The sequence below is a fragment of the Mauremys reevesii genome, linkage group 5, assembly GCF_016161935.1.
Source record: "Mauremys reevesii isolate NIE-2019 linkage group 5, ASM1616193v1, whole genome shotgun sequence".
In the NCBI taxonomy this organism is placed as follows: domain Eukaryota; kingdom Metazoa; phylum Chordata; order Testudines; family Geoemydidae; genus Mauremys; species Mauremys reevesii.
Genome location: NC_052627.1, coordinates 8,974,896 through 9,046,984, shown reverse-complemented (window position 1 = coordinate 9,046,984; position 72,089 = coordinate 8,974,896). Strand labels below are relative to the sequence as shown.

Below are 72,089 nucleotides of genomic sequence, written 5' to 3'. Positions count from 1 at the left end.
CCAAAGAGAGGGTATCCGAATCTGGTCATAAGGCAAAATTGTCCTCTCCATGGATCAGATCCTCCATTAGTGTAAAGCGGTGTAGGTTCACTGACTTAAATGGGGTTTGCTGATTTACCCCAGCTGAAGAGCTGACCTTGTAGCTACATTGAGTAGTCCTCCTACTGCATCTTTGGCTCTCAAACCTGGGCAAGAGTCCCCTTGACATCAGTGTGATTGTAATATGATGCTTTACGATGCTGGGAGTGAGTTCTAAAATCGTCGGCCAGCTACCAAGCAACCTCTTCACCTGCGGGCTCAGAAATCTCAGCCTTGTTAACTGTTAGAATCATAGAACCATAGAATTCAAGATCAGAAGGGACCATTTTGATCATCTAGTCTAACCTCCTGCAAGATGCAGGCCACATAAGCCGATCCACCCACTCCTGAACTAATTCTCTCCCTTGACTCTGCTGTTGAATGCTCCAAATCATGATTTAAAGACTTCAAGTAGCAGATAATCCACCAGCAAGCGACCCCTGCCCCATGCTTCAGAGGAAGGCGAAAAACCTCCAGGGCCACTGCCAATCTACCCTGGAGGAAAATTCCTTCCTGACCCCAAATATGGCGATCAGCTGAACCCCGAGCATGTGGGCAAGACTCTCCAGCCAGACCCTCTGGAAAAGGCTAACAATATCCCAACATTGACCCTTTGTACTAATTACCAGTGTGGCACGTTATTGACCTATTGACTAAACCCGTTATCCTATCATACCATCCCCTCCATAAACGTATCCAGCTTAATCTTAAAGTCATGGAGGTCCTTCGCCCCCACTGTTTCCCTCGGTAGGCTGTTCCAGAATTGCACTCCTCTGATGGTTAGAAACCTTCGTCTAATTTCAAGCCTAAATTTCCTGACTGACAATTTATATCCGTTTGTCCTCGTGTCCACATTAGCACTGAGCTGAAATAATTCCTCTCCTTCCCTGGTATTTATCCCTCTGATATATTTAAAGAGTGTAATCATATCTCCTCTTATCCTTCTTTTGGTTAAGGAAAACAAACCGAGCTCCTCAAGTTTCCTTTCATACGACAGGCTTTCCATTCCTCGGATCATTCTAGTGGCCCTTCTTTGTACCTGTTCCAGTTTGAATTCATCCTTCTTAAACATGGGAGACCAAAACTGCACACAGTACTCCAAATGAGGTCTCACCAACGCCTTATATAACGGGACTAGCACCTCCTTATCTCTACTAGAAATACCTCGCCTAATGCATCCCAAGACCGCATTAGCTTTTTTAACGGCCACATCACATTGCCTACTCATAGTCATCCTACGATCAACCAGGACTCCTAGGTCCTTCTCCTCCTCCGTTACTTCCAACTGGTGTGTCCCCAGCTTATAACTAAAATTCTTGTTAGTCATCCCTAAATGCATAACCTTACACTTCTCATTATTGAATTTCATCCTGTTACTAATACTCCAGTTTACAAGGTCATCCAAATCTCCCTGGAGGATATCCCAATCCTTTTCCGAATTGGCAATACCTCCCAACTTCGTGTCATCCGCAAACTTTATCAGCCCACTCCTACTTTTGGTTCCGAGGTCAGCGATAAATAGATTAAATAAAATCGGACCCAAAACCGAACCTTGAGGAACTCCACTGGTAACCCCCCTCCAACCCAACAGATCACCCTTCAATACGACCCTCTGCAGTCTCCCCTTTAACCAGCTCCTTATCCACCTCTGGATTTTCATTTCAATCCCCATCTTTTCCAATTTAACCAGTAATTCCTCATGCGGTACCGTATCAAACGCCTTACTGAAATCAAGATATATTAGATCCACCGCATTTCCCTTGTCTAAAAAATCTGTTACTTTCTCAAAGAAGGAGATCAGGTTGGTTTGGCACGATCTACCTTTCGTAAAACCATGCTGTAATTTGTCCCAGTTGCCATCGGCCTCAAGGTCCGTAACCACTCTCTCCTTTAAAAATTTTTCCATGACTTTGCATACTACAGATGTTAAACTAACAGGCCTGTAGTTACCTGGGTCACTTTTTTTCCCCTTCTTGAATATAGGAACTATATTAGCTAATCTCCAGTCAAACGGTACAACCCCCGAGTTCAGAGATTTATTAAAAATCATCGCTAACAGGCTTGCAATTTCACTCGCCAATTCCCTTAATATTCTAGGATGAAGATTATCCGGGACCCCTGATTTACTTCCGTTAAGCTGTTCAAGTTTGGCTTCTACCTCAGATACCGTAATGTCTACCCCCATATCTTCATTCCCGTCAGTCCCTCTACCACTATTCCTTAGCCCTTCATTAGCCTCATTAAAGACCGAGGCAAAATATTTGTTTAGATATTGTGCCATGCCAAGATTATCCCTAATCTCCACTCCGTTTAAAGTTTTAAGCGGTCCCACTTCTTCCTTCTTGGTTTTCTTCCTATTTATATGGCTAAAAAACCTTTTGCTATTGGTTTTAATCCCCTTCGCTAGGTCCATCTCCACCCGGCTCTTTGCCTTTCTCACTGCTTCCCTACACCCTCTGACCTCAATAAGGTAGGTTTCTTTGCTGATCCCTCCCATTTTCCAGTCCTTGTACGCTTTCTGTTTTTTCTTAATCACCCCTCTGAGACGCTTGCTCATCCAGCTCGGTCTAAAACTGCTACCTACGAACCGTTTTCCCTTTCTCGGGATACAGGCCTCTGACAGCTCCTGCAACTTCAACCTGAAGTAACCCCAGGCGTCTTCCGCCTTTAGATCCCTAAATATGTTAGTCCAATCCACTTCCCTAACTAGTCACCTTAATTTAGTAAAGTTAGCCCTTTTGAAATCGTAAACCTTAGTCTCAGATGCAATTTTGTTTATCCTTCCATTTATTTTGAAACGAATTAGCTCATGATCACTCGAGCCAAGGTTGTCCCCTACAACTATTTCCTCAACAAGGTCCTCGTTACTCACCAAAATCAGATCTAAAATGGCATCCCCCCTCGTCGGTTCAGCAACTACTTGATGAAGGAATTCATCAGCTATCACGTCTAGGAAAAGCTTAACCATTATTATTAATACTAGCATTTGTTTCCCAATCTATATCCGGGAAGTTAAAGTCTCCCATGATCATACAGTTCCTATTAGTATTTACCTCCTTAAAAACATTAAAGAGCTCTCTATCCATATCCAGGCTAGATCCCGGCGGTCTATAGCACACCCCAATCACTATCCCAGGGGACGCTCTAGTAGTTTTCTTCCCCAATGTCACCATTGCCCAAACAGACTCCGTATTATCCATTGCATTGCTAGTTATTTCGTTACATTTCACCTCATTATTGACATACAATGCTACTCCCCCACCTTTACCTTTGTTTCGGTCTTTCCTAAACAGCACATACCCTTCCATACCTGTACTCCAGTCATGGCTACCGTTCCACCATGTTTCGGTTATTCCTACGATATCCGGTTTCAATTCTCGGACCAGGAGCTCCAGTTCCTCCATTTTGTTACCTAAGCTTCTCGCATTGGTGAACAAACATCCTAATTTTTGCTGTTTGGCTCCTCTCACCCTTTTCACCCAACTTGGTAGGGACACAGTACTACCAGTATGACCTGTCGGTCTAGTATCCGTCCCCCCCACCTTCCTTATACCTAACCCTCCCCCTCTGGCTATAACTGTTGTCCTACTGGCAGCTGTCATGGGGAATCATGGTCATGTAGAGGGAAGCAGTTCCTGGGTGACCTGGGCAAATCCTGAGGCAGGGTCAGAATATTGGATTTTGATTCTATAGTCCATGGGGAGGGGGAGCCAACAGAGTCAGTGGAGCACTGGGGCGACGAGCTGTTAGTAGCATGTATTGCGGAGCTGCTGCCTTCTGAACCAGCTGCACCTTTTCCAGGGTTTGTTGCTTCTTTGCTAGTCATAGCGAATTGCACTAGTCAAGCTAGAGTTCAGGATTCCATAGCTCAACATGGCCAAATCAGTCTGCTACAGTAGGACTGCTATGCCATAGATGGAGGAGGCCATTTTTAGCAGCAGTAGAAATGTATCTAGAGGCTACAGACGATCTCAATTATAGGACAGTAGATGGTCTTGATGGAAGATGATGTTATGGACGTGACAAGTTCTTGGTTGCTTTGTGAACTGCCACTGCACACGTTGAATAGAGGTACATCCTGAGTGGTCACCAGTAATTTAGGACCCAGCAAGGTGTATCACTAGTTCATGTGATTCCTTTCAATGTCCATTACCTGGCATTTGTGAATTCTGCATTCCATAAGTCATTGAGCACCCCCCTTAGCCTACAGTCATGCTTCTTGGCTGCTTGAGGCACTGTAAGATAGTCATTTCTTGCATAACCCATGGCATGTAGTGCTGCTGCTTTCAAGTCATGCTGCTACTGAGTGGTAATCTATATCCTAGCACAACTGTGTGTCTCCACTCAGATAACACCCTCTCTCTTCATGGCTGAGTCCTGCTGGCCTCCTGACTCACCGCTGTATTCTCCAGCCCCTTCAGAGCTGCCACACTTGTCTTGGGGCTAGATCTAAAGCCAGTTGAAGTCAATAGGCGTCTTTCCATTGATCCTATGCCCACTGTAGTTAGGGCCTAAATGAATAAAACACGTTTTGTTGTTAATAAAAATACTGCTACCCTTTATTATTCTCATATTTTGCTCTTCCCACAGCGGAACACAACTTTTTCAATACATTATTTTTACTATTATTAATCCCACAGAGAAAAAAATAATGAAATTTTTCATTTTTTCATTAGGCTAGCTTCAATAATAAGAAAACCCCCCCGACTCCACCCCCTTCCCCTAGCACACAGCATTATTTACTGTTTCACACTGCCATTTTCATCACCCTACTATCATCAAAACATTGTTGCAATTTTTAATAATTCCTGCAGCGCACTAAGTGACAAATAGACCGGCATGCATATTTTACAAATTTCTGAAGAAAAAGTGCAGATGAGTATTTTTCATTTCCATGGAACATAGAATAAAAAATGCTGTTACGGATGTTTGAATATTTTTCATCAGACTGATATCCATAATAAAAAGCCCCTATTTTTAATTTCTTTTTTACTATAGCAGTCTCTACCTCAGAAGAGATATGGATGTTAGTGCAGTGACCCCAAGTGGTGTTCAGAATTCATAATTTCCACAAAGATTAAAATAAAAAATTGAAAATTTTATTTTCCCATAAGACTTATCTCCATAATAACCTGACTAAATTTTTACTTTTGAATCCAGTGATCATTACCGAAGAGGAATTTCTTGATTCTAATCGAGAATTGCTACATCTTTTCTTCTGCTGACTGCTTCTTTTGCAGTGCCTCGGGCAGAGATGGAAAAAAATAATTGATTTGCCCAACGATATTATGTTGTGGTAATTTAGAATGACTGCGTATGAAAACTGTGCCTCAGGTTTTATCTCAGAGTATGCTTAATGCACAATCATCATATCCTTAATATAATCGGTAAGGACCCAATGCTGCTCTTATTGAAGTCAATGACCAAAACTTCTCCTGCCTTCCTTAGGGGTAGGACTAAGTCCTACATGACCTGGTTATCCTCAACATCCTGCCAGTGTGCACACAGCAACTAACAGTAGTGACTGACGTGGGGTTTACAGTGGATTCTGCTGCCCAATGGTCTGTTCCCTCAGGCTCAAACACTTCCTGTTAATTCCCAAACGCTTCCAGATGTCACACTGGTGGCAGCAGTTTGGATGGAAATTTGCTAGCTGGTAAAGCCTCTTTGGGGACACTGGCCTAACTGCATACCGAAAAAACCTAGATGGTAAATGGCTGTCAACTGCAATGTGCACATGAGCTCGCAGAGTGCATCTAAGCTGAGCACTGATGCCGTTGATGGGATTGGGCCGAGATACAGCAAACAAGAGCTGCTTATTTTATCATAAGTTCATTAATACTAAGGACAGAAGGGACCACTGTGATCCTCTGACCTCCTATGGACCAGTGTATAGAACTTCTCCGAAATAGCTCCAGTTTGAACTAGAACTTTTCCTTCAGAAAAAACATCCAACCTTGATTGAAAGTTACCAGTGATGGTGAATCCCCCAGGACCCTTGGTAAATTGTTCCAATGATTAATTAACTTCACTCCTTGAATCTGTCACCATAAGGCATGTTTTCCAATCCCTTAATCATTCTGGTGGCTCTTCTTTGAACCCTCTCTACTTTATCAACATTCTTCTTGACTTGTGGACACCAGAACTGGACATGGTATTCCAGCATCAGTGGCACCTAGGTTTCTTAGATCTTGTCCAGGTATACACCCAGGCTCCACGACAAGAGATGGAGAAAGACAAGCAGGGTGCTCCCACATCTTATCTAGGGCACTTCTGTGGTCTCCATTATCATATCTGAGAGCCTCACAAGCTGTTAGTGTGTTTATCTTCACAACACCCCTGTGAGGCAGGTATTATCCTTAGTTTACATAGGAAGAACTGAGGCACAGAGAGACTAAGGCCCAGATTCTAGAAGTTAATCAGACTGAATATATTTGAGGATCTGGGCCTAAGTGACTTGCTCAAGGTTGCACAGGACACCTGTTGTTCAAGTCCCTGCTCCTCAAGGTCTCACGAGTTTCCATAGTGTCTGACTATGACATCACAGGAATCTCGGCCACTGCAGCAAATCACTTCCTGTTCCCTAGAGTTGAACTGTTAACCGAAATTTAGAGAGACAAAGAGCTTTGTGTAGTGCAACCCATTTTATTCAAGGAAACGGGCCACAATTTACACTGAAAAGCTATTATAGCTTGTGTATTCCGAACCCCAAGTGTTCAAAAATAATGACAGCCCCCCTAAAATCATGAGACTGGCTTAAAATCATGAGATTTTAAAATAGTAAATGGGGGGCGGGGGTGTTTCTTTTTGTTTGCCTTCCAGTATCTGAACTTTTCAGGTTCACTTTCACATTTTAAAGCTTTTGTCTGTAACCATGAGAACTTTTTTAAAAAAAGGGCTGATATTGTCCCATAATCATCTGACTCCAGGAGCTTGGACACCATATATTGTGAGACTTGCCATAAAGTCACAAGTGTTGGCAACAGTGTGTGAACAGCATCATTCGAGTGCTACAATGAACCTAACAGAGTAAGTATGCATTGGACAAGTATGCATGTGTCATGTCTGCATAGGCACCGACTGTGTGGGTGCTCTGGGGTTCAAGCACTCACTGAAAAAAAATAGGGGATGCTCAGGCGTACGTACGTGGTGCACAGTGAGACCGGAAGGCAGAAAGCACCCACCAGTGCCTGTGCGTGTCAGTACCATTAGCACTAGGGTGACCAGACAGCAAGTGTGAAAAATCGGGACAGGGGGTGGAGGGTAATAGGAGCCTATATAAGAAAAAGACCCCAAAATTGGGACTGTCCCTATAAAATTAGGAGATCTGGCCACCCTAATTAGCACTCCCAGCAGTAATCCTTGTTACCGTCTGCACTGCTCTCTTGACAATCACCCGGCCTAAATCCAGTGAAGTGGATTAGAACAATACTGCGTACTACCTGTGTGCCCATATTAAAGCATGGCAGTTACATCCTGCAGCACTCGTGTGTGACAGGTTCTGGTTTTGTCTTCTGCTTGCACTGGCAGGCTGTAATTTAGGTTGACATGCAATAATTTTGTCACTGAGTCCCCAGATGACAGTTATTTTTAAAAATACTAAACAATTCTTTAAACCCCCCCGCAAAGTGTAATTTATGAAAGTTTCACTGTTGTGAATGGTTTCCCAGATTCTTGCTGCTTCCCTGCTTCTCTGCTGCTTCTGAGTGATTTCTTACTGGAGTGTCCTGACAGAGGCAGATGAACATGCATGGGGTGCCAGCATCGCTGACCTCAACTGTTCAAACACCAGGAGTTAGGCCCTAAAAAAAATGGCGAGATTGGTTTAAAAATAATGAGATTTTTCGAAATATTTTTTGAATCCTTTTTATTTGGCTTCCGGATTTTCAGCCTTTACATTTTTTTCCCACCAGCATGAGGTTCTGAAACTGACTTTTTTTTTTTAAACCTGTTAGCTGAAGTTTTGTGGTATTTCACATGACTGCAGGAGTTGAGGCTTTAAGGAAACACCAAATATTGCCAAGCTTGATATCAACACTGAACAGAGCAGAGCACCACACCGGTAGCATCTGACAACACTTGTAATGAAGTCAAAAGTTGACTACACTGGTGTTCCTGCTGAGAGTTTAAATCTGAGGCCTGCCTTCTTGCTTACCTTACTGACAGTTAATATATGCCATAGATGATATATCGTCCTTGCATTATTTATGTTGTAACTTTTATTCCACACTGTTTGTTGGTTGGCTTTGAGACAAAGCCCAGTAAAAGGTCTGGAAAACCTTTCTAATCAATATTTCTGGAAATCCGAGTGATGCCAATTAAGCAAGCAAAATTAAATGATCAAACTGCTAACCTGGTCCAGCTTGACAAAGTGCCCTTTTGTCTATAAAAGTGAGATTGTTAACGCACTGTAATTAAAAACAGCAGGCAGAATGACACTTACTGAAAACCATCCTTTCTATCTGCTGGGCAGTGTTGTAAGTAGGGGTGTCTGGAACTATAGGTGTCAGATTGTATCCTTTTCTTAAACGGGAACTGCAGAGTTTGGTTCACATGGTTTCTCAGGGTTTCAGATTTGCTTTGAGATACACATCCTGAAATTCCAGGGTTGTGAGGCAAGCTACACTGGCTGTTTTAAAAACTCATATCCTATAAGACCCAAGACTCCCCGTTACATGACACAGGGAGGTAGATGATATAACCTTCCCCTCCAACTACTCTGGCTGTGATGTTTACAGGCTGGTCCTTTAAGTCTGGATTTTTCTGGCCAAACTTCACTGCCATGAGCCTAATTTTTCCAAAGAATTAGCCCTTGAATTCTCTCTTACTTTCTCCCTGGTTCAATCACTCCCACCTAGGGAAAGAGAATGCCACGTGTCTATAAAATGCTACCAAGTCAGAGTGTTTGCACCCCCTTTTGCACTGGTGCAAATCACAATGCGAGGTGCAGGACAACAGAGAATCAGGCTCTTCATTTTCAACATATTTTTTTTCTGCCTCGTGGAGACTTGTAGCAGGGTGGTTCCCCGCTCCTGCCCTGAAGTGCTTAAAACAGCCCAGGAGAGGGCTCTGGCTGGGGCAAGAAGCCTGGGTTGATTGGGGAAAGTAGGCTCAGTTGTGGCCATGCCCCAATCAGGCCTAGCTGGCCCCTATAAGAAGCAGTGAGCCAGAAGCCCAAACAGTCTCTCTCTGCCTGTAGAGGGAGATTGGTCTGGCTGCAGGGAGCTAGAGACAGGGTACCTGAGTGGAGCAGGGCTGGGGAAAGGCAGAGGAGCTGGGGAAGCTCCAGCCTGGAAAGCCCCAGGCTGCGGCCTAGCATTGGGCTCATAGGGACTGGGGGTTGCAGGGGGCAGCCCAGGGGTAGGCCAAGGCACCAGGTCCAAACCCAACCTTGCCAGCGATGAGTAGGCTGATACTGCAGTCTGCCCCAGGGCAGATGACTGGCAGTAGCCGTATACTGAGGTGAGGTGGGGATAGTGGGTGGGGGCTCCCCGGGGAGGGGGAGACCCAGACTGTGGGGGTACTGCCAGGGGGCAGAGAGGCACCAGGGTCCTGGGAGGGACACGGGGGCCAAGAGGCAGCGGGACACCGGCCTGCAGAGGGCGCTCCGGAGACTGGAGAGCTAATTCCCGGAAGAGACCAGCAGGAGGTGCTGTAGGGGTGAGTCCACATCGCTACAAGACTATATATGATGCTAGAAATATATGGATATCCAACATGGTCTCTTCTGTGACTCTTGGTCTATTGAGGCTATGGTTCCTATGAGTAGGGATTCCCGCCCTAGGGTTAGGGTTCCTATGGATAGGAGACTTGGGGCTAGGGCTACAGTTCCTGTGGTGAGGGGTCTCGGGTGTGGGAGGGGGCTCTGAGCTGGGGTGGGGGGTGGGTGCAGGCTCCAGGAGGGAGTTTGGGTGCAAGTGTGGGTTTGGGGTGTGAGCTCCAGGTGGCGCTTATCTCAGGCAGCTCCCAGGAAGTGGAGTCACGCCCCTCCGGCTCTTAAGCTAATGGGAGCTGTAGAGCCGGCACTCGGGGTGGGGGCAGCATGCAGAACCCCCGTGGCCACCCTCGAGCCAGAGGGACATGTTGTCTGCTTCCCAGGAGCTGTACAGAGCTGAGCAGGGAGCCTGCCAGCCCGGCTGCACCATCAACCAGACACCTGGCAACCCTAGTCCTGAGCCCAAGTGTGGTTGCCTGATACAGCAAGGCAGAGTGGCCTCCCTCCCTGCTTGAGAGTGATGGACCACTACATCTACCCAGCAATCTTCCATGGATCTGCTAAGTGCATTCATTGAATTTACTGGTCTCCATTTTCTGACACCGCTATTGCCAACCACTGTATGTGGAGAGAAGGGTTTCTCTGCAGATGGCCCATCATGGTGCCAGGAACTCCAGAGGAGGAGTTGGGGGTGCACAGAGGTCATGGCAAAGAAGAACAGGACATGCAGAAGGAGAAGAGCCTAGAGGGACTCTTTGAGCACCAGCACTATGTGCTTTACAAAGCCCTCCAACCCCAAAGCCTGCCTCTCACTGTCTCATTTACACAGGAGCGAATGCCGCCTTGTTCCTAGAGGCCATTTGACGTCGGTGTGACAGGCTGGTGGCATTTGAAGCTTGCTGGAAAAAGGTCAAGCAAGTTCTGGTGATTCATTGAGGCTGGTGGCTGTTACTGCACCCAGCTGTAGGGGACATGTTGTGTGGGCTGAACAGGAAGGTGAAGGAGCAGCCAGGCCTGTGGAGAGGTGGTGGTTGTTAAGTTTAATTCTACAAAGGGTCTATCTCGTCACAGCTTGTGGGCTTTGTTTTGGAACGGGGAGGGAGAGGCATCTGCTCCCCTTCTGTACCAGGCAGGGAGTTGGGGGTATGGGAACTTGCATAGAAAGTGAGTGTCAATAAGACTGAGGATGTTGGCATCCATCCCCAGGAGTTGGCACACGGCCGACAAACAGTGCTGCAGACACCCTGGCACTAGTGTCAGTCAGTACATCAGAAATGTCTCTTTTTCAAACGTCTTGGGGGAAAGATTGCGTTGCATTCGATTACACAGCAGTTGTGTTCATGTGTGCCTTTTATGCATATGAGATCAGCAAGTGGGTGGTTGGAAGTGGCTTTATTTTCTAGCTTATCAATGTATACTCCTTAGTATATATCTATCGTATGGTTTCAGAGTAGCAGCCGTGTTAGTCTGTATCCGCAAAAAGAACAGGAGGACTTGTGGCACCTTAGAGACTAACAAATTTATTTGAGCATAAGCTTTCATGGGCTACAGCCCACTTCATTGGATGCATAGACTGGAACATACAGCAAGAAGATATTTATACATACGGAGAACATGAAAAGGTTGAAGTAGCCATACCAACTGTAAGAGGCCAATCAATTGAGATGAGTGATCATCAGCAGGAGGAAAAAAAACTTTTGAAGTGATAATCGAGATGACCCACAGAAGGTGTGAGGAGAACTTAACATGGGGAAATAGATTCAATTAGTGTAATGGCCCAACCATTCCCAGTCTCTGTTCAAACCTAAGTTAATTGTATCTAATTTGCATATTAATTCAAGTTCAGCAGTCTCTCTTTGGAGTCTGCTTTTGAAGTTTTTTTGTTGTAAAAAAACAACACCTTCAAGTCTGTCACTGAGTGGTTAGAGAGGTGGAAGTGTTCTCCCACTGGTTTTTGAATGTTATAATTCCTGATATTAGATTTGTGTCCATTTATTCTTTTGCGTAGAGACTGTCCAGTTTGGCCAATGTACATGGCAGAGGGGCATTGCTAGTGTTAGGTAAAAAGCAAGTCCTTACTCACCTCTCCAGCACCCGAGTTCGTGCGGAGTTGGTATGGGGCTCACAATCTGTCAGAGACCAGACAACACTTCGTTGATCAACGGGCTCACACTATCCTTAGCTTAAAGGCTTCGGAGTAAGTGTGGCAAGTTTATTAGGGTTGAGCATCAATATTTATACACAGAAGTAAACAAAGTGATTAACAGATCATAATGGTCATGCATAATCAATCAAGATTCTACAGGATAAAACAGGTTAAAATGTAAATTTAAAAAGACAAAAGGGGAGATGGCTACTTAAGGGGAGGGGGGGTGTCATGAGTAGTTCGCAGGTCAGAGCTTTGATTAAAAGTTTCAGACAGAGACATCAAATCTGGGTTAAGTTTAAGTTCATCAAAAGTTCAGACTCAACATTCCTCCATTTGTAGCTTTGGGATAACTATTTACCAAAAGCTACACCCCATTTTAAGGAGCCAAGGGCCGAAAGGCAAGTTCAGACTGGGCCAACTCGAAGAGAGTAAGGCCTTTGGCTGAAGTAGGAAAAGAATAAACTGACCCACATGAGTTTATGAGGGAGGGGACACACTGAATACAGCAACACAGTATTATAAGGATTACTATGGCCCCAACAATACCCACCAAGAGTTTTTTAACCCACCCAAATCCAGGCAGCCAATTCCATAAGGCTCCCCACCAATCATAAGGTGGCTGGCCAGAGGAGTAGTTCTTAGCCATTTCCCTTAGATGTTTGGTACATTGAAAGGTGTCAGGGTAGGTGTCATTTACAAAAACACAGCATTCTTCATTTATGAGGGCGCAAGTTCCTCCCTGGGCTGCTAACATTATGTCTAAAGCCATTCGGTTTTGCAAAGCTAACTGGCGCAGTTGGGACATTTCCCCTGCCTGATTCTCAAATAGGGTCGCAGTTTCATTGGTTAAAGATTCTAGTAGTCCCTGTAGACGGATGACACCACCCTCAAGCTAATAAGACCAGCCGACAAACCATCACGGATATTAATATCTCTGAAGGTTTCACGGATGGGGGAAAATGGGGGTGAGGGAGATGCGAGAAGGCGGTGTGAGCCACGCTAAATAACATGACCCTGCCCAATCAGGGAGAGAAAGTACACCCAGTATGTTCCATACATTGCGGTATTCCATTTCTCAAAGTAGGAGGTAACCCACCACCCGTTGGACCACTGTTCCCCTGGTAATGCAGGGGCAGAGGCACAATTTGGTAGTGGTGTTTTCAAAGTGCAGTGTAGTACTGCTTGAGTAGTTGTAGAAGGCAATCGTATATCCCTTAACAATTAGTTGGACACCCTCGTGATCTGAGCAGGGCTTCTTAAAAGCTGACTCTGAAGGCTTGCCCACCCATGAAAAAGTTGTATCGGGGTGAGGGATCCACATATGGGATAAGTGGGATGCGCAAGGTTTGAAGCCAAGATTTTTACTAAAGGCGGTGCCATTAAAATACATGTTGCATTTACTGGATCCCACAAAAGTTGACCCCTTTTCTTTAACAAAACACAGTGATCCTGTCTGATTTGTTACCCTGAGATATCTGTTAAACGGCACTCCTGAATTGACCCATGTAAGATAGTGTTGGACTGGATCTTTTACTCTAGCCGTGGCATCCAAGTCATATTAGCAGTGGTCAGGGAATGGGTGTGAAGGAGTCCCTGTTCTGCATTTACTGGAAATTGAGTACATACCCAGCAATTACTTCTATTTCTTAAAATACGAGTTTTAACCTCGTGGGAATATCTAATAAAAGCATTATCTTCATAAGCAGAAAATAAACTAAAAAGGCATAATAAAAAACATACAGTTGTCAGAATAAAAGGTCCTCTCATTTTTTCGAGTCAATTTAAGTCTGATGTCTGAAAGAGGTAAGCTGGTCCACTGGTCAGAGGCAGTGTCCTCAGTGGTGGCAAGAGCTGCTGGTCCGTCACTGTGGTCCACTATGGCTGGCTTGACGTGGGAGTGGTGGATCCAGGATTTGCGTCCTTCCAGGAACACTGCAGTCTGGGTTGTTAAAAGAACCTGGTGGGGTCCAGTAAACCTCGGCTGGAGGGTGTCGCCACGAACGAACTTTTTGGCCCAGACGAAGTCCCCTGGTTGGAACGGGTGGATCTGTTCTTCTAGTGGCACGGTCTGGGAAAAGGCTTTCGGAGGCGAGCCTGTAGGGAGAGAAACTGGCACGCGGTCATATTATCCCCTCCCAATAGTGAAACATCAGCACGTGGTAGCGCCCCGCCTTTGAAAGGGGGGTGTCCATAGAGCAGTTCAAAGGGGGATAATCCCAATACACGGGTTGGGCGAGTACGAAGGTGAAACAGGACCAAGGGAAGTACCTGAGGCCACTTTAACCCTGTTTCCTGACAGTATTTAGCCAATGTAAGCTTAAGCTCCCTATTCATACGCTCAACTTTCCCGCTAGACTGGGGGTGATAGGGTGTATGAAAGGAGTGTGAAATGCCCAGTCCTTGTTCTAAACGGCCAAGGACATTACCAGTAAAGTGGGGTCCGCGATCTGAGTCAAGCACGAGAGGGATGCCAAAACGGGGTACAATGTCTCTAAGGAGAATCTTTGCCACTGTGGCAGCAGTACAATTAGCAGTAGGAAAAGCTTCGACCCATGAAGTCAGAGGGCAAACCAAAACAAGGAGGTGCTTTTTCCCAAAAGCCTTTGGCATATCTGCAAAGTCAATTTGAAGATGTTGAAATGGAGCAGCAGGCGGAGGTCTTCCACCCTTAATTTTGTTAAGAGGCGGAGCAGGTCCATTACGCTGACATGTGCTGCATGCTTTCACTATTGACAGGCAGTAGGGTTGAATGCCTGGAGCATACCAAAAGCGAGCGACGGTGTCCACAAGGGCGTTTATCATGGTGCCAGCGAACTGCCACGGGGTATGTGGAGCGAGGAGGCAGGCTCGGCCATCCGGCATAAGCCAGGTCCCTTTGACCAGAGTGGCTCCGAGGCTCTCCACGACTGTAGTTCAGCAGCGGGTGTGCGGTGGAGTAGAGGAGGAGGTTACAATAGCCAACGTGGGCATGGCTAAGGGTAAGACGGCAGCCGTCTTGGCGGAGGCGTCAGCCAGGGCATTCCCACGGGTGACGGGGCTATCATCTTTAGTATGGGCCCGGCAATGAACTACAGCCAGGACCAAGGGTTCTTGGAGGACGTCCAAAAGCTTGTGGATGAGGGGGAGGTGCTGAATGGGTTTACCGGCAGCTGTCTGGAAACCTCGAAACTTCCAGAGGTGGATGTGACAATGCACAACTCCAAAAGCATACTTGCTATCAGTAAAAATGGTAACGGTCTTACCAGCGGCCAACTGGCAAGCTTGGGCCGGGGCATAGAGTTCGGCGGCTTGGGCTCCCCAGTTGCCTGGCAGTGAGGCGGCCTCTTGAATGTCCCATTCAGAGGTGACTGCATAACCGGTGAAACGCTTGCCATCAACATAGAAGGAGCTTCCGTCCGAGAAGAGGATGCAATCAGGGTTGTCCAATGGCACATCAAACAGGTTGTTCCTTATCTGTAAGATGCTATGAACTACTTCCACACAGTCGTGCTGATCCTGGAGGACTGGCAGGTCAGGAAGCAAGGTAGCTGGATTAAGGGGCCCACACCTTTCAAAAATTAGGTTAGTGTCTTCTAGGAGTTCGGCCTCTAGCTGCTGCTGACGATGGGCCGAAAAGACTTGGGTCGTGCCCTTACGCAGAAGGGCTGACAAGGCATGAGAGGTCCAGACCGTGGTAAAATGACCCAGGGTCAGGCTCTTTGCCTTTGTGATCAGCAGGGCAGCTGCTGCCAGAGTCCGGGTGCAGGATGGGGTTCCCTGAGCGACAGGGTCGATCTGCTGGGAGTAAAAAGCAAGTGGGAAATGGTGAGGCCCGCTCAGCTGGGTAAGGACACCACTAGCAATTCCGCCCCTCTCGTGGACAAAAAGGTGAAAGGGTTTGCTGTAATTGGGGGGGCAGAGAGACATGGAGGAGGCCACACTGTCCTTGAGTAACTGAAAGGCTTGGATCATGTCTGGGGACCACTGCAAAGGGTCAGGAGCAAGGTTAGCAGTGAGTCGGTGGAGCGGTTTGCTCAACTCCCCGCAGGACGGCAACCAGGGGTGAAAGAAGCCAATTAATCCTAAGAAACCTTGAAGTTGTTTCTTGGTGTTTGGCAGAGGGCAGTTTTGGATAGTCTTTATGCGGACTGGGTCCATTTGTCTCCCCTCTGGGGTTAACAGAAAGCCCAGATATCGGACCTTCTGTGAGACCCACTGAATCTTGTTAGGGTCTACCTTGTGGCCTCTGGTGTGTAGGTATAATAAAAGTGCCTTACCATCGATGCGGAGGGCGGCTTCTTCGCGGTTACCTAGTAGGATGTCATCTACGTATAGGACTAACGTGGATCCCTGCGGACTGGTGAAGCCTTCCAAGTCGTGGCGGAGGCATTGGCTGAAAATCGTGGGGCTGTCTCTGTAGCCTTGAGGAAGTCGTTGCCAGACATAACTTTGTCCCTCCCAGGTGAAACCAAAGAGATACTGAGAGTCTGGGTGCACAGGAATGCTGAAAAAGGCTGATTTTAAGTCAATAACAGTGAACCACTCAGCATCCCAGGGGATTTGGCTGATGATAGTAGCTGGATCAGGAACTACTGCATGAAGAGGGACCACATACTGATTAACAACCCGTAGATCCTGTACAAAGCGCCAACGAATAGGGTCTCCGTCCTTTTTAGGAGGCTTTTTGACAGGCAGTATAGGGGTATTACAGGGAGTGTGCTGAGGGTGGACTAGCTTTTGTGCAATGAATCCCTCGATAATGGGGCGGATGCCCTCCCGGGCTTCCAGCGACAGGGGGTATTGGGGGACTGACGGGGGGGCTAAGGAGGGCTTCACTTGAATCCTTACTGGCTCTGCCGAAAGGAGCAGGCCAACATCAGTGTCAGAAATTCCCCAGAGGGTTAAAGGCAAGTCAGTGAGGTCAGGGGAGAGAGGAGGGGGGGGGTTTCCCAATTACCCTGAGTTGGGGCCGAATCTCCTAACACTGTCATCAATAATCCTACCCCTTCAGGAGTGCAGGTTAAAGTAGCCTCAAGCTTACAGAGTAAATCCCGGCCCATCAAAGGGATTGGACAAGCTGGGGAAAAAAGAAAACAGTGAGAAAAACATTTATCAGCATAAATAACATTTAGAGGCAAAGTGAGTCCCAGAGACTGTGGGTTGCCCTCCACCCCAGTTGCAGTTTTTTGTCAGAGGATAGCCAGGGAGAGGGGGCATGATTTAAAAGAGAGAAAGTAGCTCCAGTATCAATGAGGAAAGAGACAGGCAGTCCTTGGACTGAAAGGGTTAGACGAGGCTCTTTGCTGGGAGGGGAGAAAGTGAGGAAGGAGCCGGCTAAAGACATTAAGGAAATAAGACCATCACATTGTTTGCCTTTGCCCCCGGGGTACCGTCATTGAGAAGGCTGAGTTTTCTGCAGCTGCTGCTGTTGCCCGTAGTTGATCCAGGCCTGAGGAACGGGCTGGGCTGGTGGTGCAGGGGTGTATTCGTCCCTGGTGTAAGTATCTGCGGATGCGACCGGACCCTCTGGGCGTCCCCAGGGGCATTCACGTTTAAAGTGACCGGGCTGTCCGCACTGAAAACAATTTCCTGGTGGCTGGGGTTGCCAGGACCCTCTTCCCCGAGCACCCTGAAATCCCCTGCCACGGCCATGGCTTCTGCCTCGAATACCACAGCTAAAGCCATCAACTTATATTCTTCCTTTTTCTCTTTCTTTTTACTACTTTCCCTTTCTTTCTCCCATGCAAAATCAGCTACGTCCAACACTGAAGTGACTGACTCACCTCCCCAACCAGGGCAAAACTTTAAGAAATAATCCCTTACAGGGGGTACTGACTGATTCACAAAAAACGAAATAAGAGTAGTATGCATCCTGCTGCATCTGCTTGATCTTTTGCCTAGTAATTACTCCTCCTGAGGTGTGCCCTTCCATTTCCTCCTTATCCCTCTGCAGAGATTCCGATCTGGAGTCCTGCAGATTCCCCTCTGCACTCTGGAGAGAGCCCCCCCTGTGGAGGAATAGGGGCAGGTGCAGTGGGGACCAACTGACGAGTCAAAACACGCCGTGGTTTATACTCTTCATCGAAATAACATGGAGGGGATTCACTCTCGGGAGAATACCTGACTGCCATAATTTTTAAAGATTTCCACAGCTCTGCTGCTGTGTCCCAACAAAACCAGTAACATAACTGTCCCGGATGGTCTTTTCGATCTGGCTCCTTACTCCTCTTAAGGCAGCCTGTTCGAAAGAGCCATCCACCTCATCTCCGGGTCGGCCAATACCGCGGTATACCCAGTCCAATTCCTTACACACAGTGTGTACAACTTCCTCCTAGACATTCCTGTCTGTACTGGGAGTTTCCCTTCGTTCCATAACTTATTTACAATCCCCAGCGGACCCTCAAGAGGCACGCTAGTCCCTTGACCCATGGTGTCTGACAGGAGCCCTCCAACTGGCGTTTATCCTGCTGTCCAGTACACGACCCCTCAATATTGAATTGGCTGGGAGAAATCTCCCGTGGCGCCTGCCAATTCGTATATGAGTGGTCTGACCACTGGACAGAGGCACCGCACCAGAAGGAATCCCGGACGAGCCCCCAAATTGTTAGGTAAAAAGCAAGTCCTTACTCACCTCTCCAGCACCCGAGTTCGTGCGGAGTTGGTATGGGGCTCACAATCTGTCAGAGACCAGACAACACTTCGTTGATCAACGGGCTCACACTATCCTTAGCTTAAAGGCTTCGGAGTAAGTGTGGCAAGTTTATTAGGGTTGAGCATCAATATTTATACACAGAAGTAAACAAAGTGATTAACAGATCATAATGGTCATGCATAATCAATCAAGATTCTACAGGATAAAACAGGTTAAAATGTAAATTTAAAAAGACAAAAGGGGAGATGGCTACTTAAGGGGAGGGGGGTGTCATGAGTAGTTCGCAGGTCAGAGCTTTGATTAAAAGTTTCAGACAGAGACATCAAATCTGGGTTAAGTTTAAGTTCATCAAAAGTTCAGACTCAACACTAGCACATGATGGCATATATCACATTGGTAGATGTGCAGGCAAAAGAGCCCCTGATGGCGTGGCTGATGTGATGTACGTTTCTCAGCATGGATCTGTAGTAGGAAATCACTGTTTTCCCTTCAGCATCCACACTGGGCTGTAGAAAAAGGCTGAATGTTGGTCTAGCTTAACAGGCCAGGCAAGTCTGGCTGCTAACAGTGCAGATTTAGAGGCAGTGTGGCACAATGGGTAGGGCACTAGCATGGGAATCTGAGGAAGCTGGGTTCTGGTTCCAGCTTGGCCACAGACTTGCTGTGTGGCCTTGGGCAAGTCACTTCATCTGCCTGTGCCTTTGTTTCCCCTCCCACCCCTTGTGTGTTTAGATTGTAAGCTCTTCAGGGCAGAAATTGTCTCTTACCATGTATTTTCACAGCACCTGGCTTGATCTCAGTTGAGGCTTCAGGTGCTACTGTATTATAAATAGTGAAATTTCAGCTCTGGGAAGAACAGGCGGTGATGCTATGTATATGTAACAAAGATGCTACTGCTCTTAGACAGTTTTATCGACAGCTTGGAGACTAGTTACTGTAACCATATTTTCCTTCTGCAGTCACCTGTTATGTCTGTGTGTTGCTGCTTGCCTAGCATGCGTCCTGTATGTGGGAGGGTGAGGAGGAGTGTTCCTCTGATGCTGCTGTCAAAGGAGTCTATTGTTTAATTTATAGGCCTTGCCTTGTGTATGAAGATTTGGTCACCCTGCCGATTCATTGTGGGACTGTTTGTGTGCAGAGCACAGACATCAAATGACAGCGCTTTTTGTTGGCACACTATAACACAAACAGACCAAACACCAGCGCTTAGGAGGGAATGTGGCATTGGGGAAACTACTCCTTGCCACTTGAACAGGGGGAAGAGCATGACAGGACAAGAAAATACACAAGCCATTAAGCGTGGGATCTTCAATGGCACAACTTACCTGCCCCTAGTGTCAATGGGAGCAGAGTGAGGCCAATCCTGAAAGCCTATGAAAATCTCACTTTAAAAATGTGGAGGGACATTTTCAAAAGCACCTCTGGGATTTAGGAGGACACATCCCATTGACATTCAGTAAGATGTGCTCCTAAATCCCTTAGGTGCTTTTGAAAATGTCCCTTTTTACTAATAGGACACATGCATTATAATTTATGGTCCCGCTCCTCCAATCTATTATGCAGCAAGAACTTTATGCTCATGGGCTATCTTGCTGGAGTTACTCACCTGCGAAGTCTCATTGACATTTCTCAGGTGTTTGTTTGCAGAATTGGGACTTATGAGTCCAATCCTATTCCCATTTAAGTGAATGACAGAACTCCCACTGAGTTATTGGGATCAGGACTGTAGCAGTGGAGCTGTAGTAGTAATAATAATAATCATAATAATTAATACTAAATTATTTAATTATAATACTCATCCCTCGCTTTTATCTTCGTGCTTTTAGTCAGTAGATCCCAAAGTGCTTTGCAAAGAAAGTCAGTACCATTATCTCTGTTGTACAAATGGGGAAACTGAGGCATGGAGCGGTTATTTGCCCAAAGTCACCCTGTAAGTCAGTGGCAATAGATCACGCTACCTTTCCAATATTACATTGTTCTCATACATGGGAATTGTATTGGACAGCTGTTAAGAATATGCTGAAGATAGGTTTTGCTAAGGATTCCTCATAATAGCGAGCACCACATTTCTCAGCACCAATGCCTGGCTGAGGGTATGCTTTGCCATGCTTCCCTTCCTCTCCTGGTGGGGAACAAGACCAATATAATTAGAAGTTGTTCAGAGTTCAGACTTGTCTCCTGTTGGTTTGCCTGCAGCAATACTAGCAGGGACTTTCATGTTTGGCTTTTTGTTTGTTTTTTAAGCTGGGGTTCAGGTCTCTCCACTCCTTGATGTCAGTACTTTTCTCAGAAGGATAATCAATCAGCTCCAGATTTATGTCCATTAACAACCACCACCAAGCTTCCAGACTGCATCTGAGGCCTAGCAGTGGAAATATTTGATCAGAGGTTTGCTTAAAGAAATGTAAAACGCTGTCATTAATGACTGCAAATAATGCTGTCAGATAAAGGATGGCTTCCTTTGATAGTCTAAAGAAGTGAGTAAAGAGAGATGCCACAGGAAATCGGTATGCAGAGAAATTGATTAATTGGAATGATTGAACTGACATTTAGAAACAATATTGCAGTGCACCAGGGTAAAGTTAGCAGCAATATTTGCAAAAGTTACTTGTTAATACAAATCACTTACATTTAGAGATGCCACCTTTCTAACAGCTGGTAACTGGACCCTCAAGGCCCCTTCCCTGCTCCGCCTTTTTCCCTTCCAGTTCAAAAAAACTGGACATCAGGGTTTGTCAAATGGCACCTGGGCACACAAGCCAAAACCCAGACTGTCGGGGTGAAAACCGGACGGGTGGCAACCGTGCTTGTAGTATGCTGTAAGTATGTACCGAGCTTTACAGACTCCAGCCATTGGATCTGCAGTGGGGATCCCTGAACCTATGGGGAGTCCTACTGACTTCACCAGGTTCAGTGCAAGTCTAACAATCCCCCAGCAGGATTGTAAACTGTTTGGAATGGGGAGCAAATCCTCCTGAGTGACATTGGGCATGTCACTTAGCCTCCCTGTGCCTCAGTTCCCCGTCTGTACAAAGAGGGTAATAGCACTGTCCTACCCCACAGGAGTGTTGTGAGGATGAATACATTAAAAAAATCAGAGGTGTTCAGATCCTACAGTGATGAGGCCATATAGTGAAATCTTGTCTGATTGTCCAGAAGGGTTTTTGGTGACATTTTGCAAGACTCAATATGATTTCTGGTGGCTCACGTGAAGAGGTTAAAAGCCATTTTCATGAATTTTGGAAAAGCTGAAGGAAGAGGCACCCCAACTCCATAAGCCAAAGTACATGCCCTGTCTGGTTAGGGACAGAGTTTTTGGTTGTTTTGTGAGTTCTAGTTCATCTCTGCCATGCAGTGGCTTTGAGAGTGCTTTGCACTTACATAGCGCTTTACAAAATAACGCTCCACAATCACCTCCTGAAAAATTAAGGCCAAATCACTGCATTTTTAGAGATGCTGATCACTGCAGTTCCAATTGACTTTGTGGTTTCTCAACACCTCTGCAAAGCAGAAGACTCTTTTATACGTTTCTAAATAGTGGAGGGGCTCCGAAAATGGGGTTTTCCCTGTGGAAAATTTTGAGGAAGCTAGAGAGGTTTTTTTGTTGAAATTTTCCAGGAAAATTGTGGCATCTTCCACAAAAACAAAACAGCCATAACAAAAAAAACAGAAATTTTTGAGCCAAAAATTGAAATATTTTGATACTGATATGTTACCGTGGTGCCTTATGTGAGTTGTAGTTCAAGTTTCTCATGCTTCCAATCACCTCTATAGGTTCAGCTTCCTGTTTGGACTACAACTCCCATGATGCACTGCTTAATCTTGGCCATAATGCACTTGCTTAATCTTGGCCTTAACTTGGGGCTGGTCCACACTAAGAAGCGGGGTCGAACTAGGGTACGCAAGTTCAGCTACATGAATAGCGTAGCTGAATTCGAAGTACCCTAGTTTGAACTACTCACCCGTCCAGACGCCGCGGAATCGAAGTCCGCGGCTCCAAGGTCGACTCCGCCACCGCCGTTTGGAGTACCGGCGTCGACCGCGGCGCTTCCGGAGTTCGAACTATCGCGTCCACATTAGACGCGATAGTTCGAACTCCGAGAAGTCAAACTCACCGCGTCGACCCAGCTGGTAAGTGTAGACTAGCCCTTGATCTTGGTCTTAACTCAATGTTTTCTGAATTTTTTTGATTAAATTTACAAAGACCTTGATCCAGCAAAGCACTTAAGCTTGTACCTAACTTCAAGCACATGAAGTCAACGAGACCACTAGCCTGCTTAAACTGAAGCAACCACTTAAGCCCATTGTTGGATCAGAACCAGATTGTTCAACCCAGTGTAGGGCTGAACCCTACTTTTGTCTCTTGTCCTGCAATCAGATTCACATAGAAGGACCCTGGCACTTGTACAAAGACCTATGGGCATTAATGGGGCTTCTGTGAAATCAGTGCAAGATCTGGGTCTTTATTTGCTTCCCTCCCAGGATTTTAGAGCATTTGGTGGGGCTGAAAGGAGTGGTATTATACTTTTCCTTTTCCATGTACTAAACTTTTGCCAGGAACATAAGAATGGCCATACTGGGTCATACCAAAGGTCCATCTTGCCCAGTATCCTGTCTTCCAACAGTGGCCAATGCCAGGTGCCCCAGAGGGAATGAACAGAACAGGTAAATCATCAAGTGATCCATCCCCTGTCGTCCATTCCCAGCTTCTGGCAAACAGAGGCTAGGGACACCATCCCTGCCCATCCTGGCTAATAGACATTGATGGACCTATCCTCCATGAATCTATCTAGTTCTTTTTTGTACTCTGTTATAGTCTTGGCCTTCACAACATTCTCTGGCAAAGAGTTTCACAGGTTGACTGTGTATTGTGTGAAGAAATACTGCCTTTTGTTTGTTTTAAAACTGCTGCCTATTCATTTCATTTGATGACCCCTAGTTCTTGTGTTATGAGAAGGACTAAATAGCACTTCCTTATTTACTTTCTCCACACCAGTCGTGATTTTATAGACCTCTATCATATCCCCCCCTTAGGCATCTTTTTTCCAAGCTGAAAAGTCCCAGTCTTATTAATCTCTCCTCATTCGGAAGCGGTTCTATATCCCTAATCATTTTTGTTGCCCCTTTCTGAACCCTTTTCAATTCCAATATATCTTTTTTGAGATGGGGCGACCACATCTGTACTCAGTATTCAAGATGTGGGTGTACCATGGATTTATATAGAGGCAATATGATATTTTCTGTCTTCTCTATCCCTTTCTTAATGATTCCCAACATTCTGTTTGGTTTTTTGACTGCCGCTACACATTGAGTGGATGTTTTCAGAGAACTATCCCCAATGATTCCAAGATCTCTTTCTTGAGTGGTAACAGCTAATTTAAACCCCATCATTTTATATGAATAGTTGGGATTATGTTTTCCAATGTGCATTACTTTGCATTTATCAACACTGAATTTCATCTGCCATTTTGTTACCCAGTCACTCAGTTTCAACAGATCCTCTTGTAGCTCTTCACAGTCTGCCTGGGACTTGAGTAGTTTTGTATCATCTGCAAATTTTGCCATATCACTGTTTACCCCTTATTCCAGATCGTTTATGAACAAGTCCCTTTTAGCACAGAGTGCCAATCCTTTTGACCTGCTGAGAGTCTGCAGTGCAGCATGCACCTAGTTTAATGCCACTAGTGTTTTGATAAATGTGATGGAATGGAAAATTAGATCTACTGAGTATTTATATGACTTTTAGCCAATTTTTTAAATACATACCAAATGGATCTGTTTTAAAGCTGCCTCCCCAGGCAGATTTATGGATGCATTTTGAAAGTAATAGTGCCATATAATGATTATAAAACTATATAAAGCATTTTATTGTTCATTACCATTACTGTACATTAATTCACTATTATCTTCTAATGCATTGGCAGTTGCAAAAACTAGTCCCCATGGTGAAAGAAATATGAGCAGGCTGAAATCTGATCTCATTTGGAGGGTAGCTATTTTTGCTAAGAAAACACTACTGCTCATCTTCATATAAAGGCAAATCCAGCCTCCCTTCCCCAACTTCCTGGGTGCAGAGGACCCAGATACAGCAGAACGGATGTGGGTTTTACCATGTGAGGGAGAGGGACCAGGATGCAGGGGCTGTGCAGGGTGTGCGCACTCCATGTTGGCTCAGATCTCTGTGCTCTTACCTGGGGTGGTTTGGGACAAGGCAGGACTTGCTCAGGGGCTAGCGGACTTGCAGATACACGGATCCAGCAGCCTTTACCCACATGCTGCAGGAGGCAGGGACGCTATTATGCATGAACAGCTGCAATGGGGAAAAAAGGGGAAGTGTGTGTGATGGGCTGGGTCTCCAGGGGCGTCAGCTGGTGTGCTGGGACGCCACTGAGGCAAACTGTTCTGCCAGCCTGTGCCCCCTTTTACCTGGTCTTTCTAGGCTATGCTCCCCAGCCTTTTCCAGCCAAGCACACAGACAGGGACACACCCAGCTGCACAGAGACACACAGATCCGCTCTGGGAAGGATCAGCTTAAGGGGCTTGCCACAGCACCCAGATGGCCACCCCCACTTGGAGAACAAACCCAGAATTATATGAAATTCACGTCTTCCCTCCATGTGGAGGAGGGTATGTGCAACTTCTCCCCCCCCCAGTTAGAAATCACATCAACTGGGTTCTATTGTAAACCATAAATAAATGGATTAACTATAACAAGTGTATTTTAAGTAGTTAAGGAGGTAGCAGACAGAACAAGGCAGATTACTAAGAAAATAAAACAGAGCTCGCAAACTAAGCTTAATACACTAAAGAAACTGGTTACATGTAAGTTTTCACTCAATATGCGGTTCTAATAATCTTCACAGGCCAGATGCTCTTCCAGCCTGGGTCCAGTTCTTTCCTCCAGTTCAGTCTTATGCCATGGCTACATTTGTGGTTGTAGAGCACTTTGGGTTAAACAAGCCTTCGGAGAGCGCACCAGGGAAAGTGCTTCAGTCGGTCCACACTGACAGCTGCAAGCAGGGACGGCTCTAGGATTTGTGCCGCCCCAAGCAGGGCGGCGCGCCGCGGGGGGCGCTTTGGCGGTCTCCAGTCCCGCGGCTCCGGTGCACCTCCTGCAGACGTGCCTGCGGGGGGTCTGCTCGTCCCGCGTCTCCGGTGGACCTCCCGCAGACGTGCCTGTGAATGCTCCACCGAAGCCGCGGGACCAGCGGACCCTCTGGTCCACCGGGGCCGCCTGCCACCCTCCCGCGGGACGCCGCCCCAAGTGCGTGCTTGGCGCGCTGGGGTCTGGAGCCGGCCCTGGCTGCAAGCGCCCTGGCATGGCCACATTTGCGGCATTTGCAGTAGCATTGGGAGCGGTGGATTATGGGCAGCTATCCCAGCATTCAAGTGGCTGCAACATGCTTTTCAAATGAGAGGGGTGGGGTGGAGTGTGGTGTTTGTATGTGGGGGGAGAAAGAGAGTGGGTTTTTGGAGTGCTGAGAGTGTCAGCACACTGTCTTGTAAGTTCAGATCCCCCTAGTCCCCCTGCCTCTCTCTCACTCAGTGAACGTTTGCTTTTCCCTGTTGCAGATAAGCAGCGGCTGTCTGAAATGGAGCTCTGAAAAGGCACTTCTGCATTCCTCAGCTGATTTCACAACAAAGAGAAGAGAGGCCACTTGGCTTAAGGGGATTATAGGGCGTTTCCAGAGGTCAATCAGAGCACAGTAACTTAACTCCCCATTTACAGTGAAGCATCTCACCCAATACGCAACAGCTGCTAATCCTCCTGGGGAGATGGAGTACCAGGAGCGCTCCAGCCAGGGAGTCAGAGTGCTCTCTGTGCCTTGCCAGTGTGGATGGGGAGTAAGGTAGAGCGCTCTGGGAGGCTTTATTGCAGTACAAAGTACCAGTGTAGCCAAGCCCTTAGTTGTTTCCACCAGTCATCTCGGGTGGGGTAGCCGGGGAGAACTGATGACCTGGGTTACTTCTCCCCACCCTTACATAGGATTTGCATAAGGTGAGAGTCCTTAGTTTCCTAGTTTGACCCCTCCACCCCAGCTTCTCATGGAAAAGTACAGAATTCAAGATGGGTTCCGATATCAGGTGACATGGTCACATGCCTCTGTAGGGCCCCTGTAGCCATTCTTCACAGGCTGACCCACAGGTTCACAGGAAGGTTGAGCTCTTTTACCGTCCATTGTCCTTGCTGATGGGCCACCCGCCTTGTCTGGCTTGTCCATTGTTGTACCTGAAGTGTTAGCAGTGGGTGTCAGCCAAAGTAGCATAGTTGAAATACAGATACATAGTCCATGTTCCTAACTTCAGATATACAAATGATAGAAATTGCATTCAGTAAATCATAACCTTTCCAATGAGATCTCACATGAGCCATCTTGTATAAAGTATATCTCAGTTATGTCATATTCATATCATAAGCATATTTTCATAAAGAATATGGAATGACACATCACAGTGTGGTCCAGTGGTTAGGGCACTGACTTAGGATGTGAGAGAGCTATGTTGAAATCTCTGCTTTGCCACACACTTCCTGTGTGACATCAGGCAAAGTCACTTAGCTTCTCTGTACCTCAGTTTCCTACCTGTAACACAGAGATAATAATGCTTTGCTCCCTCACAGGGGTACTGTGAGGATAAATGCATTGCAGATTGTGAAATGCTTTGAGATCCCCATAGGAAATAGGCATTATTAAGGAAGATTCCTTTCGCAAGGAAGCAACAGCTGAAGTTGTGCACTCACGGCTATGCGTGCATCCAAGTAAGTTGCCAGATTTTCAGAGGAGCCTCAGTACCTTGGGTGCTGCTTTGAACTTTTTTTTGCAAATCTGGCTGTGAAAGTCACAATGGGAGCTGCTGGGTGCTGCGATCTTTTGGAAACCCAGCTGCGACGGTGATTGCTGAGCACCAGAAAAGCTAGCTTGGAGCTCTTTAAAAATGAGATGCTAATGGCCTGAACCAGTGCCCATTAAGATAAAGGGAAATAACTGCCTGTGACATCAATGGGCCCATAGGGTCCAATCCTGCAGCCCTTAATCAAATTGGCAAGCATGTACACGTAGGCATAGTTCTACTCCCGTCAACAGGAACAGGAGTCCTTGTGGCACCTTAAAGACTAACAAATTTATTGTAGCATGAGCTTTTGTGAGCTGCAGCTCACTTCTTCGGATGCATAGAATGGAACACACAGACAGGAGATATTTATACATACAGAGAACATGAAAAGGTGGAAGTATGCATACCAACAGGAAAAGTCTAATCAATTGAGATGAGCTCTTATCAGCAGGAGGGAAAAAAAAACTTTTGAAGTGATAATTAAGATGGCCAATAGAAGGTGTGAGGAGAACTTAACATAGGGAAATAGATTCAATTAGTGTAATGACCCAATGGTTGGGTCTATTGAATTTATTTCCCTATGTTAAGTTCTCCTCACGCCTTCTTTTCATGTTCTCTGTATGTATAAATATCTCCTGTCTGTGTGTTCCATTCTATGCATCTGAAGAAGTGAGCTGCAGCTCACGAAAGCTCATGCTACAATAAAATTGTTAGTCTTTAAGGTGCCACAAGTACTCCTGTTCTTTTTGCGGATACAGACTAACACGGCTGCTACTCTGACTCCCGTCAACGTTGACCGTGGGAGTGATGTGGTGAGGTTTGCCCAGCCACTGCATACACCACACGTAGCTAATTTGTGTGCTGTGCATCCCACACCTTTATGGACCAGGAATTCACCTGATATTTGTACCTAGACCAAATGCAAATGAAGCTGTAGTTTGAATTCCTAACTCTGTTTCCCCTTCACAGTGAAATGAGCGTTATCCCGAATTCCTCCTTCTGAAATCAGGAGTGCAGTTTTTTCAAATGCATCCAGGCATACAGGGGCTACCAGATAAGATTTCTCACGGTCAGCCGATGATAACATTTTATTGAATTGGTGCATGGATTAAACCCTCTCAGCCATGACAATTAAATAGGAAAAAATGTGCATGCCATTTACAGGGATAATATTTAATCAGAAATAGACAAAAACATGAGTCATTGGCTCACAAACAACCCCAGTCTTGATATAAATTCAATTGAACTCATTCCAGCTGTTCACAGCAAAAAAAAAAAAAAATTTATTGCTTTTTGCACCCACGTGGCAACAGCAAATGAACCTGGGTTACTTCCAACAAAAGCTCTGGGTTTCTAAAATGCTGTGGGGTTTGCTTGCTTTGAATGCCTGTGGCACTCTTTATTGGAGCTGAGTGAGGAAAATCATTTCCTCACTGGCTGGCAGATTAGCAGCCTTGGGCCAGACTCCCAGCTACGGGGTCAAGTGGCAGGTTGTGAACGTGGCATCAAACTATTAGAACTTGCTGGGGCTATTGTTTGCAAAGCCAGTTCCCAGGCATATGTCAGAGTAGCTGGTGGCCAGCGGTAATTTACTGCAGCAACCAAACAGGAATTATTTTGGGGAAGTTCTATGGTCTGTGTTATGCAGGAAGTCAAACTAGATGATCAGAGTGGTCCATTCTGGCCTTAAAATCTATGAATCCAATCATTAATTCTTGCATGAAGGACAATAGCTGTGGCTGAATTAGAGCAGAGCTTTTAGAAAAACATCTGATCTTGATTTTAAAATGGCCCGTGATGGAAAGTCCACTGAAACGCTTGCTAAGCTGTTCCTGGGGTTAGTTACCCTCACTTTTAAATATGTGCCCCTTATTTCTAGTCTGAATTTGTCTAGCTTCAACTTTCAGCCTTTGCATCTTGTGATACCTTTGTCTGCTAGATTCAAGACACTTCTATTATCAAATTTGTTCCCCATGTAGGTACTTATAGACTGTGATCAAGTCACCCCTTAAATCTTCTCTTTGGTAAGATCGAGCTCCTTGACGCTTTCACTGTAAGGTATGTTTGCCAATCTTTTAATCAGTCTTGTGGCTCTTCTCTGAACCCTCTCCAATTTATCAACATCCTTTATGAAATGTGGACCCCAGAAGCTGGGCACAGTATTCCAGTCAGTATACAGAGGTAATATAACTTCCCAACTCCTATTTGAGATTCCCCTGTTTATGCATCCAAGGATCGCATTAGCCCTTTTGGCCACACTGTCACTCTGGGACCTCATGTTCAGCTGATTATCCACTATGACCCCCAACTCCTTTACAGAGTCACTGCTTCCCAAGATAGAGTCCCCCAAGCCTGGCCTATATTCTTTGTTCTTTGTTCAGTGGAGAATCAGGCCCTCCCTATTTGGCAAGTTAAATTATGTGATCTGCTGTAGCCCAACTAAAATTTTACTGGAGGCATCTAGAATATTATGATGGTGGCTGGTGTGGGAAAACTGGCTTTGAAATCACTTTTCCTGCTGAGAGAAAACAATACAGTATTTTCTCCTGTGATATTAGCAGAAGTTTCAGAATCTGAAATTGTTCTCTTTCAAGGAAAAAAAAGAAAAATAATAGGTAAAGGAGACTCAGACTCCAGACCCAGGGGCTAGATTGTGTGGCTAGGGCGCTAAAGTGGGACTCAGGAGATCTCAGTTCAGTTTTCAGCTCTGCCAAAGACTTCTTATATCACCTTGGACCTCAGTTACCCATTTGTAAAATAAGGTTAGTAATTTCTTTGCCTACTGAAGGCCTCATTAAATGTCCATTGACATCAATGGGAATCTTTCTATTGATCTCAGTTAGCATTGGATCCACACCATAGACTGAAAACTGTGAAAGAAACAATTTTGTATTTATTTGTACCGCCCCTAGCACAATGGGGCCCTGATCTCAGTTGGGGCCTCTGGGTACTACCGTAACACAAATAATTAGGAATAAAAAGAATAAAATGTCAGTTTTCACACTGTTCTTTATCCCATTTTACTTTGATCTCTGGAAGAGTAAGCAGTGGTATTATTGTGGAGTAATTTGTCCCATTGTGTGTGTGTCAGTGTGTGGTAGGGAATAAGTAACGTGTTACACGCTCCCCTTTTCAGAGTGTCAGGAGTAGCCATTGTTAGACCATCCAAGCTTTGCCGTAGGAAACACTGAAATGCTTTATACCAGTCTGGGCAAAATTGACAGTGCTGAGGGCATAAGATCAACGATACTGCAATCGATGTAGCGGGTGTTGATTTAGTGGGTCTAAGACCTGCTAAATCGACGGCAGAGCGCTCTCCGGGTGACCCCGGTACTCCAGCTCCTGGAGAAGAGTAAGGTAAGTTGACCAGAGAGTGTCTCCTGTCGATGCAGTGCAGTGAAGACTCCGGGGTAAGTTGACCTAAGCTACGTCGACTCCAGCTACATATTCACATAACTGGAGTAGTGTAACTTAGGTCAACTTACTCCAGCAGAGAAGACAAGGCCAAAGAAACGAAAACATGTACTTGCTTGAAAAGGCCACGTATGTTCCTAAGGCTACGTCTCCACTACCGCGGTAAGTCGACCTACGCTATGCAACTCCAGCTATGTGAATAACGTAGCTGGAGTCGACGTACTTTAGGTTCAGTTACCATGCCACAGGGGGTCAACGGGAGAAAAATCTCCTGTCGATTTACCTTACTCTTCTCATCAGGGTAGAGTACAGCGGTTGACTGGAGAGCGATCTGCAGTTGATGTGGTGGGTCTTTACTAGACCCTCTAAATTGACTGCAGGTGGATCGCTCTCACAGCATCGATCCCTGCTGTAGTGTAGACCTGCCCTAAAAATGAGCTGTTAGGATGGTCTTTCATCCCAGCCCCAGCAGATAAAAGCTTCTCTTTCATTGCACAAGAAGACCTGATTGAAAGCAGGGGAGGCTTATTTATTTATTTTTTTTACTGAGTTGCTATGGTGAGGGACAGGTAGAAAGAACTATGAATTTTTCCCAAAATTGAAATCGCTCTTCTCCTGATATTGGCTATTTTCTGATATCTATACATACTACCTGCTTTGAAAGGAAGGGGTAAGTGAATCTTCACTACAATGAGCGATAGCCTTCTAAAGCCAATGATCCAATTTTTTGTGAATGGCTCAGCTGGTGGCATCACTTGGATAGGGTTCCAGTTTAAGCAAAGCAATCTCGATAGGCAGGACTGAATCAGACAGAGACTTGCAGACTCTTAACATTTTAATGGCAAAACAAGGGCTATATTTTTCAGGGTCCACATGGAAGTGATCACGAGGAACTGAAGATTCTGACATAAATGAAATGTGTGAGTTGCCACAAATGTCAATAATGAAAAGGGACTGTTTTTGTATTTAACAACCCACGTTTTATTCTTGTTGTTCAAACTGTTAGGATTGTACAACTGTAACAGAGAGGAGAATCTGCCCTCCGACAGGGAAGTGTTAGAGAAGGATGTTTTCCCAAGAAAATGCCATGCTTTGCAAATGAGAATGAAGTCATAGAATAGAATCATAGAATATCAGGGTCATCTAGTCCAACCCCCTGCTCAAAGCAGGACCAATTCCCAACTAAGTCCTCTGTTTAGTCACATGCGCTGCCTGCCAGTGGGCCCCACCTCTGACCCAGAGGAGTGGGGAGGAAGGGGTGTCTGATCATGCAGATGTTTGGCAGTAGTCAGGAACCAAGTGTGGAATTAGAAGGCTCAGACGTCAGACTCTTGCCCTCTGCTGGGCTCAGGTGGCCTGAACGTTCCTCTGCTTTGTACATCCCTGGGCCTAGGGACTCACATTGAGTGGAAGCAGGGGATACAAGAGAAGAGAGCTTATGCTTCTGGGCAGAGGAATGAGTAACGTGCCCCGTCCCTGTTTGATCTGCTGAGGCCCCTTAAACCACACTGTGGACACATTTCAGAGTAGCAGCTGTATTAGTCTGTATCCACAAAAAGAACAGGAGTACTTGTGACACCTTAGAGACTAACACATTTATTTGAGCATAAGCTTTTGTGGGCTACAACCCATTTCATCGGATGCATCACAGTGAAGACAAAGACAAAGCAGTCTGGAGCCTAGGAAGGGGCACTGCACCCATGGCTGCCAGAGCTTGGGCTGAGAGTGAAAGGTCTCTACAAGGGCAGAGAGCTGATGATGGAGGGTATGTGTGAGGGATGTGGTCAGGTAAGGGGAGCCATGGCAATCCCTGACAGAGTGGGAGGAGTGGGTCTAGGGGAGAAGAGGCCTGAGGCAGGCAATGTGACAGCAGAGGGACATGATGTAGCTAGGGGCCGCTTAAGGATGAGGAACCGTGAGGAGAGGTCTGGCCAGACAGCAGAGACCATGAGAAGAGACCCAGGTCCTCAGATGCTGGTAAGAATAAAACAGAGGGCATGGGTGGATTCGGTCTGGGAAATACAGTGCATACCAGGATGGGAGACAGCAATATTTGGGCTGGTGACAGAGGCAGCAGTGACTGCTGGGAGGAGACCAGCTGCTGGGGAAAGAGCAGCAGGAGAGGGAGGATTCAGCAGGGCAGATATGGTGTCTGGAGGACAGATATGGTGTCAGGCAGAGGACAGACCCAGAAGTGGCAAGTGGATTCCCCCATGGGATGGGGCAATGGCTGTGTCACTGACAGGAAGGACGTCAAACCAGCAAACCAAAACCAAACCAAAACACCCCCTCAAATCTGGGGGTCAGAGGGATGTTGGCAGAAAGTTCATATGCCACAAAGGCTGGCAAGGAGGGAGCAGTGCACAGCAGCTTTGCCACCCTCATTCTCCCTGTCTAGTGTGGTAAGAAAGCGTTGCAAGGTGGGCAGCTAATAGCTGGAGTTGAAAGTGAAGATAGATAATGGAGACTTGGGTAATTACAACACCACTGGACATATTTTAACTCTGCTGCTGAAATGAGTTGTCCGAGCGCCTAGCCGTTGGTGTCTCAGGCGCGTTTGTATTGAATAAAGCATCATGGCTACTGGGGCTATATCCAGGAGAGAGTGGCTCATTTTAATGCTGCCTGGAGGACTCTATTTCTCACAGGGGAGGGCTTAAAGAAGCAATCAGTGGTTTGAAGGCCATCAGTAGGTCGTTGTGTGGCCCAGGAACGATATGTAATGCAAGGACATCTTTTTATATAAACACCTGGGTACGTGGAGAGGATGAACTTTTCCTCGCCTCCAGTCATTCGGGACAAGATTTACAAAAACAGTAGCCTAAAATTAGATGCCTTTAATAAGGGTGGCCTGATTTTTAAAAGTACTGAGAACCTTCAGCTTCAATGGCTGCAGATCTTACACGTGAGAGCATGCCCACTGACTTCAGTGAAACTACTTGTTCGAGTGAATGCTGGAGGGTAAGAAAGAGACACCACAGCTGGCTTTTAGTGAGGATTGCAACAAGATTCAGCCTTAATATTAGCACTGCCATGGCAAAGTGTAACCCTAAGGGGCCGAATTCATTCCTGGCATAACGCTTATTGCTTTCAGTGGCCTCGCACCCCTAACGCTAGATTGTTGCCACCGATTCTCCTGTTGGTGAGTACTGCACAGAAATCATATGAGTAAAGGATCATCAGTGTAAGCTAAGAACTGGAGCTGGTTGGGAATGGTCTGACAGGACGTTTTTCCACCAGAAAATGCTGATTTGTTGAAGGCAATTTTTTTGTGTGGAAATATGTCAATTTAGACAAAATTTTGTTTATAAAGAAAAAATGGGGGAAAAAGTGTTTTGATAAGGTGGACACATTCCATTTTGACCTTTTCAGGATAGACTATTTTGATTTTCTGTCTTTTTTCATTTCAATTTTTAAAATGATATTTTGTATTCAAGAACGAAAACCAGGAAATACTCACCAAACACACCTTTACCAAGCAGTATGTAATGTTACGGTGAATTCTACTGGTAGTATTGGTAGATATATGAGCATGTATGGAGAGAAAAATTGACCCTTTAATGCATGGTTGTCTCTTGGTTCTTGGGTTACCCTCTCTCCTGTTGGTGTAGAAAGCATCCGATAGATATAGGAAGAAGAGGGTTTGACAGTTTTGCCCAGTGAATTGAATTATAGATCTGTGCATGTCAAAAGTAAAGAAGACATTTATGTTAAAGCACAATGTTCCCGACCCCTGGAGTGACACATTTTCTATTTCGTACTTAAACAGTCTGGTATGTTATCTTCGTATAACTGAATACACGTTCCTAGTATATCTTCCTCTAGAAATCCAGTAACAAGAAGCACTCCAAATGGTAATTAAATAGTGTCAAGCCAAACCTCTCCATAGTTCAGCTAGGAACAGGGATGACCTGAGTTTCATTCACTTCTCTAACTCCCCAAGTTATAAATGGCTCATTACAAGTACATCTAGGGCACTGGACTTAGACTCAAGAGATCTCAGTACAATTCCTGGCCCAGCTACAGATTTCTTGTGTGTCCTTGGGAAAGTCACTTAATCTACCCTGGGTCTCAGATGGTGATAATACATCCTTATTTCATAGGGTTGCTGTGAGGATAAAATGCATTAATAATGGTGAGGCACTGAGATACTACAGTGATAGGGGAATGTATAAGTATCTAGTCCATTCCAGAAACTTCTCTTGTTTTCTGTCTTGAATATTCAGAACTTGCATCACTTTCTCAAGCTCCTGAGTCTTGGTGTAATTGTTTTCAAAGTCAGCTTTGACCTTCCAAGGTGGATTGCTTCCATTTAATGAGCACAACTTCCTTTAAGGAACATCAGAGCTGGGCACTGAGTCAGGTAATTTGATTGTGTTTGCACATTAATCAAAACCCACATAATAATCTGACCTTGGGCAGAACAAGACGGTGTCACACGCTGGCCTGTGCTTTCCCTTAGCCAATATGGTTTCACTGTATGGCAAAGCGGTTGACCATGGTTCATGATGCAAACATTCCATTAGCGCAGGGGTGGGCAAACCTTTTGGCCTGAGGGTCCCATCGGGGTTGCAAAACTGTATGGAGGGCCGGATAGAGAAGGCTGTGCCTCCCCAAACAACCTGGCCCCTGCTCCCTGCCCCCTATCCACCCCCTCTCCCTGCCCCCTATCCGCCCCCCTCAGAACCTTCCACCCACCCAACCCCCCTGCTCCTTGTCCCCTGACCACACCCACCACTGGGATCCCACCCGCATCCAACCCCCCCATTCTCTGTCCCCTGACCACCTCCCCCAAACTCTGCCCCTTTCAACTGCCCCCTGCTCCCTGTCTCCTGACTTCCCCCCAGGACCCCCTGCCCCTTATCCAACCCCCCACTCCCCACCCCCTTACCATGCCGCTCAGAGCAGCATGTCTGGCAGCTCCGCCGCCAAGAGCACTGGTGACACGGCGAGCTGAGGCTGGGCAGGATGGTAGTTTGTAGCTTGCCAACCTCTGCATGAGAACGTGCCCGCACTCTGCAATTCCTTGACACTTCATGGTCCCTTCAGGTTTTCAAAGAATCACAATAACACTTTGTTCTTCACCCAGAGTGAGCCAGCACTATTGTTTTTTCCCCCCTCCCTTTTCCTCTTAGATCATCGTGTTGCTAAAGTCTTAACAATGACTTTAGAAGAGAAATGTATCTTGGGAACAAGAGGAATGTGGTTATACAAAGGGAAGGGCTGCCTCTACATCTGTGAAGTTAAAAATGGGGAAATGTTGGGCTCAGATTTGTTTCTTACAAGGCAGCGAAATAACTCGGATGACATTTAAACGTGAGTACTTTGGGAAAAGATGACAGACAGTAATTAAGTTACCAATTAGTTAAAGTATTGATTCACAGGATCTTAAAAACTTTGTTGCCATTTAACTAGCCAATCACTTATCTTGACCGCAGTAATGTTTGGTTTAACATTTCCATTAGGCATGCAGCCGCGTCTCACTGTCTATCAATCACTTGCCGCTGGCCCCAGACAGACTACCCCTTAGTACAGTCCCGCAGCCCTCATACAATTACTGTTCTAGGGGAGAGAGGGGAGGTTAATAGTTCTGATGGCTGTGTTATGCTGGCGGTCAACAAGGAGAGCAGCAGAGAACACGAAACTTTTCTCGCAAGAGCTCAGCAGGGACTCCGACTGCGTTCCCAGAGGTGCAAGGGCAGGTCATTGGTTCACAGTGCTACTTGGGGTAATCTGAAACCCCTACATAAACTAAACCACTGCAAATATTTCACCGTATATCCATAATCAACTTTTACTGTCGTAAGCATTTGATCAGTCTCTTGTACTGTGTGTGGCCCATGATTCGGGCTCCTAAGCTCCATCAAGAATAAAAATATGTGCCCACATCTGGGAGAAATTCTCCTTCTGTCTCTGCACAGGTGACCCAGCTATTGGGTCCAAACATCTATCTAGGAACTTCTTTGACCCTCATCGCCATGGTAGTTGAGCACGTCACAACCATTAATGGATTTGATCCTCACAGCATCCCTGTGAGGTAGGGAAACACTATTACCACCATTTCCCAGCTGAAGGAATGAGACCCATGGTAGATTTAGTGACTTCCCTAAAATCACCTAACCTTAGTTTTCTCAGTCCCCATCCAGTGCCTTAACTACCAGACCATCCTTCCTTTCTCCAAGGAAATGAGGCTATTTACCCAGCTACCCCTTTGCTGGAGCACGTGGGCAAGGGTGGGCAAGGAGCAGCTGAAAAGTTATCTCAACCCCCCAGTGTGACAGAGCCAATGCTGGGGCAAGGATGGGTAGAATACATCAGTAGTAAATTACTAGCTGGGAGCAATCCGGGGCGGTGCCTCCCAGACACAGCGCCTACCTCAGGGTGGTGCAGGTGACGTGCTACACCGTGCTCCATCTCAGGTCCGAATCTAGCCCTAAGAGATAGATGAAGACTGATGTCCTTTCTAGATGGATAGAGGCAGTGTTCTAATTGTGCATTGCAGAGAGATGGAATGACTTGGTCTCCTTGGCTTTTTTAGCACAGACTGGAGTCTCTGATGGCAGGGTGATTATAGTTTGGGAAGGCTCTGAGCCGTTCTTTTCACAGGAAGTTATAAAAATAATAGGCTACGTTATTACTAAGATCTTTGCTGGAGCATGTTCAAAGTGTGGTGAGAATCACAAGGCAGCTCAGTAATTTAGAAGAGCGTTGTTGATTGCTGGCTCTAAAACCCACAAATTCCTTGAAAAATAATGGGTTTCTAATGTGTTTGGTGCCATTTTTCTTTTTTTACTTTTTTATCCATTTTATGCCGAAACATCTGTGCTTCGTCACAGTCAGGTCTTTTACAATTTGTGTTCCAACACCTGGGCCTATGCTCTGGTGCAATCAGTTACACACAGCACATGCTGTTGTCTACAGCTTGACACCGATCCTTTCATGCACCTCCACCCATAAAGGAAGGGAGAAGGGTCTAATGGACAGGGTGCAGAATTTGGATTGGGATGAAGTGACTTGGTTCAAGTCATGGACCAGCCAGAGCCTGTCTATGTTACCCTAGATATGTCTGTTAATGTACCATGTGTCTCAGATTTCCTTCTGTAAAATGGGGGCAACAGCACTGCCCTACCTCACAGGGGAATTGTGAGGAGCTCAGACGCTCCAGTCCCAGGGGCCATAGAAGTACAACAATAGACATACCCATCTTCCCAGGTGGTTTTCTCCCACATTTTTCCTCTGAAGACGTGAATGCTCACAAAGCACCTGCCACTTGCTGCCCTTAGGAACATGTGTACACCTGGAAATGTAACCTATAATGAGATAACTAAATGGGCTTGATCCTACAGTTCCTACAGTTCCTCAGGCAAATTACCGTTGAGGTCAAGGCAAGTTTTGACTACTATCGACTGCCAGGGCACCCTTAATTCTGGCATTTCCTTATTTCTGAGTCCTTCACTTCGCAACCTTAGCGTTTGTTTAACATTGTTTTCTGTGTGTAGGTTTTTAAAAGAGCAAACGGAAACAGCCGAAATGCCATCACGTGGTACCATATTGGCGTTGTTCGCCAGCAAGGTTTGAAACTTTAGATGCTTCCTTGAGCTAACAAAGTAACTGGGAGCACTAGTAGGTTGTCATCCTCGCTCAGTGGGCTAGCCACTAGAGGGCGATAAGGTCCCCATTTTGCTAATGGGTTTCACAGCTATTTGCTGAGAGCAGAGGGATGCTGAGAATCCAGGTTCCTGGGTTCTGTTCCAGGAGACTGTACTGTAGGCCAGTGGCTCTCAACCTTTCCAGGCGACTGTGCCCCTTTTAGGCATCTGATTTGTCTTGCGTACCCCCAAGTTTCCCCTCACTTACAAAATCGAACATAAAAATACAAAAGTGTCACAACACGCTAACACTGACATTGCTGACTTTCTCATTGTTACCATAGAATTATAACATAAATCAATTGGAAATATAAATATTGTACTTGCATTTCAGGGTATCATATATAGAGCAGTATAAACAAGTCCTTGTCTGTGTGAAATTTTAGTTTGTACTGACTTTGCTAGTGCTTTTTATGTAGCCTGCTGTAAAATGAGGCAAATATCTAGGTGAATTGATGTGCCCCCGGAAGACCTCTGTGTACCCCCCAGGGTATGCGCACCCCTGGTTGAGAACCAGTGCTGTAATGGTTACAGATCCTGCTAGCCTGTCTCACTGTCCTTTTCTGCTTCCATTCCTCCATCTCCCAGCCCTGTCCCTTCCCAGTTACTGCCCGTGTTACCCTCTCAGACTGTGTGTATCTACATGCGGACAGACCATTTTGGAAAATATTTAAGGAACAAAAGATAGGGGGAAGCAGCAAACCCACCAATGTACATAGCCACAGCACATACATATTCAAAGCCGTGATCTTGCCTGGTTTCATTATTTGAGGCCAGATTCTGATCCCCCTTCCCCACAGCATGTGGTACCATTGACATCAACAGGACTCCATATGGAGTAAAGTGTTGTTCAAGGTAAGTAAAGGGTAACAGGATTTGACCCAGGCCTTTTTTTCTGGGCAGCTAAGCAGGATTCCTTTTTCTGTGGTGTGGTTTCCTTTGAAGAAGTGTAATTCAACACAACCTTTAAAGATTTTTATATTTTCCTGGCAAGTTTTCTTTCTAGTTTCAGGTTCGCCCTTTGCTGTTGAGCAATATTCTCAGAGGACAAATCTTGAGAGAGAGAGAGAGAGAGAGAGAGAGAGAGAAGAGATTGAGATGTTTGAAAATTGACAGGTCCCTAGCACACATGAAATTAAAATGTTTCTTTTATGTGACAGCGTTCTTGTCAGTTTGAGACTGACATCCCACTGAGGCCCTGAAATTGAGACTTCATTAATGCATGTGAGCAAAGTATTAAACAAACTCTCCCGAATGCATGTGTCTCTATCTACCTGCGCACCTATCTATCTATGTGTGTGGTGTCTGTCTTCTATGTGTCGATTTGTCTTTCTGGCTGCCAGCCATCTGTGCATGCATGGACATACTTTGCAGTTGCTGCTAATGACTCCATAGTTAAGGTTGCAGTGTGATTTCCCCTCAAAAGATCATATCAGTTGAATTTAGCCTCCACGTTTGCCTCAGAATCTCTTCAAGAGAAAAGTAAAATTTCTACACAGTTTTGACAGTAAAAGATTCTGTGCCATTTGTAGCGGAAACCTTTGATATTGCTCCCTTTGAAAAAATTGGACCTGTTTCTTTTCCTGATATTTCTTTGGGTTCCTTTAACTTAAAAAAAAATGAATGTTCCACAAGCTTCCAATTTCACGTGCTGGCTCAGCTGTAGAATGTCTTGGATTATAGGTCAGGTAAAAGCAATCTGGAGAGTGAAGCAGACCACAAGGGAGAGAGGAACAGAGGAAGCTAGAGCACAAGAGGATTTCACGGAAGAGGGGTAGAAACAGCTACAACTTGGAATAGAAAGCAGTTGAGGGCATTCCTCAGGGTAGATGTGGGACTGAGCTTGAGATTCTGCCTTCAGCAAAAGGGATGGAAATCAGATGGAGATTCCTTAAATTACAAGATAGGGGATCTTGAAATAGGTAATGGGGAGCTATCGATGAAGTGGGGAGAGGTTTGAATACTGGGATATAGGAGCAGAGAGACACTGAAGACGTCTACATTCGAGCTGGAGGTGTAGTTTTTTTCCAGCTCGAGGAGCAATACCTGCACTAGCTCTGATTGAGCTGGTGCCATCAGAAGAGAAGTGGTGCTGGGGCAGCATGAATGGCAGGTGGGGCTAGCTGCCCTGAGTACAAGGCCATCTGACACCCATAGCACCTGCTGCCCATGTTGCCGCAGCAGCTACGCTGCTGTTTTTAGGCCCCCGCTGCTGTGTAGATGTACTCCGAGACTTGGGGTGAAATTCCCCCCAGTGCAGAGGGTCCAGACAGAGACCTGTGCACACGGAGGTGAATCTTACCCTGCATGCTGATTTGGGTTCTGTCAGTGCATATTCTCCTTCATTGTTGATACAAGGCCAAATATCAGATGGTTCCTTTGTGCATAGAATGTCTTAACAGTGGAGAAACATGAACCTATTGCAAAGAAGTCTCAGGGGCTCATAGAAAGTTTTGGCTACAATCAAAAGTGAGACTGATATTTTCACACTTGTGTGGCTGATGTCTCCTAAATCTGTATTTAGGAAAATTAATATTTGGCATGACTTTCAGAAGTGCTGAACACCCCGTAGTTTCAAAGGACTTTAAAGCAGTTGCAGCAGGGATGAATTTGGCCCATAATGCCATGTGTTTGTGACATCTTAATTAGTTGCTGTGAAGAAGATCATGTCATCATCACGGAATTCAAAGTGACCTTGATAAATTAGAAAACTGGTCTGACACCAACAAAATGAAATTCAGTAAGAGCAAAGTACTTTGCATAGGGAGGAAAAATCAAACGCACAACTATGAAATGGGGAATAACTGGCTAGAGGGTAGTACTGCTGAAGAGGGTCTGGGGTTTATAGTGGACCACAAATCGAATGTGAGTCGTCAATATGATGTAGTTGTGAAAAAGGCTAATATCAAACCATGCTAAACCAACCTAATAGCTTTCTTTGACAGGGTAACAAGCCTTGTGTGGCTATGGGGGAAGCAGTGAATGTGGTATATCTTGACTTTAGTAAGGCTTTTGATACTGTCTCGCATGACCTTCTCGTAAACAAACTAGGGAAATACAACCTAGATGGAGCTACTATAAGGTGGGTGCATGATTGGCTGGAAACACCTACTCGCTGGGAACGGATCAGTGGTTCACAGACAAGCTGGAAGAGCATATCGAGTGGGGTCCTGCAGGGATCAGTTCTGGTTCTGGTTCTGTTCAATATCTTCATGAGTGATTTAGATAACAGCATAGAGAGTACACTTATAAAGTTTGCAGACAATACCAAGCTGGGAGGTGTTGCAAGTGCTTTGGAGGATAGAATTAAAATTCAAAATGATCTGGACAAACTGGAGAAATTGTCTGAAGTTAGTAGGATGAAATTCAGTAAGGACAAAAGCAAAGTACTCCACTTCGGAAGGAACAATCAGTTGCACACGTACAAAATGGAAAATGACTGCCTAGGAAGGAGTACTGCGGAAAGAGATCCGGGGGTCATAGCAGATCACAAGCTAAATATAAGTCAACAATGTAACGCTGTTGCAAAAAAAGGAAACATCATTCTGGGATGTATTAACAGGAGTGTTGTAAGCAAGACACCAGAAGTAATTCTTCCACTCACTCCACGCTGATTAGGCCTCAGCTGGAGTATTGTGTCCAGTTCTGGGTGCCATATTTCAGGAAAGATGTGGGCAAATTGGAGAAAGTTCAGAGGAGAGCAACAAAAATGATTAAAAGTCTAGAAAACATGACCTATGAGGGAAGTCTGAAAAAATTGGGTGTGTTTAATCTGGAGAAGCAAAGACTGCGATGGAACATAACAGTTTCAAGTACATAAAAGGTTGTTACAAGGAGAAGGGAGAAAAATGTTCTTGTTAACCTTGGAGGACAGGACAAGAAGCAATGGGCTTAAATTGCAGCAAGGTCGGTTTAGGTTGGACATTAGGGAAAACTTTCTAACAGTCAGGGTAGTTAAGCACTGGAAGAAATTGCCAAGGGAAGTTGTGGAATTTCTGTCACTGGAGGTTTTTAAGAGCGGGTCTGACAATGTCAGGGATGGTCTAGATAATACTTAGTCCTGCCAGGAGCACAAGGGATTGGACTAGATGACCTCTTGAGTCCTATGATTCTGGGGTGTATTAAAAAGAATGTCATATGCAAGACTTGGGAGGTAACTGTCCTGCTCTACCTGGCACTGATGAAGCTTTAGCTGGAGTACTGTGTCCAGTTCTGGGCACCACACTTTAGGAAAGATGGTATAGATTAGAGAGAGTCCCGAGGACACCAACAAACATGATAAGTTTTAGAAAGCCTGATCTACGCGGAATGATTAAATAAACGGAGCATGTTTAATAACAGAACAGAAGACTGAGGGGGGACCTGATAACAGTCTTCAAATATGTTAAGGGCTGTTTATAAAGAGGACTGTGATCCACTGAGAGTAGGACAAGATATAATGGGCTTAGTCTGCATCAAGGAAGATTAAGAATACCCCACCCAACTTTCTAACTACAGGGATAGTTAAGCTCTGGAATAGGCTTCCAAGGGAGGTTGTGGAATCTCCATCATGCGGGGGACAGGGGGGAGGGGTTAAGAACGGGTTGGACAAATGCCTCTCTGGGGTAGTCTAGGTTTACTTGGTCCTGCCTCATTGTAAGGGGCCTGAACTTGATGACTTCTTGAGGTCCCTTTCATGCCCTACACATCCCTCTCACAAAGAGAGGCAGAGATTTTAGTGAACGGGTGCCGATTTCATTGGGATTTGGGTACGTAACTCACTCAGGATCATCTGAAAATTCCAGCCCTCAATTTTTTTCCAGGCACCTAAATTAATGGTGAGTGCCTAACAGATCCTACTGAAACCAGTGGGAATGGCTGGGCGCTCAGCACTGTTTGAATTCTTTGTCTGAGCGATTTTATGATGTCAAGTGCCTTTACGCACAACCAAACATTTTCCGTTGGAGAAATCTTGACGATGGTTCCCCAGCTGCCCACCTGGAAAGCTCTTGTCAATTTTGCTTCCTTCCTGCAGTGAAATTAACTAAAACTTTCAAGGGGAGTTGATGAGCCCTGGTTCTTTGCCTTTTCCTCCACCTCTGGGGCTGCGCACCAATGGGCTGGAAGGCTCCTGTCAATTTTACTTTCTGCCTGGAAGTGAAATTGACCATAGTCTTCCAAGGAGGCCACTAGGTTGCTGAAAAATTCAGCATTTCTTTTGGTGCTCAAAATACAGACTTAGGGGACCAGATTCCTAAAGGAGCTCAGTACCCAGTAGCTCCCATTGTGAGGATTTCTGAAAATCCAGGCCATGATCTTAATTCTAGGCACCCATTTTTTATGATCTTGATTGCAGGATCTAATTGGTAAGAGAATTCCAGATCTTCAGTGATCAACGATGTTAGGAAAAATAAATGCACAGACCCTTGCCACCAAACGTGAATGTTTTGATGATGTACTAGGAACTTTTCTTCATAGCAATACCCCTATGCCTCAGAATTCTCTGTGATTTAATTCTAATACAGTCTTCTTCATTACCGTGAGCTGCAACCCAGCAGCAATCAGAGAAAGATATGATGTGATTCAATACTTTTTTGTTACAAGTTCATGTGAGCGCTGCCTGTGAAGAATGAATTTTCAAGTGTCTGCGTACGTGCATCAGAACGTGAAATGTGCATTCTCATATTCAAGTGCAATTTCAACGCCAGACTCAAAGTCAGGCGGATGAGGCTGTGATCACTAATCAATATTGTCCAACAGTACATCATAAATAAACAGTCCTGGGTGGAGAGTGGGATTACAGAGAACGGTTAGATTTACAACAGGGTGTTCCTGTTTCCTTTAAGTGTTAATTAACTGGGCTCATGCAGAGTGGATTGCAAATCAGTAAATTGCAAACATGCTGGAGACCCATTTACATCCTAGACAGAGCAAATGGACTGGACTTTTTTCTGTTTTCTGGTGGGGAAAGCCAAAGTCCCATTTATCATATATGTGTGTGCAATGCACTAATTATTATCTGCTGCTTTTATTACCTCACCAGTGTTTTTTTTTGTTGTGCATTGACACAGACTGTCTTAAGAGGCTCTACATCTAATGCCCATTTTCTTTTCCTTTGGTATGAAAGGTGAATATATGGGAAAAAAATCACAATTGGCTCCTGAGAATCTCGTCTAAATTTTCCTTGATTGTTTCTAGAGACCCACATAGCCTCTCCATACCATATTTATTGTGGTTACAGTAATTCCTCACTTAACGTTGTAGTTATGTTCCTGAAAAATGCGACTTTAAGTGAAACAATGTTCAGCGAAACCAATTTCCCCATAAGAATTCATGTAAATGAGGGGGTTAGGTTCCAGGGAATTTTTTTTTCACCAGACAAGACTATATATATACACACACAGTATAAGTTTTAAACAAACAGTTTAATACTGGTAGACAGTGATGATGCTTGTGAAACTTGGTTGAGGTGGAGGAGTTAGAGGGTGGGATATTTCCCTTACTGCTAAATGATAAGCTAGCAATTGGCTGAGCCCTCAAGAATTAACTCTCTTACTCTACAAGGCAGCAGGAATGGAGGGAGATATGCGCATTTTAAGTACACTGCCTTGTTAATTAGATCAGCTTGCTGAGACCACAGCTGCTGCAAGCTCCCTCTGTCCTGAGCCCTGGTGTGTCCCCCCTGCTCTATGGAAGATGGGGTAAGTGGGGTGCAGGAGCAGGGGGGAGGGGGACACCCTGACTTTAGCCTCCCTCTTCCTTCCCTCCCCCCCCCACAGCAAGCAGGAGTCTTGGGGAGCAGCTCCAAGGCAGAGGGCAGGAGCAGCACATGGCAGTGGCGGGAGGGACAGCTGCAATTGCTAGCCTCATGGGTAGCTGCTGCACAGGGGACTTAGGGGCGTGGGGAGCTGATTGATAGAGGGGCTGCTGGTCCACCCTGGTTCCAAGCCCCCACCAGCTTGGAACCAGGCTGCAACGGGCTGCTCGTCCTGCAAGCCGTGGACAAAGCAGGCGGCTGCCAAATGACATTAGAAGGAAGCATTGCACAACTTTAAACGAGCATGTTCCCTAATTGATCAGCAGCGTAACAACAAAACAATGTTAACCGGGACGACTTTAAGTGAGGAGTTACTGTATTTCTATAGCAGTAGCTGGTAAGGAATGCCTAAAGGGTTCAGGATGCTTTGTACAAACAAATGATGTAAAGGCCGTTCTTACCCCAGAGACCTCACCATGTAAGATTCAGATAATATACAGGAAGTGAATAAACAGGTAAGAGGGATTGGGGCAGGGGGACTAGAGGAGAGGGTACCAGTAGATGCATGTGCAGTTGCATAAATCATTAGTAGTCAGAGCAGTTATAAGTGGTCACCAGCCCAACCAGTGCCAGATTAGCTGCCATATATACAGGAAAAGGACTAATAGAAAAGGGATGATGGAAGCTAAACCCTATCCCTTCAGTATGGATCATTTGCTATTATGTCCCTGTTTGTTTTGGCATGGAGGGATGCAGGGTGGTTTACCAGCCAACAAGACATAGACAGTTGTCCTCAAATTTATCTGCAGGCATGTTGCATTGCAAAATACATTTAAATATGCATGCAAACAATAGTTGTAATGTAAGCTGTTCCAGGCCTTTCACCTCTTTTTTTACCAGCTGGTGCTTTTATTACAGTAGCACTTAGAGATCTCAACCAAGGGCGAAGCCCCATTGTGCTACATACAATAGGAGACAGTCGCTGCTCTGAAGAGCTTATAATCTAAATGTAGGAGGGAGAAAAGGGAAACAGAAGCACAGAGGTGAAATGACTTGTACAAGGTCATATAGTAGGTCAGTGGCAGAAATGAAACTAGAACCCAGAAGCCCCGTCCCGCCAGTCTAACTCCATTAGAGCACACTGCTAATTTGCCTATTGACGCATTAATTGTTTAAAAAGAAATTAAATTTAGAGACTGTTAATGTAATAAAAATCTGATTTGATTTTAACAGCAGTGAGGAGCTGATGAGCAGGGAGAGTATTAGGCGGTCTGTGTGAGGTACTGTTTGGAAAAAAAATTAGGCTGAATGATGTTAGATCGCCAATATCCGAAAGGTTAAAATCAAGTTGGCAACAAATTGTAAGACCAAATCCCATGTAAGTGTGTACACACACACTGCCCATCTGTCTGTCTGGCCCATCTGATCTGCACTTTATGTGGGTAAAAGAAAAGAAAAGGAAAAGATGAGATACCTGGGGAATGAAGCAATAACTAATGCACACAGGCTTGGAAAATCCATACAACATTTTTTTCCTTTGGAAGTGAGTGAAGGTCACTGAGTTCCTTTAAGATTAATTCCCTTTTTAATATTCCAATTCTCCCAGATGCCATCTAATTGTTTCTTCAAATGACCACAAATATCGACTCCGAGCCAAATGGCATATTACACATCTGTCAAAACAGCAATTCATTGCCGCGTTGTGTTGTTTACAAAGCACGGCCACAGCTTTTTGGCTTGCGTTTGCTCCTTGCTCTGTGTGCTCGTTACTTCTCCTAATACTGTTGAGTCTTTCATTGGTGTCATTTGTGTAGAAGACGATGCCCCCAGATGAACAGCATGGTCAGCTGTGGCAAACCCCAGCTTTGCTCCCAGAGATTAATATACCTGTTTCCACAGTCCTGGGGATATAGCAGCCAAGGCAAAGCCAGGAGAAGAGGAGAGAGACAAAGCTTGGAGGGAGTAGGGGCTAAAATGGGTGTAAGCCACCTTTTGTGCTCTGTCACTTCTGGGCAGCTCCCATGGCTGGAGAAGCTCCTGGGGGCTGACTGGACTGTCCCGTGGGCCACAGTGCTGCCTGGAATCTCTGCAGCACTATGCTAGAGCCTTACCTGTGGCATTCCACACCCATTACTCTCCTTCCCGCCCACCTCCATAGACTTTAAGGTCAGAAGGGACCATTATGATCATCTAGTCTGACCTGCACAACACAGGCCACAGAATCTCACCCACCCATTCCTGGAACAAACCCCTGACCTATGTCTGAGCTACTGAAGTCCTCAAATCATGGTTTAAAGATGTCATGGTGCAGAGACTCCTCCAGCAAGTGACCCGTGCCCCACGCTTCAGAGGAAGGCGAAAAACCTCCAGGGCCTCTGCCAATCTGCCCTGGAGGAAAATTCCTTCCCGACCCCAAATATGGAGATCAGCTAAACCCTAAGCATGTGGGCAAGACTCACCAGCCAGTTCTCTGTAGTAACTCAGATCCCACACCATATAACATCCCATCACAGTCCATTGGGCATATTTACTGCTAATAATCAAAGATCAATTAATTGCCAAAATTAGGCTATCCCATCATACCATCCCCTCCATAAACTTATCAAGCTTAGTCTTGAAGCCAGATATGTCTTTTGCCCCCACTACTCCCCTTGGAAGGCTGTTCCAGAACTTCACTCCTCTAATGGTTAGAAACCTTCGTCTAATTTCAAGTCTAAACTTCCTAGTGTCCAGTTTATATCCATTTGTTCTTGTGTCCACATTGGTATAAAGCTTAAATAATTCCTCTCCCTCCCTGATATTTCTCCCTCTGATATATTATAGAGAGCCATCATATCCCCCCTCAACCTTCTTTTGGTTAGGCTAAACAAGCCAAGCTCTTTGAGTCTCCTTTCATAAGACAGGGTTTCCATTACTCGGATCATCCTAGTAGCCCTTCTCTGGACCTGTTCCCATTTGAATTCATCCTTTGGAATGCCTCCTACTCCAGGGCTTATGGCCGTCTCCTGCAGTGCCTGTTGGTTGTGGATCCTCCCTGAGCAGGAGCCAGGGCTTTTAGGGCCCATTTATGGTGACTCAGACGGTACCAGTGATGCTGTTAAAGACTTGTGGTGTGTGCGGCTAATCAGCTGGACACAAGCTCCCAGTATGATGCTGTGGCCAAAAAGGGCAAATGCAGTCCTGGGATGTGTAAAGAGGGGAAATTTGAGTAGAAGTCCAGAGGTTGTTTTACCTCTGTATTTGGCACTGGTGCAACTGCTGCTGGATACTGTGAACCATTCTGATAGCCACAGCTCAAGGAGGGAGAGGGTTCAGAGAAGAGCCACAAGAACCATTAGAAGATTAGAAAACATGCTTTATAGTGGCAGACTCCAGGAGCTCAATCTGTTTAGCTTCACCAAGAGAAGGTTGAGAAGTGATTTGATCCCTATTCCAAGTACCTACATGGGACAGAAATTCGATAATAGAGGCCTGCCCCCCTGTGTCTCAAGACTCTCTCTCAACCTGTCAGGCTTTCATACTGCTAGGTATTGGCATCTGCCAGGTTTATTATCCTGTGTGATTTCTATGCCCATATAGATTGTGGCTCTTCATTGCTAACTTGGGAACCTTATGGCCGCCATGGCAACCCTGGGTCTGTACCAGCTAGTTTCGGACTGCTGTTTTGTGTGTGCCTTTATTTAAAGTTATAACAATGCCAAATGCTCTTCTCCTGCTTCTGCCTTCATCCACCCTAGGCCCTCTGAAAGCCCAGGTGATCTGTGATTGTATGAGCCTCTATCAAATGCAGCTGGAAGACATTAGAGAGTACAGTAAATAGACTTCCGCACGCCTCCTGTGGGAGTTGTGGGTTTAAAATAGGGCCAAATCTCAGCTCCGTTTCTCTGACGGGATCTTAACCTCTGATATTGCCTAATTATTAGCGTTATCCTTTTCCTGTGGGTGCAACACAGAAATGTCTGCCCTGCCTTCCAAACTTGGCTCTGATTTACTTGACAGCTCGAAACTGGAAGAGCTAGGAAGTAACCTAAGAGTAATTACTTATGATGAATCGGGATTTAGATGAACAATTACATTAGCCAGAATACCACCCAAAATCTCCACCACCCACAACCATGCCCTCTTCTGCAAGCTCATTATCTTTAATGGAACAACAGAAGAATAGGAAGCAATGCTCAAGCGTGTAACATTTCAACCAAACTTTCAAGTTATTACAAGCCCTAGATTGGTTACTTCTGAAGCAAAAAGCTCAGTTTTTCTCAAGTATAAAGCAGTGTGAAATGTTGGCAGCTTTTCCACACAGCTGCTTAATCTGGGATTCATATTGTCAGTCGGGTAGATTGATGGAAAGGAGAGGTTCTTCAGACCGACGCGGTGAGTTGTTTTTCCATGGGCACTGGACACGTGGTTTGGCTACGTATATTTTGTACTGTCTTACCCAGATATCCTTCTGTAGATGTGTGTTAAATCAATACTTACTGTTGTATTAGTTCAGATGCAATAAATGGATCCAAAGAATCAAAGGTGTTAACATGCCCTTGAAACAGTCCGACACTAAATGGTTTTAGACAGGATTTGGGGTTTGGTAATACAGAGATTTCAGCCTGCTTCGTATCATGGCAAACACACCATTAATATCCCATTTTTAACAGCATCCCCTGTTCCCTTTCCCTTTAGCTGTGGAGTTTTTTAGAAAGAAATTCCCCTTGTTTGACAGTCTCTTAGATCAGTGGTTCTCAAACTAGGGCTTCCGCTTGTTCAGGGAAAGCCCCTGGCAGGCTGGGCCGGTTTGTTTACCTGCTGGGGCTGCAGGAAGGGTGGCCAGCACGTCCCTCGGCCCGCACCGCTTTCCTGGGTTAGATGGTATTAAAGATGGTAATAATAACTTTCCTTTTGGGGAAAAGAGATGTAGTGAGTTGAAACGAGCTGGAGCTGTCGCTGCTGCTGCTGCTATTGTTGAAGTCTGATCCTGTTACCTAGAAGACCAAACAAGACAAACACACACAAAGGGGAGAGGAAAGAATGGCAAAGATAGAAAATGCAGCTTTTGTCTCGGGTGTCGACTCTCACCTGCAACCTTCGCTGCTGGAAAAACACAGGCCCAGCACATGGTCTGATCTGCTGCTCTGAGACCTGGCAAACTCGTACCAGCATCGGACTGGGTTCAGGCTTTGCTGTTATTTCCCTCTCTGGTCACAGATGTACAGCAATGTTGCAAAATCTACAGTGTTGGCTGGGTAAGCCAGACTGTTACTAGACAGAAAAGAAAAGAAAAGGGATAGGAAAGAAAATAAAGAAGGTGGGGGAAGTAAAAGGACACATGGGTTGGGGGGCGGGCGGCAGAAGGGAGAGACAGTCTCTCATCCCAGGTGGTGTTTGGGTTTTGGCCAGAACTGGTGGAGTTGGCAGTGTCATCCTGTGGCCCAGGCTGGTCAGGGGCCAAGGCATCTCTCAGGATTAGGATGAAGAAGGCACAAGGGTATCGCGCTGATTCCCAAGATCCCAGGAGATGGTGGGCTTGTCAGCCATGTTGGTGAAACTCACTCCTTCCCTTTCTCTTGTTTTTTAAGAGCGAGCCGGCTTTCCCCAAGTCTGTCTGTCGCACTCCCTCTTTGTTTTTTTAATAAGGACTTCAGAAGGGAGCGATGGATGGACTAGCCCATCCTCTCATCATTGTGTCCACGAATTAGGCCCAATTTCCAACACTAACTGTGGTCCATCGATTTCTGGTTCCACATTCTTCTTGTTTACCCAGCCATGATCTTAACACAGTTCTTGAGTTATAGCAGGAGGCCTTTTTCTTTCAACCGATTCAGTCTTTCTGTCTCCCCTTCGCACCTTTTCCCATCAACTTTTGTCATGATAGGTTATTGTGACATTTTATGAACTTTCACTCCTCACAGTTGAGCTCACAATTAGGGTACATTTGTAGGCCCAATTATCACAAACATAATAAAGGGTGAGATTTTCAAAATCATTTAGCATTGTATCATTTGCCAATCTCAGGTGTTCAAAACTCACTAGTCAGACCCCACCCCCAAAATCATTGGATTGTTTTAAAACTCATGAGATTTAACAAAAATAATAATTTTTAGGTTCTTTTTCTTGGCTTTCTGGTTTTTGAGCATTTTTAAGTGCACTGGAGTCACATTTTCAAGTTCTTTTTTGCAACCATAAGGGCTAATGAAATCTGAGATTCTCAGGTAATCACGTGACTCCAGGAGTTGGGGCTCTAAGAAAGAAAACAAATATTGTAAGACTTATGATAAAACCAAGAATGTTGGCAACACTGCATTGGCTTAAATTTCCTCCCAGTGAAGTCTATTTAAACTCCCATTGGCTTTAGTGGGAGCAGAATTAGGCTAATAGTAAGTGCTTTTAAAAATCACAGACAAAACTACTAGGAAAATGGAGTGTGTTTGTGAAAACGGGTGGAAGCTAGATACTGAGGATTACATGTCTGTTTTGGTCCAGTATTGTAGTGGTGGTTGGCGGAGTGAGTAAATCCTTTTCCAGTCCAGAAAATGTTAAACTTGCACAATTAATCCTGCTTTTCATCACGATGTCGTGGAGAGACAGTGCAGGGGCAGAAAGAACAGAACCGCTAAACATTACTGAATGCTTGGCCGGCTTATATTTGTGGTTTAGTTCATTGACAGGCCTTCTTATTGATTGATAGACTTTGAGGTCAGAAGGGGCCATTAGATCATCTAGTCTGACCTCCTGTATAACACAGACAATTAAATTTTACCTAGTTATCCCTGTACTGAATCTAATAGCTGGTGTTTGGCTAAAGCATCTCTTCCACAAAGGCATCCAGTGTTGATCTGAAGATATCAAGCACTGGAGAATCTACCACTTCACTCAGTAGCTTGTTCCAATGGTTAATCACCTTTCCTGTTAAAAATGTGTGCCTTGTTTCTAATTAGAATTTGTCTGGCTTCCGCTTGCCTTGACGCACCTTAAATGGGCCTGATTTTCAGAGGGTGGGGTTCTTAGGGCTGTCTGAAAATTAAGCCCCTTTATAGTGTTTCAGATTGGACCCCCAAAACTGGAGGCACCCAAGGTCACCAGTCACTTTTTGAAAAATCAAGCCAGTTTATATATTGCAGAGCATTCAGCAAAGTCAGCAGAAAGGCCCCACCACTAACATGGTTTCTGTTCTTGCAAGCTTCTAACAATTCTAGCAAACCCTGTAGGTTTTAGTGATCCTGGGTCTTTAAACCATGTTCTCTAGCTCTCCCTCACTTTTGGGCAGTACGCCGATGATGTCACCTGTATATTTGACATGATTTGTCTGCAAATACTGAGACCATCTTTGGGGATAAAACCAATTTTTTAAGATGGACAGTTGCAATGCGTCTGCTGCGATTGCTACATCAGGGGATAACGGGTGTGTTGTCATTTATAACTTTTATTTTCACCAACCTCCTGTTCTATCTTATACCATCATTTGTCTTATATTGGTAAATTCCCATCTGTACCCAAAATGAGTTTTCATTGCCATGTCGACTGAAAGATATAGTCTGTCTCGGTCCATTTAATCTTCATCTCTGTCAGCTGCCGTGTTCTTTTTGTCGCAAATTAAAGGAGATAGTTTGTTTACAAAAAGACCGTTGTCGTCACTTTTATGAATATCAATTTCTCAACATTTCCTGCTTCTAGAATGATGTTTTATTGGCCCCAAACCACCTTGTTTATAATAATCACTAAGGAAGGTGTTTGTGGGTAATTTCTGGGTCCTCACAAATTCTTGTTAAAATGTTTAAAACAGGCTAAACAGGAGGGAAAACTTAAAACTCACAAAGTACAAGTTGCTGTAAAGTCAGTCATATATTTCCATGAAAGTCAAAAGCCAATATTTTGAAGCTTGGGTACTTAAAATTAGGCACCTAAATACCTTTTTAGGCATGTAAAATGGCTGGTTTTCAGCAGCAAAATCAACACGAACTGTGGGTGCTCAACACCACTGAAAAAACAAGCCACTTTGATTTAGATTCTTGAATACTGATTTAGGTACCTAATTTTAAGTACCCAGCTTTAAAATATTTTGCTAAAGTCTACAGACTTAAGCTTGCTAGTTATTTAGACCTCTTACATTTATAGATATTTCTTAAACTGATATAAAATCCTTACAATCACTTCTCCCACCATCCACTTCTCTAGAGTCTTGTTACAGTACACAACTGGATCTGTGGCAGTACCATAATTAATGATCCACACAGGACAGTATGCAGAATGCTACATGGGTAAAAGAATGAATGTTAGGTTCTTCTGGATGAATAGTGCTATATGAATGCAAGGTATTGTATGTTAATTATTATGAATGGGCTAAATCCAGAGCCTCTGGCTCGCTTTTCATTCAGGCATACTCCTCACTGAAGTCATTGTTACTAGGAGATGCATAAAAAGGTAGACTGTGACCCTTACATCAATTTCCACACTGGAGAGGGTGTAGAGAGGCCAGCAGGAACCTCCAGAAGATACTTCCTTCTGGATCTTTCAAAGGGTGCATATGTTCCTGCTCTAGAGTGACCAGATGTCCTGATTTTATAGGGGCAGTCTTGATATTCGGGGCTTTTTCTTATATAGATGCCTATTACCCCCCACCTCCTGTCCCGATTTTTCACACTTGCTATCCGGTCACTCTATCCTGCTCTGTGTGAAGGGGAAGAACTATGAATTTGCCCGCAGCTCACTCCTTTTCAGGTAAGAAGAGTCTGCAGGTGCACTAGCAGGAAGCAATCCCTGCTCTCTGAAATACTTTTGTGCTCAGCAGAGATACAGTGGATGGGGAAAGCTCCTAGTCCCTTCTCCCCAGCCTCATGCACCATTATATAGCTGGCCACAACAGCTCCTGAATGGTTCTTGGTCAGCAGTAGGATTATTCGGTGCTTGCTAATTTTACACCTAATAATTTTACACTCTTTCAAAATAGCTTTCACCTTCCAGAAAATTGCATGGCTGCTCTGAAGCGAAAGGGATAACACACGGCAATAATTGGGAAAATGAACGCATATAACATTGGAAATAACATCAGTGTACAGATATATTTGTAGAAGGTTATAATTTAGAGATGCTCCCTCATAACGGACAGTATTATGGACATAAAAATTTGGGGATGTGCCCGGAAGGTGGGGGTTGAGAACCCCGCATGGCTATGCGCAGCAGTTCACCGGCGAAACTTTTCCAGTTTGTTTTGTTAATGTTTTATTCCTTTCTCATTCACTGATTTGTTATTTAATAAACCCCAAGATTGTTACATTGTGTCAGAAGTGCTGAATGAGAAGGAAACTGCAGTCATTTTGAAGTTAGCTCCTGTGTTTGCAACTGAAAGCATGGGAGAAGCATGTGGCGCACCAGGCATAGAGGCTTTTGCATGTATTTGGTGAGCACAATAGTAGCTTGACTAGCTTAAGAAGGGGAAAAAAGCCAAAAAAATGATGTGTTGCAACCTCCATCCAGTCTGCAATTGTCAAGCAATGTTGCAGAAAATTTGAAAAATTTGAATTGTATTTAGTAGCCATAGGAGCAGAGGAGAAAAATGATAAAGTGAAATCAATCCTTTTGCATGTTGTTGGGGAGGAAGTATTGGATATTTACAACAATTTTAAGTTTGACGAAGGAGAAAGCATGAAGTTAAGTAAAATACTGACTAAGTTTGAGGAACATGGCATGCCAAAAAGGAATGAAACCTTTGAGAGACACAAATTTGTTACATTTATATAAAAAACTGATGATCCAATAGAGCAATGTGTCACAGAATTAAGGAAACTCAGTTAAACCTGTTGGTGAACTGACAGAATCTCTGGTCAGAGATAAAATCATTTGTGGCATTAAAGACTGCTCTGTGAAGGAGACTTAATTTTAGAAAAAGCTCTCCAAATATGCAGGGCAGCAGAAACTGTGGAAACAAGCCAAAGAGCTGAAGCCACCAGAAGAGGTTATCCATATACAAAGCATAAAAGAATATAGCTAGAATATGTCAAATCAAAGAGTGGAGCCACTCGCTATGAAAACGGCTGACGGGGGAAGACTGGGTACAGATGCTCGTGTGGAAGGTGTGGATCACAGCATGGCCCCAAACAGTGTGTTGCCTTTAGGGAAACTCTCTTATAAATGTGGGAGAAATCATAATTTTGCAAAATGTGCGGATCCCTGATGCAGAAAAGCCAAGTGTGTTCAGTTAAAGATGCTCTGGTTGAGGAGTTTGTCATGGATACACTGGGGTCTAGAAAGGCTGATGAGAGGGACTGGATACTGCCTATGGCAGTGAATGGAACAATTATTCCACTGAAACTGGACACAGGAGCTCAGGTTAATATTCTGTCTGAACAAGATTGTGAGAGGCTAAAAATAAGACTGAAACTGTGACCAACAAAAATAAACGTAACTGGTTATTCTGGGACATACCAGTGAAGGGGAGGTGCATTGCTAGCATCAACCATAAAAACGCCATGTACGGGCTCCCTTTCATTGTAGTGCCAAAGGAGGTGACACTAATTTTAGGTCTGGCTATCTGTCTGGTAAAACACATGCTCTCACAACAAGATCATTCTGACCCTGGCTATGAGGTATTCTTTCGGGAGTATCATGACCCAATCTGGATAAACAAGCAGGTTCGTCCAGTTCTCCATCCATGTAGAAAGGTGCCATTTGCGCTCAGTGATAAACTCAAGGCTGAGCTTGCAAGGATGGAAGCAATGCAAGTAATAAAAAATAATTAAAAAAAATAAAAAAATTGAGGAACCAACAGAATGGGTGAGCTCCCTCATCATTGTGGAGAAAAGTAACGGCAAGCTACACATATGCTTAGGTCCCAGAGACCTCAACAAGTCTATAAAAAGAGAACTTTTAAAGTTACCAACCAGAGAAGAGATTATGGCTCAATTTGCAAATGCTCAATATTTCAGTAAATTGGACGCATCCTCAAGTTTTTGGCAGCTAAATTTAATGGAAGAAAGCCCAAAGCAATGCACATTTAACCCCCCATTTGGAAGATACAGATTCTTATGCTTACCTTCGGCATAGCTTCAGCACCAGAAGTGTACCACAAAACCATACACATAATCTATGAATATATTAATGTTGTTAACTCAATGGATGACATCATCATCTGGGGCTCAATGAAAGAGGAGCAGGACTTCGGGGAGTCCTGGATGCAACTAGAGTTGCAAACCTCAAAGTAAATAGGGAGAAATATGTTTTAGGGGTTACAGAATCAACTTTTGTTAGGGACATTATTTCCAACGAAGGTGTAGAACCTGATAAGAGGAAGATTTCAGCCATTGAAATGATGCCACATCCCCAGTCAAAGAAAGATGTCCAATGGTTCCTGGGAATGGTTAATTATCTTGGAAAATTCATACCTAGTCTTATCTACTAAAGCAGCAGTTTTGAGAACTCCTACAGAATGAAAACGAATGGTATTGGGGTGCAGAACAAGAGGAATCATGGGAAGGTTTAAAACAACAATGGATACAAGAACCAGTGTTGAAGCTCTATGCACCAGGAAGGTCTTTTAAAATTTCAGTAGCTGCTTTACAGTCTGGGTTAGGTACAGTGATTTTGCAGAAGCATGAGGATTGTTGGCAACTAGTGGCATATGCACCCAAATCACTGACTGAGGCAGAAACCAGATACGCACAGATTGAAAAGCAGATTTTAGGAATACTGTTTGCCTGTGAGAGATTCAATCAGTATATTTATGGTCAGACAGTGGAAGTTGAAATGGACCACAAGCAACTGATAGCTTTATGTAGCAAACCACTAAATGATTGTACCTTAAGGATTCAAACAATCACAATAAAGCTGCAAAAATATGATTTGGTTGTGACCTATATGCCCAGTAAATTCATGTTAACTGCAGATGCACTTTCCAGGGCAATGGCTTCCATGAAGCCAGAGAAGACTTTAGAGACAGAGATGCAAGCCTATGTATAGTTGATTTTAAAGTTAATTCCCATAGCTAACAGGAAACTGCAACAAATAAGAGAGGAAACAGAGAAAGATGAATCATTGGGAATCCCTAAAGAAGTGATAATTAAAGGGTGGCTTGAAGAAATAAGCAGTTGCTGTCCAAGGATAAAAGTGACTATTGGAACTGCAGACATGAACTTACTGTGATAGATGGGGTGATTTTCAAAGGCAGTAAGGTTGTAATTCCAATAAGCTTCTGAAAAGAAATGTTACGGAAGATCCACGAGGGTTATTTAGGAATTGAGAAGTGCAAACAACAAGCATGAGAGGTGCTGTATTGGCTGTGAATCAATCACGATATTACTAATGTGGTAAGAAACTGCTTTTCATGCTTGAAATACAAGCCATGCCAACAGGCAGAGCCGCTGTTCCACAAAGGCCTTATGAGAAGGTTGGCACTGATTTATTTTCCTGGCAATCAAAGGATTATTTAATAGAGATTATTATTCTCTGTAGCCAGAAATTTTCACACTGCACTGTACCAATAGTAAGCCAGTGATAGCTGACAGGAAGAAAATCTTCTCCAGACATGGAATTCCAAATGAAGTCTTCAGCGATAATGGGCCTCAATTTCCCAATGCAGATTTTTGGCAATGTGCTATAGATTGGGATTTTTATCACAAAAGATCAAGACCAATTTACCCCCCATCAGATGGATTTGTGGAAAGGTCTATATGGATAGGAAAGAACCTTACGAAAAAGGCTTTTGACAGTGGGGCTGATTTGTATAAAGCATTACTGGTTTACCAAACTACCTCCCTGGAGAATGGCTTTCCTCCAGCTCAGTTATGAATGGGAAGAAGGATCAGATCTAATTTACCAATCGGTTGCTGAAATCTCATAACAATGAAACCAAACAGAAGATGAAAGAAAGAAAATCAGAAGTAGAAGCAGAAATATTATTTTGACAAAAGGGCCTGTGATCTCCCATCTCTTAACCCAGGTGGTTGTGTGCCTGAGGAATCACACCTCTAATTCTTGGGGCCAAAGGGGTACCATTAAAGAACAGCTGCATCCAAGGTCTTATGTAGTCCAGACAGCCCAGGGGGACACATTTTTATGTAATCGAAGGGATCTATGAGTAATCCTGGATTAAACGTCCTGAAAGACTCATAGAGACTTGCTAACCTGCCTGGAGAAAGGGTATTTGAGGTAATTGAGTCATAAAGACCCACTTGAGAGTGATATGCTGGTAACCTCTCCTCTCTAGCTAGTTGGGTTTAAGGAAATGTACTATGTGGGTTGAGAATTTAATTCATGTGTTATTAGATAGTTGTTTATTTTTCCTTAAGAGGGAAGATGTAGAGAGATGTTTGTAAAAAGTTATAGTTTAGAGATGCTCCCTCAAAAGGGACAGTATTATGAACAAAGGAATTTGGAGATGTGCCCTGAAGGTGGGTATTGGGAACACCGCATGACTGTGTGCAGCAGCTCGCCAGAGATGCTCTCCAGTTTGTTAATGATTTTTTCCTTTCTCATTCACTGGTTTGTTATTTAATGACCCCGTGATTGTTACAAGCAGTTCTACTTTTCGTCTAACACACAGCACAGGCAAATAATACATGCTACAGGCCTGCTGGGTGACCCTGGGCAAATCACTTCCCCCTCTCTGTGCTTCAGTTTCCCCATCTGTAAAATGGAGATGATAATACTGCCCTTCTTTGTAAAGTGCTTTGAGATCTACCGATGGACATGGCTAGATAAAAGGTAGATGATTAATATTTTTATAATAAATATTTAATTCATTTTAATTGATTTTTCTTTTTCAGAGCTATGCTGTGTTCTTTGCTTCTCTGTAGGGAATAGTCCATCCGGGGTGTGTGTGTGTGTGTGTGTGTGTGTGTGTGTGTGTGTGTGTGTGTGTGTGTGTGTGTGTCCCACAGTCCACTTCCAGCCTTTGTCCTAATTAATCCTCAGAAAAGTTTTTCAAGTGCTCTGGTTTTGTTGTGGGTGATTCTACTCCATAAGCCATATTCTGCTCCCTTTACTCCTGTTGGGTAGCACCTTACTCCACTGATTTCAATGACATGACTCCTGAGTAAAGGTTTCACAACCTAACCCAAATCTGGCTCAAAACATTGATTTCCCTTTTTCATACTTTGCTGTGTAGGAAATGCTGTGTTATTTCTTCCATAATCACTACACCCTGGTCCTTAGTAAACCATGCATTTGTAGAGGGAAATATTTTCTTTTTCCAGCATCCGACTACTAACTGTCTGGCATTGACTAAGTGGTGTGATATGAAGTCACTATTCCCTTGGATTCTTTAATTATCTACCCAAAGACCCAAAAGAATCACTAATGGATCCTCTGGCAATCTGCACTACACCCAACTATTAACACCATTTGTGTCCGGATCTTATTCCAGTAATCTTGAAAGACCAAGCAATTCCAGCAAATATGGAGGAAGTCCTTCTTTTCATCACATTCTCACCAGCATCATTCTGCTCCCAGCCTCAAGATCTTTTATCACCCCGCTGATACAGTAGTTGTAAACAGTTCTCTTTTGTGGCCTGTATCAAAACCCATCAAAGTCAACGGGAGGCTCCAATGCATTATGGTATAGGCCCTTGTTTTTCTACAAAAACAGGAAACTGGGCTATTGCTCCAAATGTAATGCCATTCCTCCTGTTTAGATCCTTGTCCTGGCCATCCTATGCCTTATGCATAAGACCCGCCTTCCTCTTTGGGTATGTCTGCAGCTGGAGATGTAACTTCCAGCTTGAGTAGACGTTCGTGTGCTCATTTTGATCAAGCTAGCATGCTATAAATAGCAATGTAGCAGCAGCAGTATGGGTGGCGGGACAGGCTACCTGCCTGAGTATGTACTTAGGATCTTAGGGGCTTGTATTCAGCCCATGCTGCTGTGAGTATAAAATCCTACCAGTGTCCAACAGTTAGGGAAGAACTTTGAACATAAGAACGGGCAGACTGGGTTAGACCAAAGGTCCATCCAGCCCAGGATCCTGTCTTCCTCCAGTGGCCAATGCCAGGTGCCCCAGAGGGAGTGAACCTAACAGGTAATGATCAAGTGATCTCTCTCCTGCCATCCATCTCCACCCTCTGACAAACAGAGGCTAGGGACACCATTCCTTACCCATCCTGGCTAATAGCCATTAATGGACTTAACCTCCATGAATTTATCCAGTTCTCTTTTAAACCCTGTTATAGTCCTAGCCTTCACAACCTCCACAGGCCAGGAGTTCCACAAGTTCTCTGTGCGCTGTGTGAAGAAGAACTTCCTTTTATTTGTTTTAAACCTGCTGCCCATTAATTTCATTTGGTGAATTTCATTTGATCTGGCAACATTTTACACCCAATTTGTGCTCACTGTGGAAATGCCTCTACAAGGTGCAAGGCAGAAGACAAACTATCACTGGGGAATAAATCCACACGCTACATAAAGGCAGAAACTCATGGGCTAAAAACAGAGCTTCTTTCTGAATGTAGCACACCCAGTGAGGAAGGGGAGTGGATCCAATTGTAACTACATGGGAACTGAAGTAGGTGGATTGTAACTCCCTGCAATAGGAAGATAACACTGTTCTCACAGCACAGGGAGCCATAACTGTTTTAGTCGGGAGAGTTAAACAATTGTACACTTAATAGTTTTTATGCTTTGGTTGTTGCATTTTCTGGTGTATTATTTGAAATAGTCTCTTCTCCCACATAGCCACATCCCCTGGATTTATAAAGAAATGCCGTTAAAAGTCAAGTGATTAAAATGGCCGAAATTTTAGTGTGGCGGATATAGTTATGAAGACAAAGTGCCTTTGCTGATTGATTTTCAAAGCGAAGGCCAATTGTCTTTATATCGCTCAACGTATTTTACATCCTTTATCTATTTTAACTACTATTACTTGAAATATACTCACCTTGATTCATGATTACACATTACAGCTGGTGAAAAATGGAAGTGGTAACTTCTAGAGGAATGAGTAGTGTCTCAAAACAACAGCTCCTTTAAAGCCCTGGCTGCCACTTGTGTTTTAAAATTGTACTGGTGCTTTTTATAAGCCATGGAATGCAGTTTGTCAGAGTAATCATCTTCCCAAATCGGTCATTACCAAAGTTAATGACCTGTTTATTAGAACAGCAACCTTGGCTTTGCCTCATGCTGTTAATTAACAAATCTGTCATTAACTGCTGGTAGCCATGAATATTTGGGGGGTGGGGTGGGATTGGGGGAATAATGCATCATTAATTATGGCACAGTAAAAGTGATATCTCTGCAGATCAGCAAGACCACAAAACTTGTGCTGGGCTCTCACTCTCTGGACAGCTTTAGTGTTATGCCAAACCCGTGCTGTTAGCATGTGCCATTTATGGAGTGAAACAAGGGTCAAAAGTGTGGTGCAGTGTAAAATGTTCAGAAGTACTGAAGTGACTTAGGAGCATATGGGGCAGATTTACGAAGGTACTTAGGAGTCTAAAGATGCAAAGAGGCATCTAGTGAAATTTTCAAAAGTGCCTCGGGCCCATAGTCTCAAAGATATTTAGGCATCTAAAACCTACTGGTTTCAATGGGAGTTAGGCACCTAAGTACCTTTAAGGATCTGGACCTCAGTGCCTAATTCCCATTGCTCCTAGGTGCTTTGAAAATCCCACTAGACACTAGTCCACATCATTAGGTGCCTAAATACCTTAAAGTATTTAAGTGCCGAACTCCCTGGCACAGGGTGGCTGGCCCTTGGGAAGGGACATAGCTATGTCACAAGTGGGCTGGAATCTAATTTGATTCCTCATGTGAAGAAACTGAAGCAAGTCATGTGACAAAACCAGGGCTCTGGGGAGGTGGAAAACAGAGGCCTGTGGTCAGTCATGGGGAACTGCAGAGTGAAGTTCAGGGAGAGAGAGTCTCCTGCGGTGGTCTCTGGAGAAGGGAGTTGGAGGTTGGGTAAGAAGACCCACCTGAAAATTTAGCTTTCCTTTTAGGAAGGATGCAAAGAAGGCAGGCCAGGTCTTCCATTTTCTTCAGGTGCTTGGCCAGCAGAAAGGGACAATCCCTCAAGGATGAAGGGCTGTGCCCAGTTTATGGATGTGGGTGGAAAGGTTTTGGTGTCTGTGGTTTTTTTGTTTTTGTTTTTTTGGAACTGTGCAATGACAAACTCAGACCTCAAGAAGGTCTGTGAATTGGACAAGATAGACTGTGTGGAGTTTTTACAGGGCCCTGAAGAGGGAAAACGGAGGCAGGGAGCTACAGAATGACCTCTGGCCATGAGGGGGTGCTCAGAAGGCATCTGCCCTGTCACATTCCCATTGAAATAAGTAGCAGTTAGGTGCCACGTTACCTTTCAGGATCTGGGCCTTAGTGACTGTTGAGGCTCAGAAAGATTCTGTGACCCCAAACAATTTTCATTGATTCAGCTGTGTTGTTCTTCCCATTGCTAATGAGGACACAGTTTATGGTGGGACTTTTCAAAGCTCTCAGCATTGGCCTGATTCTGCTCCCATTGATGTCCCCCCCCCAAAGTAAATGGTGAATGTCTACGTGACTGCAATAAGAACATAAGAATGAACGTACTGGGTCAGACCAAAGGTCCATCCAGCCCAGTATCCTGTCTACCAACAGTAGCCATTAATGGACTTAACCTCCATGAACCCCTAGTTCTTGTATTATGGGAACAAGTAAATAACTTTTCCTTATCTACTTTCTCCACATCACTCATGATTTTATATACCTCTATCATATCCCCCCTTAGTCTCCTCTTTTCCAAGCTGAAAAGTCCTAGCCTCTTTAATCTCTCCTCATATGGGACCTGTTCCAAACCCCTAATCATTTTAGTTGCCCTTCTCTGAACCTTTTCTAGTGCCAGTATATCTTTTTTGAGATGAGACCACATCTGTATGCAGTATTCAAGATGTGGGCGTACCATCAATTTATATAAGGGCAATAATATATTCTCCGTATTATTCTCTATCCCCTTTTTAATGATTCCTAACATCCTGTTTGCTTTTTTGACTGCCTCTGCACACTACATGGACGTCTTCAGAGAACTATCCACGATGATGCCAAGATCTTTTTCCTGATTTGTTGTTGCTAAATTAGCCCCCATCATATTGTATGTATAGTTGGAGTTATTTTTTCCAATGTGCATTACTTTACATTTATCCATATTAAATTTCATTTGCCATTTTGTTGCCCAATCACTTAGTTTTGTGAAATCTTTTTTAAGTTCTTCACAGTCTGCTTTGGTCTTAACTATCATGAGCAGTTTAGTATCATCTGCAAACTTTGCCACCTCACTTTTTACCCCTTTCTCCAGATCATTTATGAATAAGTTGAATAGGATTGGTCCTAGGACTGACCCTTGGGGAACCCACTAGTTACTCCTCTCCATTCTGAGAATTTACCATTTATTCCTACCCTTTGTTCTCTGTCTTTTAACCGGTTCTCAGTCCATGAAAGGACCTTCCCTTTTATCCCATGACAACTTAATTTACGTAACAGCCTTTGGTGAGGGACCTTGTCAAAGGCTTTCTGGAAATCTAAGTACACTATGTCCACTGGATCCCCCTTGTCCACATGTTTGTTGACCCCTTCAAAGAACTCTAATAGATTAGTAAGACATGATTTCCCTTTAGAGAAACAATGTTGACTTTTGCCCAACAACTTATGTTCTTCTATGTGTCTGACAATTTTATTCTTTATTATTGTTTCAACTAATTTGCCTGGTACTGACGTTAGACTTACTGGTCTGTAATTGCCGGGATCACCAGTAGAGCCCTTTTTAAATATTGGCGTTACATTAGCTATCTTCCAGTCATTGAGTACAGAAGCCAATTTAAAGGACAGGTTACAAACCATAGATAATAGCTCCGCAACCTCACATTTGAGTTCTTTCAGAACTCTTGGGTGAATGCCATCTGCTCCCAGTGACTTGTTAATGTTGAGTTTATCAATTAATTCCAAAACCTCCTCTAGTGATACTTCAATCTGTGACAGTTCCTCAATGAGAGCTGAGTTAGGCCAACGTTGAGTGCTTCTGAGCTCCCTGCCTTCAGGTATTTCTTATGTTACCTAGACCTCCCCACTTGTCTGCTCCATATGTCTAAATCTTAGATTGTGAGCTCACTGGGACAAGTGGTGGTGTATGTTTGTAGAACCCATGACTTGCATTCACTTTTAGAAGTGTTCAGACCAGAGATGACCCGTGCCTGCCGATAGTGGAGGTGGGCAGAGTGAGGGCAGTTGGCTTCAGCAGTGCTATGGAGCATGTTCAGTCTGTGTGAGCATGCTCAGTACAAGCCAAGGAGCAATTTAAGGGAGGAGGCATGTGACTTTGCATGTCTCTTCCCCCCCATGTGTTGCCTCTGGTTCAGACACTTGCTGCACTTCTATCTGGACATGGATAGGGAGGCTTCTTCAAAACAAAGGTGTTTGAAATCTCCCACCTGGCAAAGGAGCCTCTTTTCCACAAGAGAGTGTTCAGGATTTAATTTGCACGAGTGCTCATTTGTAAACTGTACCCAACAAGGATGAATCTAAGAACAAACAAATTTTTTATGATCAAAAATGGAATGACAAGTTCCCCACCGCCTAGACCATTTCTGGCTTGGCAAAAGCTGCTGCAAATTAATCAGATCTTTGTTATTTTTGAAAGAGTTGCCAAAGCATAATCTATAATAGTGGAGTCTGACATCCTTCTCCTTTAAATGAGGGTTTGGAAATTATAACTCGGGTGAGTCATCCCCTACTTGGAGATAAATGAACTCTGCCACTCCTCACAGTTATGTATCTTGTGCTAATTATGATGTCATAAAATAAGATGGATGAATAGGGCTTCAAAATATAGACCTCTTTGGGGCCTTTTTGTGGTTCTATAGGGCTCTGTTATAAGGCGGTGTTCTTCTCAGTGACTGGTTAGTATTATAACGGTGTCTGAAGGCCTGCACTGAAATTGGGCCCTATTGTGCTGGGTGCTGTACGAACACAACACAGTCACTGCCTGAAAGCAGTTAGGCTAATTAGACAAGACAGAGAAAAGGAAGTGGGGTCATCCCCATTTCAGATGTGGAAATCCTGGCCCCATTGATGTCAATAGCAACTCCCATTGATTTCTGTAGGGAGCTCAACCAGTGAGATTAAGGCCCTGCTTTGTCAAAGCACCTAAACACATGTCTAACTTAAGCATGTGCAAAGTCCTATTGACTCAGCTGGGACAATTCATACTTCAGGCTGGGATTTTCAATGGAGGTGAAGGCAGTTAGGTGTTCAACTCCTACTGAAATTCTCCTTCTATCAAAATCCCAGCCACGTGGGTTCCTGAATCCAGGCCCAAGTGACTTATCCCAGTCACAGCAAGGATTGGTGGCAGAGCCAAGACCTCACCAGTTCCACACCAGTGCCCAAACCACATGGGTCTCCTTCCTCTTCATGAAGAGTACAAAATGGTCTGGAAGTATGTGTGTCTGAAGAGGTTTGTTATTACTCTCAGAACTTGGCTTAATCAGGCCTATCAGCATGGCACGGTCCCTTAAAAACCACCTGACAACTGGATTCCTTTTTCAGCCTTTCTTGCAGGTTCACACAAGCAATACACCTTTTACCTGATAGCACAGAATATTTATGTGCCACCACAACAGCCCTGTGTGTGGTGAAAGGGATGTTAACCGTTTCCATTGAGAACTAGCTAAGCATGAGCTCGGCAGAGGGGTTATGGGATGGAATGGACATAAATATGGAGCTGCATGTGAAGATGTTATTTTCGGTGACGCCAGGTGGAGAACTGCGCGAAACAAAATTCAAAATCACAGCTGCTGATTATTACTTGAAAAAAACAAATAAATCATATTTTCAGCCCAATTCTAGAAAAGCAAAACAGTGCTGTCTTGAGAAGTAGATTTTCAACGACCTGGTGATGCCATTTGTGTCTTTTAACATCCACCCCAAGAGATTTCCATTCCGGTGAAAAGCAGCTTTTATAGGCAAAAAAATAAATAAAAATCTTTGATTACTCATGAATGACCCCCGGCCCAACTCCCTGAGACAGTGTGTGAATATGTAAGTTTTAAGCCTTGTAAGCTTAGTTTAAGTCCTAAAGAAAACAGTCAAATATACTTTTCTGTGGTTTGGGATTGCAAATCCCCTATTGCAGAGCTCTCCCAGTGGGTGCTGCTTTGTAGATTCCTGATTTGGTCTGCTCTGGTCTGGCTAGCGTTGTGCTGCAAACAACATGCAGCACAGCTCACAGGTTAGAGTAGCTATCAGAGCTACCTGCAGCCTAAATATCATGTATTTAAACAGCTGGGAGTTGAAATATATTGGAATAAAAACCCATCTCAGACATGCCATCTTAAGGTATGCAGTGTTGTCGTAGCTGTGTTGGTCCCAGGATATTAGAGAGACAAGGTGAGTGAAGTCAAATAAAAGACATCAACTCACCCCGCTAGTATGTCTACACTGCAAACAGGGTGTGTGATTGCAGCATGTGCAGACATTCCCAGACTGCTTCTAATCCAGCTGGCTCATGTGCCACTAGCTGTGAAGTCGTGCCAGCATGGCCTTTGGCGTGGCCTGTACAAGCCCGCCTGGCACTCTGAATATCTATTCTGCGCCGAAGTGTGTGCTGTTGTGGCGTCACTGCTGCTGGTACACAAGCTAGCTAGCGTAAACATGCATGGGTACGTCTACACATGCTGTAATTTCACTCCTGCTTGCAGTGCGGACGTACCCTTAGAAGCAGAGATGGAAATGGTCATTCTCTAGTCTGTTTTCCTGACAGTGAAGAGGCTTTTATTCTACCCTCAGATGTGATATTTTTACACTAAAGGTGTTACCCTAATTCTGTTCCCATTGACGCCAATGGTAAAACTTTTTCAATGGGAGAATGTGCTCTTGAAAACCCTGCACTGTATTTTCTAATACTTTGTCCAGTCCTGTTTTAAACATCAAGTAAAGGATCTTCCACCATTTCTAATGAGAAACCATTGAATGTGGAGTCTGAAGTGTTGATTGCAATTCATTTGCTGACTGAACCATTCAGAATTTAGTGGGTTACGCTTAGAGGAGGTTTATAATATTTTTTGTAATGTATTGCTCAAAAAACCTCTCCTTACTAACCAGGGACCTTACAGTCCTGAGTGCATCTGCTTTGCTTAACAAATACGGTGCCTTTTTGCTTGATTGATGGTGGACTTTAAAGAAGCAGTTGTTTTCTTGATAAATGAGTTATCATATGCATTGATCTATTACAGAATTGCAATGGATAATTAATCACTGCCATCAGCTCATTACTGCTGTTCAGCGTGTGTGTGAATATTCTCCAGGTTAACAGAATAAAAACGCCAGGTGGAAGGTTAATGGCATACTTAAGATCAGGGTGAGACTATGTTGTAAATCATCCAAACAGCATTTGAAGCTGGCATGCATTTTGGAACATCCTTTGTAAGTGCTATTCCTTAGATGGGCCTGATCTTCAGCAGGTGCAGATTGAAATATCCCTATTGAGGTCACTGGACCCAATCCTCAGTGGGTGTAAATCAGTGTAACTTCATTTAAGCCAATGGGTCAGATCCTCAGCTGATGTAAATTGGAATAGCCCTACTGAAGTTAAGGGGGCCATGGAACTTTTCAGCTTGGAAAAGAGAGAACTAAGGAGGGTCCTGACAGAGGTCTATAAAATCGTGACTGGTGTGGAGAAAGTGAATAAAGAAGTGTTGTTTATCCCTGCGCGTAACACAAGAAACAGGGGTCACCCAATGAAATTAATAGCCAGCAGGTTTAAAACAAACAAAGGGAAGTACTTCTTCACACAACCCATGGTCAGCCTGTAGAACTCATTGCCAGGGGATGTTGGGAAGACCAAAAGTATAACTGGGTTCAAAAAAGAATTAGATAAGTTCATGGAGGATAGGTCCATCAATGGCTATTAGCCAAAATGGTCAGGAATGCAACCCCCATGCTCTGAGTGTCTCTTGCCTTTGACTGTCAGAAGCTGGGAGAGGACAACAGAGGATGGATCACTCAATGATTGCTTGTTCCTTTCATTCCCTCTGAAGGACCTGGCATTGGCCACTGTAGGAAGACAGAACACTGGGCTAAATGGACCATTGGTCTGAGCCAGTATGTCCGTTCTTATGTCCTTATGATTTACACCAGCCGACGACCTGACCCATTGTGTCAAAGCACTGAACATAATACAGGACTGAAGAAAATTCAAGAAGTGGCTAAATGTATGGAATAAAGTGAACACACAGCTCATGTGGGGTTTTGTTAAGGAAGAGCTAGACCTAAATGGTTGCCAAACTATTTCATCATGGAAATAATGTCTATAATGTCCAGCCTCTCATAGCTTTGCCAATCTGGATTCTATCACTGGACAGCAAACAGACCTCAGAGAGGAACAAATCGAATGATCAATTTATAATTAGGAGGGTGATGAAGCACTGGAATGGGTTACCTAGGGCAGTGGTGGAATGTCCATCCTTAGAGGTTTTTAAGGCCCAGCTTGACAAAGCCCTGGCTGGGATGATTTAGTTGGGGTTGGTTCTGCTTTGAGAAGATGACCTCCTGCGGTATCTTCCAACCCTAATCTTCTATGATTCTATGATAATTTCCCTTCTTCCTCCTGGCAGCAGATGGGGAAATGGAGGTTTCTACAAGCACTTGATTATTTAATATTTTGCTGGCATGAACCAGTTCTCACATCAGTTTGTTCCGGAGGGTTCTATTCACATGGCCGCAGGATGGATATGGGTTTGCTAAGAAGTCTGGAGAGTCCATCTTGAAATCATCTATCTCTGACAGTGGAGATCATAGCCCAGATCCTCAAAGGTATTTAGGCTCCTAACTTAGTCAATGGAAGTCAGGGATCTAATAACCTTTGTGGATCTGGGCCCAGGTGACATGGGCCAAATTTTGCTACCAGCTATGAGACCACAACTTCCCTTGACATCAGTGGGATCTCAGCTACGTAACTGGTGACGATGGCCCATGACTTTTTCCTCTCCTCATTTAACACAACTTCCTCCTATGCTTCCTCCTCTGCTTACTTGCTCCTGCTCAATCTTCTGCTCCTTTAATGTCAAAAGGAGAAGGAGCAACTCGGGGGGAAGACCTGCATTACAGGGAACAATCCCAGATCAGTGATCTGGAGTCACACTAGACACTGCAGACCTGGAGAAATTGTAACCTGTGGTGACTGCAAGAGGGTGACTCTGCTTTCATAGATTCATAGACTCTAGGACTGGAAGGGACCTCGAGAGGTCATCGAGTCCAGTCCCCGGCCCTCATGGCAGGACCAAATACAGTCTAGACCATCCCTGATAGACATTTATCTAACCTACTCTTAAATATCTCCAGAGATGGAGATTCCACAACCTCCCTAGGCAATTTATTCCAGGGTTTAACCAGCCTGACAGTTAGGAACTTTTTCCTAATGTCCAACCTAAACCTCCCTTGCTGCAGTTTAAGCCCATTGCTTCTTGTTCTATCCTTAGAGGCTAAGGTGAACAAGTTTTCTCCCTCCTCCTTATGACACCCTTTTAGATACCTGAAAACTGCTATCATGTCCCCTCTCAGTCTTCTCTTTTCCAAACTAAACAAACCCAATTCTTTCAGCCTTCCTTCATAGGTCATGGAGGCGAGGAAAGAGGGTCTTGCGGTTAAGGAACTAGCCTGGGGCTCAGGAGTTCTGGAGTCCGTTCTTGTCTCTGCCCTGACCCTTTGTTGTAATCTTGAAGGTTGCTCCCACAAGGGTCTGAACACGCTGGTCCAGAGCCCACAAAACACTGATTTAATGAGGCTATTCCCATTCTTAAAATTGAGCACATGGTTAAGGGCTTTGCTGGATGAGGGCCAGAGTGCTCTGCACATTGCAGGATTGAGTCCTTAGTCCCTCTATGCAATGGGGATAAGAAGTTGTTTTCAAGCATATTCTGTCTCTCTTTCCTATTTAGATTAAGCATCTTAGGGCAGGGACAGTCTCTTACTATGTATGTGTACAATAGAGCTGTACAGACAATTCTGTTTAGCAACAGCTTATGATGTTTTGAAATTTATTTTTGTTCTGCACTGGAACAACCACCAAATCTATGGAATGTTTTCAAAAAGTGGAATTGTGTTAAGATGTCTGTTTGGGAGTGAAAAGCTCAGACTTTTGATTTGCTTTTCTTTCTCTCTCTCTAGGGAAAAGGGACCAGAGAGCCCTGGACCTGAAAAACCTTCCCAATGAAAACTTGGTTGAAACTGGTACGTCTCCGTGAAATATTTCTGCTTCAATGAAGTCATGTTTCCAAAAGTGTTCCAGCCAGCGGTAGTGTACAGCACCTCACACAATGGGTTCTTGATCTCAGTTGCGGTTTCTAGGTGCTTTTGTAATATAACAAAATCATGATAATAATTTACTTACCTGAAGGCTCTGAAAACCAGTGCGTCCAATACAGCAGCAACCAAGCTATATAGTTTGAATGAGATTTTCAAAAACACTCGATGTTGGCCTAACACCGCTCCCATGGAAGTCAACAGAAGCTTTACCATGGAAGTTGCATCCTTGATTTCAGCAGGAGAGATAGCAGGCCATTGCTGAGTGCTTTTGCAAATCCCACCTTTTTCCTTTAAATTACAGTAGAATGCCGATTTTATGAACACGGATCTTCTGAACAACCAGTGAAATGAACCATTTTTATCCTCCATCAACAAGGGTATGTGTCTATGAACTTGAGTAGAGATCACGTGAACTCAGAGAGTATGTATCTTTACCACTGGTGAAAGTATCTTAGTAGCAGATGAGTCATGTCTGGGAAATGTTGTGTGTCATGCTGAGAGATTGGTGGCAAAGAAGAGATGCAGTTCTCTTAAACAAAGAAAAATCAATAATTTATTTCACCAGGGGACTACAGGATCCCTATCGCATGTACATACAGTAGTGTGTGATGCAGCGCAGTCCATATGCAAGATAGGTATATGGTATACATTTGTTGCCATCTTCATGTACACTGTCACTGAATAATTAAATTAATTTATGCACCATACCTACTGAAATTTGGAGACGGTCAGTTTTGTGAACTCTTTGATTAGCTAAACTCATCAATCCCCAATTAGTTCATAAAATTGGGGTTCTACTGTACCAAAGGAATCTGACACTGTGTCATAGGGGACCTTCCTGTAATCTTCCAACAGTACAATGGGAAAGAGGGGTCCTTTGGCGGGGTTTTCAGGGTGCTGCTGCTCCTTTAAGGTTTTAAGCCAATGCTTCACTTTAAGCACATGAATTATCTCATTTTCATCAATGGGGCTACTTGTGTTCTTAAATGTGTGCTGGAGTCCTTTGCGCTATGGAAGGTTGTTGTATTACTTACGATGGAATAAATAGGCTCAAAGAGTTAAAGGTGTTGACGTGACCCTGAAACTATCCAACATTAAACAGTGTTAAACAAGGTTTGGGGTTTGGTATGCAGGGATCTCAGCCTCCTTAGCACCATGGAGTGCGCATGTATGAAATTCATGCCAAAGGTTAGAAATGTGTTGATTGAAACACATAAAAGGAAGAGAATCAAAACAAGGCAAAAAGCATTGAAATTGAAATTGAAATTGAGTGGTTATGCAAAACAAACTTAATCAAAACCTAACAAAGTCTGTCTTTGAAGATGGTGGTTATTGTTAAAGTCTCTTATTCTGTCAAACACTTCTGCTTGGTGGGAAGAAAGGGTTAGATCTGTTCTTCAATTCTGTGTTGGGACCGATAGTCACTTCCCTGCTTTTGACAAAACAGACAGATGCCAATGGGTGAGAAGAGAGATGACAGGAAAGACAGGGGAATACTGTTTTGTTGATGTTCTCAGGATACAAGGCAGCTGCTGTTCTGAACCCCGGCTTGCCTTCCTGGTCAGGGACATCATCTGGTTGGTCAGGTCAGGCCCCTCTCCTTTGCTGGCTGAATTGGCCTTCAACATTGGTTCTCCAC

The 72,089-nt window shown here is 44.5% G+C and overlaps 1 long non-coding RNA gene across 1 annotated transcript; it reads left to right on the top strand.

Moving 5' to 3' along the window:
- Positions 1-35,054: 35,054 nt before the first annotated feature.
- LOC120406497 lies at positions 35,055-71,166 on the top strand. The gene is made up of 3 exons (XR_005599319.1): positions 35,055-35,182; positions 35,955-36,135; positions 70,313-71,166. It is a non-coding gene; the product is annotated as an uncharacterized LOC120406497 (long non-coding RNA).
- The last annotated feature ends 923 nt before the right edge of the window (positions 71,167-72,089 follow it).